Below are 72089 nucleotides of genomic sequence, written 5' to 3'. Positions count from 1 at the left end.
GTTACCAAAATCGATTACACATGCCCTAAGCATGTCTTCAAGGGTCTGGATGGTGCGTTCAGATTGCCCATCTGTCTGTGGATGATAAGCGGTGCTCATATCTAAACGTGAGCCAAAAGACTTATGCATAGCTTGCCACAGTTCATAGGTAAAACGAGCGTCACGATCAGAAATGATGGAGGTTCGCACTCCGTGCCTTGATACCACTTCTTTTAAGTAGATGTCTGCTAGAGTCGAAAACTTATCCGTTTCTTTGATAGGCAGAAAATGTGCAGACTTGGTCAGTCGATCCACGATCACCCAAATGGTATCGTTTCCGCGTTGAGATCTGGGCAGACCAGTAACGAAATCCATGGAAATTTGCTCCCATTTTCATTTAGATATCTCTGGTTATTGGAGTGGGCCTGATGGTTTCTGGTATTCGACCTTGACTCTCGCACAAGTTAAACATTTACCGACGTAGGTTGCTATGCTGGCTTTCATACCAGGCCACCAGTATGTAGTCTTGAGATCATGGTACTTCTTGTCCGAACCAGGATGTACTGAGTAACGAGACTTATGCGCTTCATCCATCACAAGCTCGCGCAAGTCTCCATACAGTGGAACCCAGATGCGTCTGTTAACATAGTAGGCGTCGTTTTCTTTTTGTTCTAGCCGTTGCCTCGATCCTCTTAGGGACTCAGCTCTGATGTTCTCTGCCTTCAATGCTTCAACCTGAGCATCGCGAATCTGAGCGGGAAGGTTAGATTGGATGGTAAGCTGTAACGCGCGTACCCGCCTAGGTATAGTATCCTTTCGACTGAGGGCGTCGGCCACAACATTGGCTTTGCCCGGATGATACTTGATTGCGCATTCATAATCGTTCAAGAGCTTGACCCATCGGCGTTGTCGCATATTCAATTCCGTTTGCTTGAAGATATGCTCGAGACTCATGTGATCGGTGTAAATGGTGCACTTGGTACCGTACAGGTAATGTCTCCATATCTTAAGCGCGAAAACAACTGCTCCCAATTCCAGATCGTGGGTAGTGTAGTTCCTTTCGTGAACTTTAAGTTGACATGATACGTTGGCAATGACCTTGTCACGTTGCATCAACATGCAACCAAGTCCTTGGATGGAAGCATCGCAGTAAACCACAAAATCGTCTGTGCCTTCAGGCAATGAGAGGATAGGCGCGCTACAAAGTCTATCCTTCAAGTGCTGAAATGCGGACTCCTGTGCATCACCCCAACGATAGGTGACACCCTTCTGAGTCAGTGAAGTGAGAGGTTGCGCAATCTTGGAGAAATCTTTGATAAACCTTCTGTAATATCCTGCCAAACCCAAGAATTGGCGGATCTCTGTTGGTGTGCGGGGTGCAGGCCAATTCTTGATCGATTCAACCTTAGATGGATCCACATGAATTCCATCCTTGTTTACCACATGGCCTAGAAAGTGGACTTCGCGAAGCCAGAAGTCACATTTCGAAAACTTGGCATACAACTGCTCTTTTCGAAGAAGTTCCAGCATAAGTCGTAGATGCTGCTCGTGTTTCTCCTGGCTCTTAGAATAGATCAGGATATCGTCGATGAACACAATAACGAACTTATCCAGGTAAGGCTTGCACACTCGGTTCATGAGATCCATGAAGACCGCTGGTGCATTCGTCAGCCCGAATGGCATAACCAGAAACTCGTAATGGCCGTAACGAGTTCTGAATGCTGTTTTGGAGACGTCCTCATCTCGGACTCTCAGCTGATGGTATCCCGATCTCAAATCAATCTTAGAGTAATAGCTCGACCCTTGCAACTGGTCGAACAAGTCGTCAATGCGTGGGAGAGGATAACGATTCTTCACGGTCACCTTGTTAAGTTCGCGGTAGTCAATACACATTCTGAAGGTACCGTCTTTCTTCTTCACGAATAGTACTGGAGCTCCCCAGGGCGAAGAGCTAGGACGTATAAAACCCTTTTGCAAGAATTCTTGTAGTTGTGTGGACAGTTCTTCAAGTTCTGATGGAGCTAGACGATATGGTGCTCGAGCTACTGGCGCGGCTCTAGGAGCTAGCTCGATTTGAAACTCAACTTGACGATGAGGCGGAAGACCAGGTAATTCCTCAGGAAACACCTCGGGAAAATCGCGCACAATAGGGATGTCTTCAATTCTCTTCTCTTCCGTCGATGTGTCAGTAACGAGTGCTAAAACGGCAGTGTGGCCCTTTCGCAAACACTTCTGGGCCTTAAGGAAAGAGATGATGCCTTTGACAGCACCACTATTGTCGCCGCGAATCATGAGAGGTTCTTCACCGGAACGAGGAATGCGGACGATTTTCTCCTTACAAACAATATCCGCTTGATGATGAGATAGCCAATCCATCCCAATAACAACGTCGAAACTACCCAGTGTGATAGGAATAAGATCGATAGAGAAAGTCTGACCAGCTAAGACGAGGTTACAACCTTTAACTACGTGTGTGGCTTCAAGACTTCTACCGTTAGCTAGTTCTACCGTGTGTTTGGTGTTCAGAAGTGTTGGAGTGCGCTTAAGCATTTGGCTAACTTTTACGGACACATAACTAGTATCGGCACCCGAATCGAACAAAACAGTAACAAAGAAGTCGTCCAGAAGAAACTTACCCATCACAACGTTGGGATCGTTCCTTGCTTCTCCCTGACCAATCACGAACACACGACCTTGGGCGCCATTTCCATTATTGTTACCTTCATTGTTGCCTCCGTTGTTGTTTCCATTGTGGTTCCCGTTTCTTTGGTTATTGTTCTGGTTTTGGTTCAGCTGGGGGCAGTTCCTCTTAAAGTGGCCTTCAGCGCCACATTGAAAGCATCCTTTGTTGTTACCCTGTTGTTGCCGTTGCTGGCTTTGATTGGGTGGGGCTTGCTGTTGCTGCCGGTTCTGATTCGCTGGATGCTGACTCCTGCAGTCCCTTGCCATGTAACCAGGCTTGTTGCATCGATGACAGTTGCCTTTACCACATGGCCCACTGTGGTGCAAGTTACAGCGATTACATTTGGGGTGATTTCCCTTGTATCTACCCTGACTTTGATTCCCAGAAGACTGCTGACTGGGGCTCCTGTACTCATCCGTCTTTCGCTGCTGAGATTGAGCTGAAACAGAACCCTTGCCCAGATTTCCATCCCACTTGCGCTTATTGTCGTTGGGAGCATCAGAAGTAGTGGCGCTAATACGCTTTGGCAGCCTGTTCTGCTCAACTGCCTGATCAGTGAGGCGATGAGCCAACTTGACGACTTGTTGTATAGTGCCAAGGTTAGCTGAGGTTACGTGGCTTTGAATTTCTGGCACCAAACCCTTAAGGTACAGCTCAATGCGTTTGTAGGGAGGGTCCACCATAGTAGGACACAGGATGGCCAGCTCGTTCGACCTCTTCGTGTATGCCTCGATCTCAGACCCCGTCATCTTCAGATTGACAAATCCCACTTCCAGCTTGTGGATATCGTCACGACTGCAGTACTCTTCTCTAATCAGTTCTTTGAAACCGTTCCACGGGATGGCATTAGCAACCGCCAACCCAAGCAGTTGAACCTGTGCTTTCCACCAGGTTAACGCAGCACCCTCGAGTGTTCCAGTAGCATACTTCACCCTGCGATCTTCAGGGCATTCACACATCTCGAAAACAGACTCGAGTTTCTCAAACCAGTGAAGAAGGCCTACAGCTCCTTCTGTGCCGCTGAAAGTGCTAGGTCGGCAATCCATGAAGGTTTTGAATGTGCACACAGGAGGCTGAGCATGTTGACCTGTGGTGCGAGAATAAAAGACAAGGTTAAGCACGAGGGTTGATTCGCGAAGGTGGGATCTAAACGTCCTAAGATGGGTTGAAGTAGCAGGTTATACCTCCTGCAGGAACAGCTGCGAGTGCCTCAGCAACTCGTTCGTTGATCAAAGCCGTCAACTGGGCTTGAGTGAGGTTGATACGTCCTCCGCGTCCGCTCATGATCTTCATAATGAAGCAACGTAAGTGAGAAAAGTGTCGCGAAAGTGCTTAAGTGTGGGATGATAGTAGAGCGTAAGCACACAAGGTTCAAATAGCAATTATCACATTATCTAATGCACTGTGAGAACTATCTAACCGACATTATAACATAAATCATACCACTTATGGTGTCGAGTCTTGCACGTGGAGCGAAGCGTCGTTGTCGATCGTTGAGCACTGTACTGGTTATAGTCTGGTTTTATCAAAAACTTTTCCCTTTTAAAAAACCAAGTTCACTATAACCAATGGCTCTGATACCAATCTGTCACACCCCCAAAATCCACCATGCGGAGTACCACCGCTTGGAGGCGTGACGTAACCAGGATCGAGCCACCAATCATATTGAACAACATAATCAAGTAAATAAAACCAAACACAATACGATTGGTGACCAATAGGGAGTAATCCGATTTTAGGTTAACAGCGGAAGCATAAAACATAAGTTCAAAACATAAGTCCATAGTTCATAAGTTTAAAGTCCAAAACGTAGGTTTAATAAGTTCATAAAGTTTATTTATTAAATACGGGACATATCAGTTCGCATCCCACAACGACCACCTCCATATGCAAGCTCCATAGCATCTAATGACCTGCAAAGCATGTAATAACGAGTCAACAACAAAGTTGAGTGAGTTCACGGTTGGTTGTCCATTTTAGAGTTATTTCCAAAAACATAGTTTAATCTCATTCAGCTATCCAGCCGTGGGGGTTACCCCATAGTTCGAAAACGTTTAATTAGTTAACCATCCCATGTCCACCTTCCCTGGCTATCCAGCCCGGCACTTTGGCCGTGGGGAGCTGCCCCAGTATTTTAAACTACCAGACTCGTTTATCATATCGACTACTAACAAAAGAAATCAATTGTGCCCTAGCATCGGTGTTCTATCACCACCGACGTGCCATAGTCCATTAGTACACGCCCGTCCGACTGGCACGGTGTGAGGTTTGTTAAACCTAATAGCGCTATTAACTAATGACCCGCTCGCCATAGCCTCGGCGATTAAGTCGATACAAAAAGGGAGGGACTTCGCTGATAGAGTTCTAGTCTAGTAAGTTTAACACGTCCCAACAGGACGAGGAATTTACATTCCTGAACACGTCTCAAAGGACGAGGAACCCCTATTCCTGTACCCATTCCCGTTCCCATTCCCACCGGGAATATACCATGCTTTGTAGAAAAGTGTGAACTCACCTCGGTTTGCTCGGTTAGATTCTCAAATATCACTAACAGTCAAGGTCGGTCAATCACGTCCTAGTATGATTTACAGTTAGTCATTTAGTGTCTTACAAATAGCGCACAAAGTTCCTACACGTATCTATCACATAGCAAGCATTACTTTAACCGTTTATGCCCGTATATATACTTCCCATCCATTCCCTACTCATAAGCAAACATACGATAGTGCACGTAACACATATAACATGTTGGATCATTCACAGATAGCATACTCGACATTTAGACACACAAGTCACAACTTATATCAATTCAGCATTAATATTCAAAACCGGCTGTTTTCGGACATTTAAATAAATAGTTAAATTATTCCAAAAATTCCCAAATTTTTACAGAATGTCTTAAACATTCCAAATTTAATTGTGTAAAAATATCGTGGTCTGGTTCACTACCAATATTTTATAAAAATTCATATTCCGGACTGAACTCAGATTTATGTATTTCTGACCACAGTCCACGGAACAATTTATTAAAAATTCATCGAGTATCCGATTTACGAAATTCCAATGGGGTAATTACAAATACATCGGTGGTCAACTATGGTATAAATTTCGTGATCAGACTCCGCACAGATTACAAGTTATAACAGAAAACAAGACGCTCTTTTTCAGCAGAAAAATTGCAGCTCTAGCTGTTGTTACGAAAAGACGCTTTTAAAATAGTAAACGTAGTCCAAAAATTACGATTCTGGTTCCAGTAGAACCGTATTTCATAATAACACGTTTTGGAGTCAAAATATCAGTTTTTTGTAGTGTTTACAACCTGTTTACAGCCTGATGAAGTCGGCTGGAAATATGATTCAGCGTGTTCTTTATAGTTTAATATGTTACTATATTGTATCAACACATGTACGAACAACGGATTTTATCAAGAGTTCGACGATCAATCATCATATATGTATTAACCAACCCTAAACCAACAACATACCCATGACAACATCAACTAATAGCATTTCATATACAAGTAAACTTCATGTAACCTTTATGTTTATATTTTTAGTGTTCTTGCATTTTAGTTGTAAACATAAGCATCATACTACAATGTTAGCCATAAAATAAGATGAACAAAGGTTAAACAAGAGCTTACTACTAGCTTATAGCTAGGGTAGAATCTATTGAGGAGGATGATGAGAAAAGATGAAGAACAAGCAAGACAAAGCCCTTCTTGAAGCTCCACAAGTAGCTACCTTCTTGAATCCTTCTAAGCTTAAAAAGGGACTTGTAAAAATGGAAGATGAAGATGTGAAGAGAGAGGGGGTGGGTTCGGTTTGGGGGAACCGAATAGAGAGAGAGAGAGTAGTGAGGTTGAGTGTGATATTTGTTGTGATGATGAGGATCCATGAGTTCCATACTTATAAAGATTGTTTCATATATCTTGGCAACTTTCACAAGCTAAATCAATTAAAATAATAGATCATAATCTAGTTAGGAGATTGGAAGTATGGTTAAGATCTTTGGTGGGGTCCATGGGGGCTGATTTACGGTTGGGGGGGGGGGTCTATTGTAAAAATTGTGACTAAAATGTAACAAGGTAGTTAAATTCCAAGTAATAAACTTACACTTGTTAGTCAGTTTATTTGTGGTGGGTGTTATGGCATACGGGGACCATGACTAGCCAAAAATAATTAAATAATGTGTTTGACAAATATTTGGCGTCCCGGGTAATGTCCGGTTGTTCGGTCGGATACTGTTTCGTTAAAGTGTTTAATTATTCCGTAAGGCGTCTTATACATATATTTTTGTAACACAATTAATTCCTAACACATAGGAAAATATTCAGGACCATTTAGTCAAGTTTTCTGCACAAGCCAAGTACGTTAACAAACACATGTAAGTATATCACAGTAATCAGAGAGCAGTTAAGTAATTCCACACAGTCGTCAAACACTTTAATTATCAATAATAAATTGTACGGAATACATAGGATTTTGAGGGTTGTCACATTTAGGAATGAGTCCAAACATTCTCCTCATGGCCGACTTTATAGAAAGTAACAACACGTTGACACGACCCCGTGTCGCCTGCACGAGTCAGAGAATGTTGTCTGTTAGTGAGCCACGGCCCATGTCAATGTTGACACAGCCCTGTGTCGAAAAAGACAGGGAGCACGACCCCGTGTTCTTCTAACATGCCCTCATGTCTCGAAGTAGATTGGGCATGACCCCGTGCTCAAAGAGCACGCCCCCTGTCTTAGCATTTTTATAAAGTTTTAGTCTTAAAGTTTTAAGGAACCGTTGTTTTATCTGGGGATTCCTTAGTGGTTGGAACAACACCGAGTTGCCTGATATACCTTAGGCTCTGACGAGAAGTACGAAAGCGCAAGAGGTTATTGAAAAGATAGTTTCCTAGTTAAAGAGTAGGAAGTAGGAAGTCGAAACCTCCCGTTATTTGTCTTTTTCGTGCTCTTGCTAAATAAGGTGTGAGTCGATTCACTCGTGTCCAAACCGTCGGTGCGAGATTCACACACTGTAAAGGGGACTTTCATTGCAAGGTTGATACAAGGACGACTATCGCTCTCGTTTTCGCAAAGTTGTAGGGTAGTTTTGTTGGTCTCGGTATTGCTTATTCCTGAACATGGCTCCATCATATCTCCTTTGCTTGTATTCCTTGACGAATATCATGCTTTCATCATGGACTCTATTTCTTTTAGTTTTTGGAGAATCCTTTTTTTCTATTTGACACATTTCTTCCGAACTTATGTCTCCTAGGGAAGAGGTTTGATGGAATTCAGGAGGACAGAAGCTATTATTGTTTTTACTCCCGCCCATCGTAAGGTGATCGTCATAGGAAAACGATGGGTCTAAGTAGTGGGATTAAATTTTAGAATCCATCGAACGGTACTGTTTTCCAGAAATTGCTGTTGAGACACAGCCCCGTGTAGTGATTACACGGCCCCATGCTGTAGCTTCTATCTGGCAGAAGACAATTTTTGGGATACTGGGGACCTAACACAATCGTGTTAATCCTGCAGAAGTAAAATAAAAGAAAGAAAAGAAGAAAAACCTAAAAAGAAAAATTATAAAAGCATAAAAATGACTAGGCCGCCAATTTTAGACTATCTTAAAATCCTTGTGTCCCCGGCAATGGCGCCAAAAACTTGATGTCAGCGAGGTGGATATAAATGTTAGATATATTTTAAGTACTTTTCACTCGTTTATTCAAGCTTTAAATTTATAAAAACACGATATAACACTATCACTCTCTACTCCACGCTAGGGCAAGTGCACCCATCGTTGACGTAGTATAGTGATGGTAAGATACCGAGGTCGTCCAAGGACACAAGAGCTTTTAATACCGGAATATCGTCGACGTCTAATCTAAATCAATTTTTTGATAAAAGGTTTTTAATAAGAAAACATAAAGAAATAAACTAAGTAAATAAAAGAAACAAATAGACAAGATAGAAACACTTGGTTCCGACTCATTATATATGCATCCTTTGATGATTTCCACGCTTTGGGTTTTTTAAGAGATTATCTTAGTTAATGTGGCATGTCCCTCTTTTAGAGGCAACGCTACACTCAGCCATATTGGTCTGAGTCAGCAGGGATACAGTCCCGTAAGGCCAGAATATTGAAAGATAATTAAGTAAGTTATTAATGCACAATGTGGCATGTCCCTCTTTTGGAGGCAACGCTACCCTCGGCCATATTGGTCTGAGTCAACAGGGATACAGTCCTGCAAGGCCAGGTTAAAGTTTTAATAGTAGTTTATTTATAAGGGACTCAAGCCGTTCTTACTTCCCCCGATTTGATGCTATTTGCCTCAAGCCTTGTTGAGCGCGTTCCTCTAAGCAACCACGTCAGTGGGCCTTCAGACGGTGGTTTACCTACACAAAGTTTGGTTGGTGAACTCTTTTTTTTTTGAATGGCGGCTATTTTATTCAAGACATAAAATAGAAACAAAGGGGCCAAAAAGAAGCTTGGAGTCCCGAAAAGCAAAAAACGAAATTACAAAATGATATCACAGACGTTAAAGTCTCGCCATCTCTCTCGAACTTACTTGCCGTATTTGGATCTGATTTTGATCCACATATAAGAGTCTTCTTTAATTGCCTCCACTACTTTGATGACGTTAAAGTGTATGTCGTAGAAGATCAACGAGTTACGAGCCTTCCATTTGCTCCAAAGAGTGACATGAAAAATGACTTCTAAAGTATTCTTCCATGCAGTTGACCCCCTCATATGTTTTAATCCTTCCATCATATCTCGAGTAGACAAGGGCTGGGTAAAGACCGGTATTTTGACCCATAAGCAAACGTGCCACCAGACCGCTCTAACCAGAACACAAGAGGCTGCAAGATGTTGAACAGTCTCTTCCCCGTATCCACAAATTTTGCACATTGTATCTGTGATAGGAACTCCACGATGAGCAAGGACAGATTTGGCAGCAATACATCCCAGAGAGAGCTTCCAAACAAAAAATAAAACCTTGCTCCTATTCATGTTGATAGAGCATAGATTGCCGAGACATTTTGATGTATTCATGTTGAATATATCTTTAGCATGCCCTATAAACATGAACCGGTCATACCCTATACTTATACATTAAGATTTTTTAAAAATGAATATTATAAAGCAAATAATTTGTACGTGAGTGAATTAACGTTATTGTAATGTACTTTAATTGTGTTTACAAATTACAAACCAAATTTAATTTTTAAACGAATTGATTTTTGTGTAAAATAATAAGAAAAACTTACTTTTTAAACCAGGTATTAACACCCGGACCATACCCGGTTCCAATACTCGGTTATACCCGAACCCGATCACATCCTACCCGGGTACATATAGTTTTTCTCCTCATTGCCCATACCCGAATCATACCCAAATTCTCTCAATACCCGAAACTGGTTATTAAAAGAACCGAATTTGTGCACCTGCAACTCTATATATGGTAGGTCATAGGAGTACTCATAATTGTAATGAGAAGAATAGCTAGTGGGCGGTAATGAGCTTATGAAATGAGACAATTACTAAGCTCAATGATAAAGCTTGTCTTCTATGTTGTTTCAATTTGAAAAAGGGAAAACACTTAATTCGAGTGCTTGCAAGTTGCATCTCGTTGCTCAAATTTATGTTTGATGAGGTTGACATGATGATCCATATGTCACAGCCCCCGATCCCTAATTCCTAGGAACGGGCGGCCGTGAGCCAGTTTCGGTGGTATCTTGTTATTGTCTAATTTGGCAGCGGAATTTACATCAGGACCGTAGTTAGGAAATATTTAATCAGAGTAGAATACCACATTTCCATAACATTAAACACATGGGTAAAACCCAAGTTTTCAGTACACACATTTTATAGGAATAAATCCTATTTTTATTTCCGAAAAACATCTATTTCTTTTAGATAACTTTATTGCCACTTTTCCAAGTCTTCAGTGCTGTACAGCTGGCTTTTATTTGGCTTTCACATTTTGTTACCTGAAACGCGTTTTAAAAACATTTTTCAGTGGGAAATACTGGTGAGTGAATCCCAGTTTAATCAAGTTTAAATAAAAAGTCACAGTGAACAGTATTGAGGGTGCATCCGCAATTACATTTGTTTCCAAGTTATATCAATTACCACCACACAGTAATGTCGTTCTGACTTATGGTCATGTTACTCCTTTACCAGGTGGTAACAAATTTTGTATACAAAACCCCAAATTTACCGATTGTAATTGTATTCATACAAATACTCAATAACTGTTATTCGCATGGAAAGATATTTAAGATTTTGTAAAAACAGTTAACAAAAACAGGATTACTCACATTGCTGTCTTAGATTATCCTTTAGGGTTTCCTGGTGATAATCTATAAATTACACAAATGCACGTGTGTTAGTATAATAACCCATTCTAACATTAGTAATACCCTCCCCGAGACGGCATTCCAACGACTATGTCGGGCAGAACCACGACAGCCATTACGGAACCCTAGATCAATCGGGCAGAGTATCTAATACGTCTCCAAGGGTTATGATACTTACATCGTAGCAGAACCTCGCTATTTAGGGGGGTATTATACCCGAGTATAGTGCCTACTATGTGAAAATTGAGAGAAAGAAAAGATCGTGAGCGAATTCGATTGTTCTGCCAAAGTCTGCTATATATAGGGCCTGATTTGGGGTTTGTCGCGGCCCGCGTAAGAGGAGGCCAAGGCCTACGCGGCCCACGAGGGCTTGTAGCCTAGGCCGTAGCCTTGCTGTGTCGACATGTAGCCTTACCACGAGTCTGACACGTGGCGGCCTGGGGGCTCGCCTGAGATTGATGCTTTCGCGGCCCGCGTAAGCTTAAGCTTACTTCTACACGGCCCGCGAGCGACTATCAGAATTTGTTTTTATTTTAATTTTAATTATGTAAAGGTATTTCAGCCCATTTCTCGCATATGGGGTGTAATTTAAAACATATAGGGCCACTCTAAATATATTATGGGTGTCGGAAATTATTTGAGGGTGTCGGTTTACGTTAGGGTTGTTATATCCTCCACACCTTGTTTTAGAGCTCGTCCTCGAGATCTACTGGAACAAGTGTGGATATTTCCTTTGCATTTCTGATTCAAGCTCCCATGTGTACTCAGGTCCTCTTTTGGAGTCCCACTTCACTTTGACCAGAACTAATCTCTTATGCTTGAGATTCTTAACTTTCCTGTCTTTAATTTGCAGAGGCCTTTCTACAAATTTGAGTTGTTCATTTACCTCTATATCCTTAAGAGGTACTATCAGTGATTCGTCGGATAACCATTTCTTGAGATTAGATACATGAAATACATCATGTATTCCTGCCATTTCCTCTGGCAATTGTAGCTGATAGGTTACAGGTCCTATTCTTCTAATAATTTTAAAAGGTCCAACGTATCTGGGACTTAACTTTCCTCGTTTGATGAATCTTACCACTCCTTTCCAAGGAGAGACTTTTAACAATACTTTGTCACCTACCTGAAATTCTAAGGGCTTACGTCTGTTATCAGCATAGCTCTTCTGCCGATCACGTGCTGCTTTTAGCCGTTCCTTGACTTGAATGATCTTGTCGGTTGTTTCCTGTACTATCTCAGGCCCAAATAGTTGCTTTTCCCCAATTTCTGCCCAACAGACTGGGGTTCTGCACTTTTGTCCATAAAGTGCTTCGAATGGTGCAGCATTGATACTCGTGTGATAACTGTTATTATAAGAAAATTCTATTAAAGGTAAGTGATCATCCCAATTACCTCCAAAATCAGTTACACAAGCTCTAAGCATGTCTTCCATTGTCTGAATTGTTCTTTCACTTTGTCCGTCCGTTTGAGGATGATAAGCTGTGCTTAGATTCAACTTGGTTCCCATTGCTTTTTGGAAACTTGTCCAAAAATGAGAGGTAAAACAGCTATCCCTATCAGAAACAATTGATAAAGGTATCCCATGTAATGAAACAATTTCATTTACGTACAATTTGGCTAATTGTTCCATACTAAAAGTTTCCTTCATTGGTAGGAAATGAGCTGACTTGGTTAGCCTATCTACAATTACCCAGATTGTATCATTACCAAACTGGCATTTCTAATTGCTGTAACAAACCTGAGGGTTTCTGATGTTCAGCTTTAACTTGTGAGCAAGTTAAACATTTAGAAACATAAGTTGCTATATCTTTCTTCATTCCTATCTACCAGAAATTTTTCCTTAAATCCTGGTACATCTTATCACTTCCTGGATGCATCGTATACTTAGACTTATGGGCTTCTTCTAATATATGGTGACGTAGGTTTCCTATTTGAGGTATCCACATTCTCTTTTTATGGAATCTCCAAATTCCATCTGTTCCTTGCTCTAATTCCTTAATCATTCCTTTTAATTTTTCAGTGTCTTCCTTGATTACTGATTCTTGTGCTTCTCTAATTTGTTCATTTAAATCTACTTTTAGATTTAATTTAAGAGAACGTACCCTTTTTGGCTTTTCGTGATACTTTCGACTTAACGCATCTGCCACTATATTTGCCTTTCCTTCATGATATTGGATATCACAATCGTAATCACTAAGAAATTCCATCCAACGTCTTTGTCTGATATTCAACTCTTTTTGCCCGAAAACATACCTTAAACTTTTATGATCTGTAAAAATGGTAAACTTACTACCATAGAGATAATGTCTCCAAATCTTAAGGGCAAAAATTATGGCTCCTAGTTCTAAATCATGGGTTGAATAATTCTCTTCATGATTCTTAAGCTGTCTAGAGGCGTAAGCTATAACCTTTTGACTTTGCATCAATACACATCCATAACCTAACTTAGAAGCGTCACAATAGACTACAAAGTCTTCAGTTCCCTCTGGTAACGCTATTATAGGTGCATGGGTTAATCTTTGCTTAAGGATTCTAAAGGCTTCTTCTTGTTTTGGTCCCCATTCAAACTTAACAGATTTACAAGTTAACTTAGTTAAGGGAATGGCTATTCTAGAAAAATCCTGAATAAATCTTCTATAATAACCGGCCAATCCTAAGAAACTTCTAACCTCGGTTGGTGACTCAGGGGTTTTCCAGTTGGTAATCGCCTCGATCTTTGTTGGATCCACATGAAATCCTTCATGATTAACTAAATGTCCAAGAAACTGTACCTGCTCTAACCAAAACTCGCACTTTGAAAATTTAGCGTAAAGCTTTTCCTTTCTTAATAAACTTAAAAGTAAGTGCAAATGCTTTGCATGCTCTTCCGTACTCTTAGAGTAAATCAGAATATCATCTATGAAGACAATTATGAATTGATCCAAATATGACTTACATATTCGGTTCATCATGTCCATAAATGCAGCTGGGGCATTGGTTAAACCAAATGGCATGACAGTAAATTCATAATGACCATACCTTGTTCTGAATGCAGTCTTAGGAATGTCCTCTTCCTGTACCTTTAATTGATGATATCCTGATCTTAAATCGATTTTAGAGAAAAATCGAGCTCCTTGAAGTTGATCGAACAGATCATCGATCCTTGGTAATGGATACCGATTCTTAATCATGACCTTGTTCAATTCACGGTAGTCAATGCACATACGCATAGATCTGTCCTTCTTTTTAACGAACAAAATCGGCGCTCCCCATGGTGATGAGCTTGGTTGTATGAATCCTTTCTCCAACAATTCGTCTAACTATTTCTTCAGTTCTTGCATTTCAACGGGTGCCAAATGGTAAGGTGCTTTGGCAATTGGGGTTGTCCCTGGTAGCAGGTGGATTCTGAATTCAACTTCCCTGTCTGGCGGTAGTCCTGGCAATTCTTCTGGAAAGACATCTGAAAATTGGGACACTACTGGAATGTCTTTTAGTTCTTTTCCTTTAGTGTTAGTGATTATAGAAATCAAATACACCATAGATCCTTTTCTTATATAACTTGCATTTTTTATTACATAGATGAATTTAGTGGATCTAGATGGTTTATCTCCTTTAATTGTGATCTTTTCACCCCTTGGTGAATTTACTTGATTGACTTTTGATCACACAAAATACTGGCTTTATTGGCTATTAACCAATCCATTCCTAACACAACATCAAATCCTGCCAGATTCATTGGGTAAAGGTTTGCAATAAATTTTTGATTAAAAATTTCTATTCTTGCTCCCTGCAAGATTTCAGAAATCCTAATGGTTTCTCCATTTGTGGTCTCTACTAGACATTCTTGTGGTAGTTTAGTTAATGATCGATTTAGAAGTTTGCAAAACGAAGTATTAATAAAACTTTGGTTTGCACCAGAGTCAAATAATACTTTAGCAAAAATATCATTAACTAAAAACGTACCAGTTATAACATCCGGGATCATCTTGGCTTCATCTGCAGTTAAAACAAATGCTCTGGCATTTTTAGTGTTCTTGTTGTTTGCAGCTGGAGCCAATTTCGGACAGTTTGGCTTAATATGACCTTTTTCTCCACAGTTGAAGCACAATCCATTGGTTGGTTTCCTTCTACAGGTTTCTTCCTTATGTCCTAGTATTTTGCAGAAATTGCAGTAAGTGGAGCATCTTCCAGAATGCTTCTTTCTGTAGGCTTTGCAGTATGGCGCAGAGGTAGAACCTACATTCCTACGGTTGGAATTCCCAGAACAGAATTCTTGAGTAAGCCTTTGGGTTAGGTTTCTCCTCTGGTCTTCTTCTCTAGTTCGCACTAGTTTATCAGTCAAGGTATTGGCTAGTTCTACAGTTTCTTCTATGGTTTGGGGTCTAGCTGTCTTGACTACATGCCTAATCCCCCCGATTAATCCCCAGATGTATCGGGAGATTAATACCGGTTCAGGTGATGCAAGGGTCGGTACTATTCTAGCATATTCAAAGAATGTAGTAGTATAACCCTTACTATCTACCCCGGTCAATCTGAGGTTTAGAAACTTATTCGCTATCTGTTCCTTTTCATTGGGATGGCAGAATTTCCTTTCTACTATGTTTTTAAACTCCTCCCATTCCGTGTTATAAACCCTATCACTTCCTCTTGACTGGAGGATAGTGTTCCACCATTCTAGGGCTGAGTTTTTAAACAGATTAGAAGCAAACATTATCTTATCCTCTTCAGCACACTTGCTTATCTTCAGAACAGCCTCAGTCTTTTCTATCCAGCGTAGAGCTGGAATGGGTTCTTCATTGCCCGAGAATTCTATTGGTTTGCAGGACCAGAATTCTTTATAAGAACAACCATATGGCATGGTTCTTCTTCTTTTGGGAATGGGCGCTTGAAGTACTGGTCCATTGTTCACACTGTGTTCAGGTTCAGTTGGTCGCTTACTGCTATGCTTACTTTTATTTTCAGTTTCTTTAACAGTTTGGATAATAAATGGCATTGCATCTATGATTCCTTGTGCCACTATGTGTTGGATAGCACTATTATCCACATGGTTTCCATTGTTATTATTGTTTGGATTCTCGTTATTCAGATTATCATTATTCGAGTGGTTGTTGTTCTGGATATTATCATTCTGGTTTTCCTGATTCACTTCGTTGTCCATCTGAATTTTAAACAATTGCCACTTATTAATCTCACAAAATAATATTTAATACAACCAATCACACAACACACAGGTTGATCAAAAACGTCGAGCATTGCGACTTTTACTCTTTCTTATAGTATGCGTCTATTACACATCAGTACTGAAATTAAAATTACAATACCGACTGAAATTTAAAACTACACTACTAGTAATATGCATCCGTAGTTTTTTTTTCTAACACGTACACATATTTATTATTATATTATATTATTACTACTACCGTTTCCACCGTCACATTCATGGATATGGATTCATCCAAAAATCCATATTGCACTCGTCGTATTTCCATACGAGACGCTCTCCCACCTGTCTCATTCGTTCACTACTTTCTAAAATTTCCTCACCGAAAGTCCTAAGTTCTTGTACGTTTCTGCACTCATTGGGGGTGCAAGTTCTAGGACTGGGTTTGGAATCTGGGGTGCGGGTTCCTGGTACGAGGCCTGGTATGGGTAAGGATTCTCTAAGATCTCCCTAATGTATGCATCACTATTGAAATAGGGATCTTGAGGATCTAACCATGGATAGGCTCCTAGGTTGGGTATTGGCACATTTTCCTGTATCGGGTAACGTTGCACATAGTCCTTAACATCATCCCACCAGGGGTCGTAATTGTTTGGGTCTAGGGGATTTGGTGCAGGTACCCTAGGTATCTCATCCGGGTTGAAATTATGCATTTCTATTTGGTTTTCAGGGTTTTCTATTTCCATGGGTTGATCAGGAATTGGTGGTTGTGGTTGAGGTGCTAGCATTTGCTCCAGGTTAGGGTCAGCTGCAATGGTTGCTAAGATATGTGTAATGCCCATAAATTTAAAATCATTAACCACTAAGAAAACCCTAATTAAGACACCCAAGTAATTCTGTACTAACCCTAAAATTTTCAAAACAATTGGAATCAGGATCAGGGCCCCTAAAACTCAGGGGGGTTAAAACCCGGCTGGATGTTTATCTACTTAGAAACGTTGTTTAAATTCAATTGGACCAGATTTTGACTCAGCTAAGCTACTTAGACACGAAGCAACCTAGGCTAGAAAGTAGACCCGTCGCGCCACGCGACGGGTACACAAGTCTCTTTCGCGTGGCGCGAAGGAGTCCATTTTCCAGCTATAAATAGTCGGGTCTGGGACTTGATTTATGGCACAAAATCGACGGAAAAACTCACAATATACGCTGAGTTATAGTTCAATTACTACACAAACACACACTAATCTCGAAACGCTGCCGCAATCAGGGTAATAACTCGATCGCTATTACGATTCAACGTCCGATCGATTATAACTATCCAACGATTATCCGAGTGCTGCTCAAATTGAGCTTGTACTTTGATTATTCGTCGTGATTTCAACTTGAATATTTGAGTGCTGTTCGAATTCGGACTATGCTCTGTTATTCGTTGTGAATCCGATTGAATTATTAAGTATTGCACTTGATAATAGTTGTGAGGGTTTGATCTCGTGAATTGACGTAAATGCTGTATTAAGTTACTAACCTAGTTTGTGTGCATGTTATTTAAATTAGGTTAAAAGATTAATCAGTAGTCTAAACTCTGCCCGTATAAATCTAAAATATTAGCACAAGGTAGCTTCACTTTGGAATTATTAAGGTACGGATCCTTACCCCACTCTTTATTGCTTCATATTCAAATTGTTATAAACCACTAAGTTACTATATCTGTTAAAAACTCCTCACGTCTTTGATTATCGATTCATTTGACAGTCCGTTCGATTCCTATCATTTGATTTAACTTTCATGTCATGCGATAGTATTATGTTGTTATACTCATTATCGCATGTTCCAATATATGTTCCGTTTTGTTATGAAAATAAGTTTTATAAGTTATGTGAATAAGACCATTTGTACTCTGATACCCTGAGTATCGCTTCTCGTGGAGTGTCCCACGAGCATGTTGTTGTGGCATCAACATCATGTGCTCCATCCGTGACGGAGAGATCAGTTCACGGCGTCTCTTAAGTACAAGTGTGGTACATAAGGCTATTAGGAGGCGTATGGATCGATCCTAGGATTTAAGTATAAGGAGGTGGATAACGGGTATGCCAATTCGCCATCTCATGTGATAATTATGCAGGAGTAGCTACCTGTGTATTGTCACGTTTTAAGTTTGCTCATGGGTACATCCGTAAGATATGATTATGAAATTTTGTTCTTGCATCGTATCATTTTCGCCTAAAGTTCCATCCGGATAAGATTTCATATGAAGCATTATTTGTTATTTGAGCCTAAAATTCCGTACTGAGCATTCGGCTCATTCCGTAAACTTTTTGTATATACAGGTCCACAGATTATTTTGGGAGGGGAAAAGAGAGAAGAATAAAGCCTAGGAATAAATCTGAAGATGTTAGTTAATTAAGATGAATGTCTCCGCTTGTATATAAATCTTAATTTTAATGGTCGTGTGGTTGTATCCTTATCAAATAAATAAATGGAATTATGACTTTTGTTTATGTTACCGTTATTGTGACACGTCAGCCCTTCCGGGTTGGGGTGTTACAATATGGATATTAGCTATTCCCCTATTAAGCATATCCTGGGCATATGCATCGGTTTCTCTTTTGGCTGCGGCTAACACTCGCTGTTCCTGTAACTTTTTCATATGCTTTCTACGCTCATGTGCTCCCCTACTGAACCATCCCCTCTTTTTCTGAGGAAATGGCTCTTCAGACTGAGCCTTAAACATGAATATTCCTTCTTCCGTATCAGCAGAGTACCCTGAGAGGGCAGGCTGAGAAGAGGCACCTTCGCTTCTAGGCGAACCAGACAATTGACGGTACGCGTCAGATGGTCCTTGGTCGCTCATACTGTAAACTAACAAATAGTCAGATAACACATAACAAGAAAATACAATTATGCATGTATTCCCGTTATTTATTTCCTAACACTTTGAATTTTGGTATCAGCAGAACACTTCTGTGGCTGAATCAGTGGCATAGCTCTGATACCACCTTCGGTCACAGCCCCCGATCCCTAATTCCCGGGAACGGGCGGCCGTGATCCAGTTTCGGTGGTATCTTGTTGTTGTCTAATTTGGCAGCGGAATTTACATCAGGACCGTAGTTAGGAAATATTTAATCAGAGTAGAATACCACATTTCCATAACATTAAACACATGGGTAAAAAAAACCCAAGTTTTCAGTACACACATTTTATAGGAATAAATCCTATTTTTATTTCCGAAAAACATCTATTTCTTTTAGGTAACTTTATTGCCACTTTTCCAAGCCTTCAGTGCTGTCCAGCTGGCTTTTATTTGGCTTTCACATTTTGTTACCTGAAACGCGTTTTAAAAACATTTTGTCAGTGGGAAATACTGGTGAGTGAATCCCAGTTTAATCAAGTTTAAATAAAAAGTCACAGTGAACAGTATTGAGGGCGCATCCGCAATTACATTTGTTTCCAAGTTATATCAATTACCACCACACGGTAATGTCGTTCCGACTTATGGTCATGTTACTCCTTTACCAGGTGGTACCGACTGTAATTGTATTCTTACAAATACTCAATAACTATTATTCGCATGGAAAGATATTTAAGGTCTTGTAAAAACAGTTAACAAAAAGAGGATTACTCACATTGCTGTCTTAGATTATCCTTTAGGGTTTCCTGGTGATAATCTATAAATTACACAAATGCACCTGTGTTAGTATAATAACCCATTTTAACATTAGTAATACCCTCCCCGAGACGGCATTCCAACGACTACGTTGGGCAGAACCACGACAGCCGTTACGGAACCCTAGATCAATTGGGCAGAGTATCTAATACGTCTCCATGGGTTATGATACTTACATCGTAGCAGAACCTCGCTATTTAGGGGGGTATTATACCCGAGTATAGTGCCTACTATGTGAAAATTGAGTGAAAGAAAAGATCGTGAGCGAATTCGATTGTTCTGCCGAAGTCTGCTATATATAGGACCTGATTTGGGGTTTGGCGCGGCCCGCGTAAGATGAGGCCAAGGCCTACGCGGCCCGCGAGGGCTTTTAGCCTAGGCCGTAGCCTTGCTGCGTTGACACGTAGCCTTAACACGAGTCCGACACGTGGCGGCCTGGGGGCTTGCCTGAGATTGATGCTGTCGCGGCCCGCGTAAGCTTAAGCTTACGTCTACACGGCCTGCGAGCGAGTATCAAAATTTGTTTTTATTTTAGTTTTAATTATGTAAAGGTATTTCGGCCCATTTCTCGCATATGAGGTGTAATTTAAGACATATAGGGCCACTCTAAATATATTATGGGTGTCGGAAATTATTTGAGGGTGTCGGTTTACGTTAGGGTTGTTATACCATATCATGATCTCTACTGGTAATTATGGATTTCCGGTCTCTATTGGATTTGGCGGTATAAAGACCTTATATTGGTTATAATGGTTAGGGTCAAGAAGTATGTTACTAGTGACCGAATGTGTTTTGATTATCAATGTTTTATAGAGTGTTAACAATAAAGTAAAATAAAACGGGTAAATTAGTCCAAGGGGTAGTGATCTAGCGTTATCCTGATAACTTTCTCTAGCGGATGTCACCAGTTGGAGTCTCATTCGTAACAAAAAGTCATGCGTGAGTCAGGGGTTTTAGCACAGTGGGCCTTCAGGCGGTGGTTTTCCCTTGAATTAGTGACGGGCCAGTCACCAGCACCTTCTGCGATTGCAGGCGTGCGTGACCTTTTGATTATGTGTGTACGTGGGTGGCCAGACTTTATTGAACATTTAAAAAACGGGTAAATTAGATAATTTTTTATGTGTCGTATTATAGATATTAACTTGATTGACCTGCTAATTAGATAGATTTAGAAATTCTGAATTATTTAATAACAGTTAAATAAAATGAGAATTAAAAGTAAGATATCCTACATAGACCCGACAAATATGGCCCAATGGTTTATATATGGGTTGATTTGGACTTTTAAAAGAAAGTCATGAGCTATTTTGGGTTAGGAAAAAAACTTAAGGGGGTCAGAATGGGTATATCAAGTTTCTTTTAATATAATGAATGGGTCAAGATGGGTAACTGAATAAAACTGAACGGGTCAGGATGGGTAACCTTAAGAAACCTACTGGGTGAAGACGATCACTCCTCTTCTCTACTCTTCTTCATTCGATTTGGATTCTTGTCGAGCCGTGATTGTGTGTGTGAAACCACCGTGATTGATCGGAATATTTTTCGATCCAACGGACGTCAAACATTTGGAAGGTCAACTTCATTGTGGACTGATTGAATAAAAGGGTAATAAAGGTATACATCTAAGCCCTGCTCAATGGCACAGCCCAAATTTCAGATAAATCCAAACAGGCCCAACTTGAACCAAGTTATCGCTCCACCAGACCAGAGGCTCTCTGGTTGTATAAACCCTAGAAATTCATACCTTCTTCTTCCTTAATCAAAATCAAAATGTCAGACAATGTGCCTTTCGAAATTCAAGAAGAAATTATCAAAAGGCTTCCTATCAAATCACTGATCCGATTCCAATTGGTCTCTAAAGCCTGGAAGTCTCTCATTGGCAGTAGTCATTTTATTGCAGATTACAGCGCCCCACACCCACAGCTGCAACATCTCCTCGTGAGGTATGATGACGGACATACTTCTACGCCAAGATATTCTTCAGTTGTCGATGATCATACATTACCCAACAACCAGAGGGTTTCCCTCACTCCTCCCCAGTTGGTTAACTGGCTTAGACATTCTATAATAACCGGCAGCTCTCATGGCTTGTTGTGTTTGCGCTGTTTCTATGGCGATGATGCTGTTGTTTTGCCTAATTTTCCATATGGTCTTGGAACCATAATGGCTGTTATTTGGAATATTTCAATTAGAAAAGCTATTGCTGTTGTTGTGCCTAATGTGCTAGATGTGGAAATATACACAACCTTTACAGGTTTTGGGGTTTGTCCAGAGACTAGTGACCCTAAGATTGTCAAGATCACACAAATTAATAGGTGGAGTGATGCAGAAAGTGTAACTCTCATCCCTTGGCAGGTTGAGGTTTTTACAGTAAGCTCAGGGGTTTGGAGAAGTCCATATAGCACCAATCTCCCTCGTAAATCAATTCAATTCAGCCGTTCGCATGTTGGTGTAGATGGGTTCTGTTATTGGCTTGCTACTGATAGGAGTACTATAGATCCTGGATTTAAGGCTTATAATCTGATTATTTCATTTCATATGACAAGTGAAGAATTTACAGAAGTAAACCTTCCAGATAGTTTAATATATGAGGGGTCTGTTGATTATTTGAACATCTCTAATCTAAGGGACTCTCTTGTTGTGCTTGATCAAAATACGCAAGAGAATGTTTGTTATGTTTGGTCAATGAAGGATGGTGCATCGAAGTCGTTTACAAAGCTATTCACTATTTACTCACCAGATGCAACGCTACTAAGTGTACTAGAATTTAGGAAAAGTGGTGAACCTGTAATTGAAATTGTAGATAATGATGCTGACACGTGTTTTGTCCCGTCATTGCTTGCCATTTATGAACCCAAATCAAAGCACATCAGTAATCTTGGTTTTAATGGAACAGGTTCATTTTATGTGCATTCCTACAAGGAAACACTTATTTTGCTTGACCAACCAGATTTTACGGTTTATGCCAAAGGTAAAGGCTACATCGTTAAGCAGAGAGCTGAGATTATAAGCCTTTTGAAGCATACAAGCAAGGTATAAACCAATAGCTTGGAAGCACTTCTGGTAATGAATCATTTTAATTTCTTTGCTCATTCTATTATCCATTGAAATGCAAGGCGCACATGAAATGAAATGTAATGGACTTTTTATATAGTTCCTTTCACAAAATTTTGAAAGAACAAACCTCGTATTGTTGCAATGTTATTTTGATTGTGTTGTGCATTTGGTATTCTTCTATTGCTCAATGGTTCGTTTTCATTTTTAAATTCTTGGAATTTCTATCCAATTTTGTTCAGTTTTGAGATGATAATTTTATGAATTATGATATGATTCCTTGTTATGTTATCGATGCCCAACTTGTTTTACACTTTCAATAAGGTGTGGTGTGTATCGGGTCAAAAGCAAGCAGGGTTTATGGGACTAATGCATGCCCTTGATAGAGACAAGACAACAACTAACTACATGGTTTTCTTTGTGTTGTTTTTTGTACTGAAACAATATTAACGGTTTTGCTTCTCTAACGAAGATAGTGGTTTGAAACATAATGGAGGCGTTGAAACAATCCAAAATGACCATTCAATAGTGTGGTCAAAACATACGGATACTTGAATGCAGCTTATATGTCTGTGGTGTGCTTTAGCTTCTGTATGAAATAATCCTGCAATTAACTTTTGATAATTTCTGTTTTAATTTGTCTACACCGAATTTACACAAATAATATGGATTTGTGATTTTTATAAGGGATCCTATTTCACTTATGTTCTCAGTTCTCACAAGCAAACAGAATTTGCATAATTAAGATGTAGAACTGAAGATTTGAACTATTAAAGCTCACAATAAAACGCAATCTACACAAAATGCAGATCTAAACGAATTGTTAACGGATGGTTGCTCGATCCTATACTTACAGCATTTAATCGGAACGAATTGTGAACGGATTGTTGCTTCGAAGAGAGTATTAACCTGCTCACGGCGGCGTCTACGTCGGCAAACTCCCATAAATCCGGCGGAGCTCCGTCTACTGAGTCCGCCATTCACCGCGGAAGCAATGGTTGCGGTGGTGGCGGTTATTGAGGAATTTGATGTAGAAATTGATTGTGATTTGAGAGATTGATTGGAGAAGTCATTGTGTGTATCGTCTACGTCTACATCTACATCTGGTATTTTCTGGATTGATTTGAGAGACTGGTGTCGCACTCTCGATCGGCTGACTATGGCCCTGCTCCTCTGTATTTTCCGGCTGCACCTAATTCATCAGGCACCACTGCAAGTCTACGCCACCGACAAAGGTAATTCTTGACCTTTTCGACGGTTTTGGCAACTGAAGCATGAATTTTGTTTTTGGGGGTTGGGGTAAACTCCGGTGATCTAGGAATACAATTGGGGAAGATGAAATTAGGGTTTTTATTGGATTTGTCTGTGTTATAAAGTTTGCTATAAAGAAGGAGATGAGTTTTACATACACGTCATCGCCACGTAATCAGCTCCAAATCATCAAACCTGTGCCACGTCGGACAAAAAACAAACACAGTTAGTGGATATTTAACTGGGAGGTGCCAGCGCAAACAAAAAGTCAAGTTGGGGGTGCCGGGTGTCAAAGTGTTAATTGCGGGTGGCAACAGCCAAAGGCCGATATTTGAGGGTGATAAAATCCAATAACCCATTAAAAAATAACCGAATTTGTGCACTTGTAACTCTATATATGGTAGGTCATAGGAGTACTCATAATCATAACGGGAAGAATAGCTAGTGGGCGGTAATGAGCTTATGAAATGAGACAATTACTAAGCTCAATGATAAAGCTTTTGTCTTCTATGTTGTTTCAATTTGGAAAAGGGAAAACACTTAATTCGAGTGCTTGCAAGTTGCATCTCGTTGCTAAAATTTATGTTTGATGAGGTTGACATGATGATCCATATCATGATCTCTATTGGTAATTATGGATTTCTGGTCTCTATTGGATTTGGCGGTATAGACATCTTATATTGGTTATAATGGTTAGGGTCAAGAAGTATGTTACTAGTGACTGAATGTGTTTGGATTATCAATGTTTTATAGAGTGTTAACAATAAAGTAAAATAAAACGGGTAAATTAGACCAAGGGGTTGTGATCTAGCGTTATCCTGATAACTTTCTCTAGAGGAGGTTACCAGTTGTAGTCTCATTCGTAACAAAAAGTCATGTGTGAGTCAGGAGTTTTAGCACAGTGGGCCTTCAGGCGGTGGTTTTCCCTGGAATTAGTGACGGGCTAGTCACCAGCACCTTCTGTAATTGCACGCGTGCGTGACCTTTTGATTACGTGTACTTGGGTGATGAGACTTTATTGGACATTTAGAAAATGGGTAAATAACATAAATTTTTATGTGTCATATTATAGATATATTTTATTGAACGGCTAATTTTATTACCCTTAAATACTTACCCCATACAAGAATTGAACTATGGTCATCTCACAAGAAATAATTTCTCTTGACCACTAGGCTATAGCCTAATTGGCTCATACTATAGATATTAACTTGATTGACCCGCTAACTAGATAGATTTAGGAACTCTGAATTATTAAATAATAGTTAAATAAAATGAGAATTAAAAGTAAGATATCCGACAACTATAACTCCAAGGATTGAATAAAAGGATGATAAAGGTATACATCTAAGCCCTGCCCAATAGCACAGCCCAAATTTCACATAAATCGAAAGAGGCCCAACTTGAACCAAGTACTCTCTGGTTGTATAAACCCTAGAAATTCATACCTTCTTCTTCCTTAATCAAAATCAAAATGTTGCCTTTCGAAATTCAAGAAGAAATTATCAAAAGGCTTCCTATCAAATCATTGATCCAATTGCGATGGTCTCCAAAGCCTGGAAGTCTCTCATTAGCAGTAGTGCTTTTATTGCAGATTACAGCGCCCCACACCCACAGCTGCAACATCTACTCGTGAGGTATGATCATGGACATACTTCTACGCCAATATATTCTTCAGTTGTCGATGATCATGCTTTACCCAACAACCAGAGAGTTTCCCTCACTCCTCCCCCGTTGGTTAACTGGCTTAAACCTTATGTAATAATCGACAGCTCTCATGGCTTGTTGTGTTTGAACTGTTATTATCGCGATTGTGCCAGTTATGGTTTTGGAACCACAATCGCTGTTATTTGGAATATTTCAATTAGAAAAGCTATTGCTGTTGTTGTGCCTAATGTTGCAGATGGGGAAATATACATAACCTTTACAAGTTTTGGGGTTTGTCCAGAGACTAGTGACCCTAAGATTGTCAAGATCACAGAAATTAATAAGTGGAGTGATGCAGAAAGTGTAACTCTCATCCCTTGGCAGGTAGAGGTTTTTACGGTAAGCTCAGGGGTTTGGAGAAGGCCGTATAGCACCAATCTCCCTCGTAAATCAATTGAATTCAGCTGTTCGCATGTTGTTGTAGATGGGTTCTGTTACTGGCTTGCTACTGATAGGAGTACTATAGATCCTGGATTTAAGGCTTATAATCTGATTATTTCATTTCATATGACAAGGGAAGAATTTACAGAAGTAAACCTTCCAGATAGTTTAATATATGAGGGGTCTATTGATTATTTGAATATCTCTAATCTAAGGGAGTCTCTTGTTGTGCTTGATCAAAATACAGAAGAGAATGTTTGTTATGTTTGGTCAATGAAGGATGGTGTATCGAAGTCATTTACAAAGCTATTCACTATTTACTCACCAAATGCAACACTACTAAGTGTGCTAGAATTTAGGAGAAGTGGTGAACCTGTAATTCAAATTGCAGATAATGATGCTGACCTCCCGTATGTCCTGTCATTGCTTGCCATTTATGAACCCAAATCAAAACACATCAGTAATCTTGGGATTAATGGAATAGGTTCATTTCATGTGCGTTCCTACAAGGAAACACTACTTCTGCTTGACCAACCAGATTTTACGGTTTATGCCAAAGGTAAAGGCTACATCGTTAAGCAGAGAGATGAGATTATAAGCCTTTTGAAGCATACAAGCAAGGTATAAACCAATAGCTTGGAAGCACTTCTGGTAATGAATCATTTTAATTTCTTTGCTCATTCTATTATCCCTTGAAATTCAAGGCGCACATGAAATGAAATGAAATGAAATGAAATGTATTGGACTTTTTATTTAGTTCCTTTCACAAAATGTTGAAAGAACAAACCTCGTATTGTTGCAATGTTATTTTGATTGTGTTGTGCATTTGGTATTCTTCTATGTTCGTTTTCAATTTTAAATTCTTGGAATTTCTATCCAATTTTGTTTAGTTTTGAGATGATAATTTTATGAATTATGATATGATTCCTTGTTGTTATGTTATGGATGGCCAACTTGTTTTACACTTTCCATATGGTGTGGTGTGTATTGGGTCAAAAGCAAGCAGGGTTTAGGGGGCTAATGCATGCCCTTGATAGAGACAACAACTAACAACATGGTTTTCTTTGTGTTGTTTTTTGTACTGAAACAATATTAATGGTTTTGCTTCTCTAACGAAGATAGTGGTTTGAAACATAATGGAGACGTTGAAACAATCCAAAATGACCATTCAATAATGTGGTCAAAACATAAGGATACTTGAATCCAACTTATATGTCTTTGGTGCGCTTTAGCTTCTGTATGAAATAATCCTGCAATTAACTTTTGATAATTTCTGTTTTAATTTGTGTACATCAAACCGGACTCCATGGTAAACCGTACCGGATCGTATTGAAATGAACCTACCCCCTCCATACCGAAAACGTCACCTCTAGCGAACCGCATACCTGTACCGGAGCGAACCTCGAATTTGGTGACTATGTTCCAGCTCTTTATGTGAAGTTGCATCTTGTTTTGTTTCATTATTGGCTAGGGGTTACTAGGGGTCCCTTTTCCTTGGTGTGTGTATTTGGGGCTGTATCGGTGCCGCGAGAGGAGTCAGAGGGTATTTTAGGTGTCTCTTTTTGTTATGGAATCTTTATAAAGTTTGTCGGATGGTGGTGTATATTTCTTGTGTCTTGCGGCTCAACGCGTCAATTCATGTGTTTTTATTCATGCGTGTCAGTTTTAGTTTTTGGTTGCAGATCTAAGTCTAACGTTCAAAAAGTAATCTCCGTGGATATCACCTGCGAACTTCGCGGGCAGGAAAAATTAATTTTTATTAATCGAATTATGTGGTTAAATAAAATAAAAGACATGTTTTCAAACGTTTTATTGTTTTATAATTCTTTTGAATTGATAGTTGTAGTTGAGATAAATTTTAACGTAATATTATACAATGTTTGACATAGTGTTGATATAGATGTGGCTCAGCTCGGTTCGCTTCGATTCGGTTCAGTTCAAGACCGATGTCGCGACATTCCTTGGTCGTGCGACTCGGAGAACGACACATGAATGACGAAGACACGGGAACAAGATAGTTGGTTGATGACGTCATCATGTGAATTCAAATGCAAGCATGCTTATATCGATCATGTAGAAAGAATGCATTTAATATAAATGTGTATCCATATTCTAATAAGGTATATTGATTTATATGCATGTATATCGATACATTCATATCTATATATCGATATATGTATATCAATGTATTAACGTGTCGATGTCACATTATATATCGATTATGTCAACACTCTTTTACATATATTGATATAGTAAATCTTGTATATCGATATGATACTATATATCGATGTTATATAGAGTCATGTGTCGATACAAGTAGCATGTATTGATATGTCGATGTGTCTTATGTATTTCGATGTATATCGATTGTCTAGTATGTCGAAGTATTACATCTGCTGGTTTGGGTATAAATACCAGCAGATGTCTGTGGTTTATATAGAGATCACGGTTCAAAGAGTTGAGAGCATATTTTGTAAAACCTTGTAATTTTACTATGCTAAAATTAATACCATTGAGCTTTGAAGTGATATTCATTCATTATTGATAGCGTTATTGCTTGTTTTGCGTACAAACTTGGATTCGGCACCTGCTTGTGTGTTCAACAACAAGGAATAGGTTTCTCTAAGATCCTCCATTAGGGACCTACAAGTGGTATCAGAGCTTTGTCTCACTTCCTTGTTGAAAATCAAGCATTTTAGAGAGATTTGAGTGGTTTTGAGTTTTATTTAAAGAATTTTTGTACAAACACTAAAAACTCACTTTCTTGAATGATAATCTCGACTAAAAATGAGTAAAATGAAGTTGTTTGTTGATAATTTTGGTTAAGCACTCGTTAAAAATATTGGAGATTGTCAAAAACGTGAATTTTAGTGAGTTATATGACTTCAAATTTGAACATCGTTTTTTTTTTTCCTGTGACAAGCTTAGCCGGAATTTCTTGCCAGAATAAAAGGGTAATAAAGGTATACATCTAAGCCCTGCCCAATAGCACAGCCCAAATTTCACATAAATCGAAACAGGCCCAACTTGAACCAAGTTATCGCTCCACCAGATGCTCTCTGGTTGTATAAACCCTAGAAATTCATACCTTCTTCTTCCTTAATCAAAATCAAAATGTCAGACAATGTGCCTTTCGAAATTCAAGAAGAAATCATCAAAAGGCTTCCTATCAAATCATTGATCCGATTCCGATTGGTATCCAAAGCCTGGAAGTCTCTCATTAGCAGTAGTGCTTTTATTGCAGATTACAGCGCCCCACACCCACAGCTGCAACATCTCCTCGTGAGGTATGATCATGGACATGTTTCTACGCCAACAACATATTATTCAGTTGTCGATGATCATACTTTACCCAACAACCAGAGGGTTTCCCTCACTCCTCCCCCGTTGGTTAACTGGCTTAGACATTCTATAATAACCGGCAGCTCTCGTGGCTTGTTGTGTTTGCACTGTTTTTATGGCGATGATGACAGATATGGTCTTGGAACCAGAATGGCTGTTATTTGGAATATTTCAATTAGAAAAGCTATTGCTGTTGTTGTGCCTAATGTGCCAGATGAGGAAATATACACAACCTTTACAGGTTTTGGGGTTTGTCCAGAGACTAATGACCCTAAGATTGTCAAGATTACAGAAATTAACACTTGGAGTGATACGGAAAGTGTAACTCTCATCCCTTGGCAGGTTGAGGTTTTTACTGTAAGCTCAGGGGTTTGGAGAAGTCCATATAGCACCAATCTCCCTCGTAAATCAATTCAATTCAGCTGTTCGCAGGTTGTTGTAGATGGGTTCTGTTATTGGCTTGCTACTGATAGGAGTACTATAGATCCTGGATTTGAGGCCTATAATCTGATTATTTCATTTCATATGACAAGAGAAGAATTTACAGAAGTAAGCCTACCGGAGAGTTTAGTATATGATGGGTCTATTGATTATTTGAACATCTCTAATCTAAGGGAGTCTCTTGTTGTGCTTGATAGAAATCCGGAAGAGAATGTTTGTTATGTTTGGTCAATGAAGGATGATGGTGTATCGAAGTCGTTTACAAAGCTATTCACTATTTACTCACCAGATGCAACACTACTAAGTGTGCTAGAATTTAGGAGAAGTGGTGAACCTGTAATTGAAATTGCAGATAATGATGCTGACCCGCGTTATTTCCCGTCAATGCTTGCCATTTATGAACCCAAGTCAAAACACATCAGTAATCTTGGGATTAATGGAAGAGGTTCATTTTTTGTGCATTCCTACAAGGAAACACTACTTCTGCTTGACCAGCCAGATTTTACGGTTTATGACAAAGGTAAAGGCTACATTGTTAAGCAGAGAGCTGAGATTTTAAGCCTTTTGAAGCATATAAGCAAGGTATAAACCAATAGCTTGGAAGCACTTCTGGTAATGAATGATTTTAATTTCTTTGCTCATTCTATTATCCGTTGAAATGCAAGGCGCACATGAAATGAAATGAAATGAAATGTAATGGACTTTTTATTTAGTTCCTTTCACAAAATTTTGAAAGAACAAACCTCGTATTGTTGCAATGTTATTTTGATTGTGTTGTGCATTTGGTATTCTTCTATTGCTCCAAGTTGTGTGATGCATTTTTGTTGAGGGTGAGGTTTAGTATTTTGGCTTATGTGTTACAGCAAAATTCCCAGACCAATACTGTACATGATCTTTTTTGATGGGAGTATATTTATTGTTGCTGACTTCTACTATTGCTATGTTCAAAGGTTGGTTTTCATTTTTAAATTCTTGGAATTTCTATCCAATTTTGTTCATTTTCATTTTACACTTTCAATATGGTGTGGTGTGTATCGGGTCAAAAGCAAGCAGGGTTTATGGGGCTAATGGCTAATGCATGCCCTTGATAGAGACAACAACTAACAACATGGTTTCCTTTGTGTTGTTTTTTGTACTGAAACAATATTAATGGTTTTGCTTCTCAAACGAAGATAGCGGTTTGAACAATGTTGCAGAAGGCGTTCTAGGTGGCCGATTAATCGGCGCCTAGGCGCTAATCGGTTACTTGTAGCCTAAAAATGAGCAAATCGGCCAAAAAAATCGGTCCTGGTCAAAGTCGGTCAAAATCGGACCAAGGCGGACCTAGTCGGAGTTAATCGGGTGAAATCGGACTAATCGGACCTGGAATTTTTACTCATTTAAGCCGATTTTAAGATCCGATCGATGGTTTTAAAGGGTTACACGCTATAAGTTATAACGCTAATTTATTCAGCAGTCAAGATTCTAAAGAAACTTACCTAAATCAATGTCCGACACTTACAAATTCGACCGCCGTCCATCGCCAACGTCGGAATGACGAGACCTTGAGTTGTCTTCTCTGACCGGACTGCAACACTCATCGGAGGCCTGATGAACAATGGACAGGGGAGATGGCGTATGAAGAAAGATGGTGGGATTAGGTTTAATAATCTTTGGGAGTTTTAGCATTTAGCCCCTCTCTATTTTCACTAGTTTACACTTGGTCCCTAAACTTTCAATTTTGTAGATAAAAAGTATAAAACTAATGTTTTTTATATATAAAATTATAAAATTATACATAAAAAATCCAATCCGATTAATCCCGATTAATCCCTATTAATCCCGATTAATCCCTAGGCGGTACCCCACCGCCCGACTAGCGCATGGCACCTTCTACAACATTGGGTTTGAAACATAATGGAGACGTTAAAACAATCCAAAATGGCCATTCAATAATGTGGTCAAAACATAAGGATACTTGAATCCAGCTTATATGTCTGTGGTGCGCTTTAGCTTCTGTATGAAATAATCCTGCAATTAACTTTTGATAATTATTCCACCGTGTAATGTGTGGCCTATGAAGGTGACCCAAAGACTAACTTTTGGGTTAATTTGGACATTCATTTTAAGATGATGTGTTGTTTTGGGTTAGCTATGAGTTTTAATGGGTCATAGTGGGCAAACCTGAAAAATAGGAAAAACTAAACTAAAAACGGATCAGAATGGTTAAAGAAGAGAAAAGCACTAGTCAGGATGGATAGATGGTCTTCTCAACTACCTCTTTTAACGCGGCGGATGCAAAATCCAGAACTGTTTGCCAACATCATTGTTCGATTTCTGTCCAGCAGTGTTTCGAGTTAGATATCGAATCTCAGGTTATGTGATTTTAGAACTTTCATTTTTAGTATAATTTTGTGTTACCTTTTAAAGTAGACATCTTCGAGTTTGTAAACAACGGAGTTGGGGTTGTATTTCATGTGTATCTCAATTGAAAAAACTAATTTGTTACATCTTCACTAGACTTTAATTTGGTATCCTTCAATATTTCGTAATATTGGTGTTTCCTTATTTTCTATTATTAGCTCACTAGGTTCATGCATGCCTTTGTTTCCTGTAACACATGAAAAAAGGATGGCAATTTTTTATAATTAAATTAAATCATTTATTTATTTATTTATTTGGGGGTTTGAGATTTGCACTGAAGATAATTTTGTGGGTAAGATTCTGACCAATTCACCCCATGATCTCCTAGATACATGGTCAAAAATCCCACTCTCCTTCATATTTGTGATGTTGATAGGGCATTACATTATAGGGAGAGAGAGAGAGAGAGAGAGAGAGTTACGATGGAAAGAGAGTTCGTGTAATGATAAGGAAACATGGGTGACAGCTTAGGCAGTGTCACCGCTGCAGTTGGACGGCATAATATTGTCAACGGCGGTGGTAGGCAATTGAAGACGCCAAGACGGCTGGTACGGCTGCCTTAGAGGTGTTTATGGGTAGTGGTGACCTGCAATCAACCTGTACAGAAGCAATGGAGCAACAGTGACTCAGTGAGATGTAAAGGCAATTCAACGGCGACGGTTCTGGCAACTTTATACCTAATGAACTACCAAGAGCAAGCTAAACGTTTTGACAACGTTGAAGGTGAGATCTATATGCCTTTAAATAAAAGATTTCTAAAAGGGTGTTAAATGGTTGATGAGTATTAAACGAGTTCACCTGGTGGTGTTTTGAGACGGCTTTTGACATGCAGGATTCCAAAAGGGAGGCTGTTAATACTTAATTAACACAATTTTGATGTTATCTTATGTCTAATTGTGTGTATTAAATGGTGGAATAATCATATTGAGATGATATGTCAGTATGACGATTATGATGAGCTATGCCTAATATTTTGAGATAGCTTGTGCAAGCATGCTTAACAAACCATAACTGAGATAAGTTATGTGCTTGACAATGTGGTATGTATCTATATCTATATCTATATCTATACCATAGTTATCAAATTGGTTAGGCGCACTCAAGGCACATATGCCTCGCCTAGGGCCTAGGCGCAAAGCGCAAAAAAAGCGCGGGCCTGAGAAAAAAAAGCGCACTTAAATGAATATATATATATATATATATATATATAATGTATATGATTGTATTAGTTTTATAGATACTGTTAATCTCCAAATATATTTTTAAAACTGATATAATTAGATATTAAAATCATCTAACTAGCATCTAACAATTTAAAACCTTTAAGATAATTAGTGTAAAAGAAACTCTTAACCGATGTAGTTGTGTACTAACTTATATAAATATATAATATATTATATGCCTTCATTTTGCAATCTAGCATGCCTGAAAAAAAAAAAAACCCTATGACCTAATTCATTTAAAATTAAACACCATTCATTTAAAAGATGATAAAACAAATATAGAAAACCTTCAGCTCTGCACTTTCTGCAACCCAGTCACTGTTGACAATCCAGTCCTAGTTTATGATAAGTCACTGTTCACATATTAGACAAAGCACAGCTACTTTTTACCAAGACACAAATTAATAAATACTATTTAAAAAGTCTGCCTTTTTATTTTCCTGTCTACCCTGATCCATCTCTTCTTCCTCTCTCCTTCACAAACCTGCAACTCTAGCCCCGGCAATCTGTAACATCACATAATTTAACCACCAGAGTAAATCTACTTCTTTCACCACCAGAAGTTAGCCGGAATGTGCAGAACTTTCGCCAAAATCTCGCCGGAATCTGAGAATCTCGCCGGAAATACGCCTGAACCATGGCTTAGAGAAAAGCGCAATTGATGCGCCTCGCCTGGAAATTGCGCCTAGGCGCACAAGGCGCTCGCTTTTGACAACTATGATCTATACTATATTATAAAGCATTTCAGAAGGATGACGGTAAAATTTAAGTCATTACAATATTGTATGCTTATGGTACAACAACTTAATTAAGATTATTAAGGATAAAATGGTATTTACTTGGATATCAAATTGTAATGATTTAGAGGGCAAAACATTTATGAAGTTAACGTATCATTTATTTAATTATGGTCATAATTCACTTTAAAAGACCTTGCCCTCGTCATCTGCTGGTAACCGACCCCTTTACAACTTCATTTTCGTCTTGTTTATAGTCAACAACTTTTACCGTTCTCCCCTAAATTCAATAACTTTTATCATCTCTGAACCAATTTCAACTGCTTTAGAGCTACGTTTCATTTGCAGTGTCGAGATTGGATTCGTTTGTAAACTACTGTTTGTGTTCCCTCCATTAATTGTAATGGATCACGGATCGATTCGTTCCGTTTGATATTCGTGTTGACTTATATCATTCAGTGGCGGACCTAGAAATTATTTGCTGGGGGTGCGGATGAGGTGTTCAACCGTATTTTTAAGGGGTGCGATCGGATTTTTTGCCTAAAATATACACTAAATTTATTTTTTCAAGGGGTGCGGCCGCCCACCCTGGCCAAAGGGTAGGTCCGCCCCTGGTATCATTGACGATCATAGTTGTCAACAGCGAGCGTAGCGATCGCTATAGCGTGTTACGTAGCGTATAGGTCTAGGCTTGCTATATTTGGGTTGTAGCGATAGATAGCGACAATTAATTTATTTATTTCTATTTTTAATATAAATAGCAATTAAATATAGTTATAAAATAGTTGGATTTTAGGGTTTTTTAAATATACATGTAAAATAGCATATACACAAGGTATTTTGATATAATATACGTACAAAATTTTTAAATTTTCTTTTCTTGTCTATCGCTATTTATAAAATAGCCGTTAGCTATTTATCGCTATTCGCCATGTGGCATATAGGTACCTTAGCGCTATTCACTATTAACAACTATGTTGACGATAGAAAAGTACATTTTGATCGTATGCTTCATCAGGTGATATTGTATCTATCTCACTGACAGAGGGAACTTCAGAATTTGACAGAATAACGGGCGGTTTCTGATTTTGCACATCACAATGGTATTTAGGTTAGTTTTGTTTTTAATTTCCTCCTAAAGCCATATATAACCATGTTGGCATATGATTATATGATTTTAGTTTGCTGCTAATGCCTAGCAAGTTTTTGAACTATACATGAGTTTTGAAGTAAAAGACCTGTAGATGAAGAAAGGCCTTCCGAAGTTGAAGCGAGTGAATTGGTTGCATTGAGTCAACGTCACACTGTTTCCTGTTTAAGGTATGCTTTATTGAAGCTTTTATCTTTGAAATCTTTATATTCAGTTTCAGTACATGCCGTTAAAGATTCAGTAGTTTTCTTTGTCTCTTTTATGACAGTTGACACTAAAACATTACACACATAACGCTAATACAGAGGTGGCAAATGGGCGGTTAGGTGAGCATAGATCGGGTCGGTGATGTGCCAAAACAGAAACTATAACCAATTTTTTGGCTTTTAGATCTTCATAACGGATCGGTTATTTCTATCGCCAGGAAAGATGGTTTTGTCAATTCGGTTAACTGCTGGTTCTGGAGTAGTCCACTACAAGCTCATTATATAAATCCAGTCAATTTTACAACATACTTTTGTTCTTTAGTCATTCTTTAACTTATGTAATATCTTCTTTCAAAATCTATTTGTTTAGACATGAATATGTGCATATAATATCAAAATTAAGGATGGTGAAAGGAATGTCATGTGTACTCTCGATTCAGATTTCGTTCAATATTGTTAATATTGCGAAACAAATCTCGTAAAAGCAATCGCATTGTCAATATAAAGGGAATCCTTTTAAGCACTTGTGTTTTATGTTTGTTATTCACTTTTTATAAATATCACTTCAAAACTAAATGGTATTGATTTTAGCAGAGTAACATTACAAGGTTTTACAAAATATGCCCTCAACTCTCTGAACTGTGCTCTCTATATGAACCACAGACATTTGCTGGTATTTATACCCAAACCAGTATTTATACCCAAGCCAGCATATGTCTAGTATTGATAGTGTTTTTGCTTGGTTTGCATTCAAACTCGGATTCCGCACTTGTTTGTGTGTTCAACAACAAGAAATAGGTTTCTCTAAGATCCTCCATTAGGGACCTACAAGTGGTATCAGAGCTTCGGCTCACTTCCTTGCTGAAAATCAAGCATTTTAGAGAGATTTGAGTGGTTTTGAGTTTTATTTAAAGAATTCTTTTACAAACACTAAAATCCACTTTCTTGAATGATAATCTGGACTAAAAATTAGTAAAATGAAGTTGTTCGTTGATAATTTTGGTTAAGCACTGGTTAAAAACGTTGGAGATTGTCAAAAATGTGATTTTTAGTGAGTAATATGACTTAAAATTTGAACATCATTTTTTTTTCGGTGACAAGCTGGGCTGGAATTTCTTGCCAAAATAGTACCTTCCGGGGAAGAGTTGTGATTGGTTGACCTGCAAATGCAAATTCTGGTGGAGCAGGAGTGTACCTACTGTCCCTTTGTTGCACAGGTACAGAACTTGTCTGTTTGTCTAGTATATCCATACATTTTCATATATATATATATATATATATATATATATATATATATATATATATATATATATATATATATATGGGATGGATAATAAGAAAACTAGTTTAAATGAGAAAACTAAAAAACTAACTAAAAAAACCAAAAAAAACATACCAAATTTTTTTTTACATTTTTTTTTATAAAAAAATCACTACATTTTATGAATGGAAAAAAATTTTCAAAAAAAAAAAAAAAATAGAAATTTTTTTTTGTTGTATTGCACATGTGCACTATTACGGATATAATGTACATGTATAATACACATATAATGCACATGTGCAGTACAATAATTTTTTTTTAATTTTTTTATATATATAAAGTAGCGATTTTTTTAATAAAAAATTGTAAAAAAAAATTTGGTATGTTTTTTAGCTTTTTTTTAGGCTTTTTAGTTAGTTTTCTAGTTTTCTTATGTAGTTTTCTCATCATCCTCTCTCTTTCTCTCTCTCTCTCTCTCTATATATAGGGTAAGAGTTGGCTACAAAGCCAACTTTTCCTACAAAGTGTAAGAAGCATTCTCCATTTGACATGTGATATTTAGTTATTTTATACAAAAAGGCATAACTGTAATTGCTTAATTATTTTAATTTTGGAAGATTTTATATCCTACACCAAAAATAAGATTTTTATGGAAAGTGAAAACCGTCTTTGAATTCAGTTATCTTTTATACTTAGACGATCACCGTTTTACATTCACAGTTCATTCGTTTTTGGAGAAATTCTTGACGTTGTGTTTTATCAGTAGTTTTTGAAAAAAAAAATTGAATACTATGCGTTGTGTTTTATTTCATTATGAGTGTAATGAGATTAATCATGAATAAATTCTTTCTGTTGTAATAATCATGGTTTTAAATTAAACATGAAAAAATTCTTGACGTTGTGTTTTATTAGTTACTTTTTGAAAAAAATAATACTATACGTTGTGTTTTATTTCGTATATGAGTCTATATGAGTCTGTTACAAAAAGCATGGAATTTTATCATGAAAAATTCTTGAGGCTGTGTTTTAGCTGTAAGTAACACACATAAAACACACTAGAGTCTTCTGAAATAAGTTAAATAACACATAAAACACGCCAGTGTCTTGACGTTTTGTTTTAGCAGTTAGTAACACACGTAGAACACAGTAGTGTTTCGGAGGAGAGAAGGTAGAGAGAGAGAGAAACTCGCGAGAAAGGTGGGAAGTTATGGTATGATAGTTATTTCCTTATTTAAAACAAGTTAAATGACACATCTAGCCACAATCAATTAAATTAGCTTATTTTTAAGACATATATATTACCAAAATGCCACCAAGATGATCTCAACCATCAAACACACCCATCCAATGGTCAAGATCACTTCCTACACTTTGTAGGAAAAACACACTTTGTAGAGGAACCCCAACCTATTTGAGAAACTTGAGAAACAATCTGGACCACACATTTTCTCTAAGCAAAAAATGCAAAAAAGGGGTAAATTACACTTTTCATCCTTTATGTTTGTACCGGATTGCAACGGAAAGCCTTTAACTTTAATAATTACAATCACAGTCCTTTTTTTGTAAAACTCATAACACCCTACGTCCTTTAGCACTAACTAAGTTAAATTTTTGAGTTAAATATGACATATGCCTTGCACATGAGGAGGGTAGGTTAGTAATTTTACTATTATACTTAAAATATATTTAAGAAAATAAACAATCCTAATCTCATCCTCTACCTCTCTATCTAGATCCGCCACACCGGTACCTCCATCCATCCAAATCACCACATCACAGAGTCTCATAATCTGAACTAAATTGATAATTGAAACAGAAAAATGACCAGAAGCTAGAGGCTGTTTGGTAAGGAACTTGACACAGAAGGCAGAGGTTGTTTGGTAAATCAGGCCTACGTGGTAACGAATTATTTATGATCATATCCTTAAAGAACCGAATTCCACTAAACTGAGCTCAATCTATCAATTTAAAGTGCAAAAAATCACTCAAAAAACAAAGCTAAATCTTGAGTGCTACAAAGATTGTCACTAGTTATTAAAAACTTGCATTTCACTAATCATTAAATGAAAAATTGCATAACAAGATTTCACAGTTGAGCAATCATCCAATTACATAATTATCATATGCACACCATCAAACATGAAATAATTGCTGGAAAAAAACATTTCAATTGTCAATACCAGATCAAGAAAAAGAAAATCTTTATTGCCCAAAAGAACCACCTTAGTTTTAGAGCAGGGACGAAGACGCTTTTTCATTTTCTTTAGCTTATGATTATTCATCTTCTTCTTTCTTTTCCTCTAGACACTATACGCTCAGATCATCCCAGTACTCAAACCCGACCCATCAGTGCCCGACTCTCCTGGGCAAGGATTCTGGTGACCCAGTTGAAGAAATCGGTTTCCAGATCTGCAATAACGATTTTCGGAGTGGTGGCAGGAAGGATGTGGTGGCGGCAAGATTAAGTGGTGGTGGCAAGATGTGGTGTTTAGGGTTAGGAAATTGGGGAAGATGAAGTTTGTAAGCAATATTTTGGTTTTATTTATTAAATATTTAAATAAAAATATGAATTGACCAAAATACCCTTAAGTGAATAAACCTAGCTGAAAAATTTAATCTGGTTAGTACTAAAGGACGTAGAGTGTTATGAGTTTTACAAAAAAAGGACTGTGACTATAATTATTGAAGTCAAAGGCTATCCGTTGCAATCCGATACAAACATAAAGGACGAAAAGTGTAATTTACCCAAAAAAAAAAAGGTTTAAAAATGCAATTTTTTTTTTTGGGAAAAATCGGAGGTTTTTCTTTAAGGTTTTTTTTTTAATTTTTTTTTATAGATTTATACACATGTGTATATTGTTAATCTTTTAACTATACGTATGTGTATATTGTCAATTATACATATATGTATATACAAGTTTAAAATTGAAAAATAAGTGTCATAAACCCTAAACCCTAAAGCTAAAGCTAAACCCAAAAGGGTAAAGCTAAACCCTAATGCTAAATCCAAAAGCTAAACTATAATGCTAAACCCTAAATACTAATACTAAACCCTAATGCTAAACCCTAAATACTAATGCTAAACCTTAAACCCTAATGCTAAACCCTAAATAAGACTTATTTTTTAATTTTAAACATGTATATACATATATGTATAACTGACAATATACACATATGTATAGTTAAAAGATTAACAATACACACATGTGTATAAATCCCTAAAAAAAATTTAAAAAAACCCTTAAAGAAAAAGCTCCGACTTCCCCCCCCCCCCCAAAAAAAATATATATATATATTTTGCATTTTTTAACATTATTTTTTGCATTTTTTTGCTTTGGGAAAATGTGTGGTCTAGAATGCTTCTCAAGTTTCTCAATTAGCCTACTACTTATCACATGATCCTTATCCTATATATATATATATATATATATATATATATAGGGGGTGGTTATCTTGAGAACGCTAAATATTACGAGAACCGTGAGAACGAATGAAAAAACCAATCAAAACCAATTTTTTTAATCCAAACCTCATTGTAATTAAGATACAACATAAAAAAAAAAGAATTTACAACATCAAATAATTCATTTCTCTTTTCAAGACACTCTTTTTAGATTTTTTACACATGTGTAAATATAACAGATTTACACATGTGTAAATGGAAAACTTACACATGTGTTAATTTTCTTTATTTACAAATTCACGTAAATTTAAACGTGTAAATTAAATTTCTAACATTGTATTCGAATAATAATGATAAGTGTAGAAAAAATTTTTGAATTTGAATTGATTTTGACCAAGTTCTTGCGATTTTTTCATTTGTTCTCACGGTGCTCACAATATTTAGCGTTCTCATTTAAACCCTCCCCTATATATATATATGGGAAGGTTCTATGCAGAACACTAAATATTGCGAGAACACGCAGAACAAAATGAATCACTCATTTTTTCAATCCTGAAAACCTAAAAAGTAAACGAAAATGTTATAGATGTAAGATTTATTATTTCTCACACTAGAATTTAAAACAAAATATGAAAAATCTTCAGTTTTTAAATAAACTACACACTTGTAGGTTATGCGTAGGCTAAATTACCTACATGTATGTAGACTATGTGTAGGGAAAATATATGATTTTTTTTATGTATATATAATACAATAATGAATGTAAGAAACAAAAAATTTAAGAAATATGAACCATAAATCCCAAAATTTAGTGATTTAGAGTTGTTCTTTTTGTTCTCGCAATAATTAGTGTTCTTTAATGATCCTTATCCTATATATATATATATATATATATATATATATATATATATATATATATATATATATATATGTATATATATATATATAGGGTAGGGATCCAAAGAGAAGTCCACCCTATTTGAGAATGTCACACCCCCAAAATCCACCTGCGGAGTATCACCGCTTGGGAGCGTGACTGACCAGGATCAAGCCACCAATCATATTGAACATGCATTTAATATTAAATAAAATAGATGAAAACCATCCATTCAATACAAAAGGTGATCAAACAAATCATCGTTTCAAAATGTAGCGGAAGCATAGTAAATAAACCAGTAGTAGTTAACAGTTTTAAGTGTCATAATAGTTTAACAGAAAAGTCACGATCCTTGTCCACAACGACCCGCTTCTCCAGTGCAAGCTCCAAGTACCTAACGATCTGCAAGGCATGTAACAGAATGATCAACAAACTAGTTGAGCGAGTTCACAGAAAGTAAATGCGTAAAAGTAAGTTCGTTTGTAACAAGTGGCTCTACTGGGCCGATTGTATGTTCTATTGGTGGTGGTGTTCCACGTTGTATAACCACTAGACTACTCGTAACTATAGGTATCCTTCACAACCGAGGATAGTGATCAGTATAGGTATCCTTCACAACCGAGGATAGTGATCAGTATAAGTATCCTTCACAACCGAGGATAGTGATCAGTATAAGTATCCTTCACAACCGAGGATAGTGATCAGTATAAGTATCCTTCACAACCGAGGATAGTGATCAGTATAAGTATCCTTCACAACCGAGGATAGTGATCGGTATAAGTATCCTTCACATCCGAGGATAGTAATGTGGTAGTCTAGTCATAGTGTCAATAATGTATCTAATCAACCTTATCCTTTCAATCCCATTCCCAACACCCCGGGAATCCCATGCCTTGGTAAGAGTGTGAACTCACCTTGGTTTGCTCGGTATGCTAGGTTATGCACTCACAGGTAATTAATCACGTCCTATAGTATGCACGTATAACAAATCAGTTCATGTTCGCAATGATACGCATGCAATTTAATGTTCACATAACAGTTAGTTTGCATATCGGCACAACACGTATTATTTCACATTAAATCATCAGTTAGTGTGCACGAATACAATTATTAACATTCATTCCCAAGCATGGCATGCCAAATAAATCAAACATATGTTCCATTATTCAAAGCATAAACCCTATTATCTTTCGACACATTACAGATCTTTCAACAAACAGTTTACACAATTATCCTTCGAACCAAGTATTATGTTTCGAACTCTATGCCATCTTTCGACCATATCTATCTTTCGGTTCATGTGTTATCTTTCGTCAAAGCTATCCTTCGGTCCCAACAACTATCTTTCGAGTAGCAAATAACAAACAACTATCTTTCGAGTAGCAAATAACAAACAACTATCTTTCGAGTGGGAAGTATCTTTCGGTTACAATCAGATTTCATGCAAAGAGGCAGTTACCACACAACCCTAAATGAGCATCTGGCATCATAATTATAAACAACCAACAAACATGATCATCATCGAAGTCAACAACAATGGCCGACATATGTAAAGCACCTCAAGGGGTTATTGGGCCAACTATGACATGTAACCTTTATTAAACAATATGAAAAGATCATCATTACAGTAGGTTTGGGGCGGCGCAAGCATAACATCAAAAGTGATCATCATTAGTCTCATGATGTGCCGTCCAAACCAACCAATAGGTTGATTGAGTTTTCCACAAAAGTCAAGCCGCCATATACATACATAGCATATTATAAATTTCATGCAACATAAAGCACACAGTGACCGACCACATGTTACTTATTTGCTTGGCTGCACATGCTAACCCTATCCACACATGAATTTGCAATATCATCACTTAGCATTCACAACAATGGCCGACATGATAAAACATCCAGCCAATTACTATGTTTTGACCGATTGTTGTGAGTGGACCGATTTATCTAGCCAATTAGGGTGAGATGGTCACATGTGACTAGCCGACAATTGATAATGTTCTCCTAATGTTACTGGACCAAAATATGTAGTGGCTGCCACAATATATCACATATTCACACATAAACAAGATCATCATTACGAAATAACAACTATGATAATTACTAACCAATGAGCTCGATCTAATTTGATGATGCCTCGAAGGGGGGGGTGTCCACTGCCGTCGCACCTCAAGTGAGAGGAAAACAGTTTCTAGGGTTTTGGTTTTTATATATTAACCTCCTTACGTAAATGAGGAGCCGATATATTAAAACACTAATTCTGGGCCCGAAGCCCTTGTGCTAATCTGTCCGGCCCATCAGTTGATGAAAACACTATTGTGTTTTGGTGACGGTGATTTTGCAGGAGGGGGGGGGGGGTTTCGGCTAAGTATGTTATGTTGGGGGGTAGGGTAAACAATCCAAGTTCCATATTCTAATACGCATACTACAATAATCATATAACACAACTCCATATTGCACTTCACAACTTATATTGCACTTCAATTAAATAAACACGATCGATAATACACCGGATATAATATATAGTCACAATACGATTTAATGTATTACAACAAGTCGCGCAAACAATCAATCTAATCAATTATGTGCAATAAATGTAAGGATGAAAGTCTTAGAAACTCGAGTTGTCACATTATCCCCAACTTGAAAGAAATTTCGTCCCGAAATTTGGTACGCACTCACTGAGGAAGCTAAGTAAGCTGTATTGTTCACTGGTTTTCCTGGGGTGTCACATCATCCCCCCGTTGATTTGGAATTTCGTCCCGAAATTCAGTAGTAGTAGCTTCAGCCTCAGTAGTGGTTGCATTGGTTTCGAATAACTGGGGTACTTTTCTTTCATTTGATCTTCGCGTTCCCAGGTATACTCTGGACCACGCTGGGAGTTCCAACGAACTCGAACAAGAGGGATTCTCTTGTGTTTGAGGACCTTAACATCCTGGTCCGTGATTTCAACTGGTTCCTCGACGAACTGCAACCGCTCGTCGATAGTGAGTTCCTTAAAAGGAACTATGAGGGTCTCATCTGACAGGCACTTCTTCAGACTCGACACGTGAAATACATTGTGAACTGCTCCGAGTTCAGCTGGTAGGTTCAACTTGTAGGCTACCTTGCCAATCTTTTCTGTAATTTCGAATGGTCCGACGTACCGCGGATTTAGTTTGCCTCGTTTACCAAATCGAACCACACCCTTCCAGGGCGAAACTTTCAATAAAACCCGGTCCCCGACCTCAAATTCCAATGGTTTTCTACGCTTGTCCGCGTAGGCTTTCTGACGGTCGCGTGCTGCCGCCATGCGTTGTCGTATCTGTGCAATCTTTTCTGTGGCGTCCACTACAATATCTGGACCCGTAATCTGACTATCCCCCACCTCTGCCCAACAGAGAGGTGACCGGCATTTACGTCCGTACAATGCCTCAAATGGAGCGGCTTGAATGCTGGTATGGTAACTGTTATTGTACGAGAACTCCACCAAAGGGAGGTGCTTTTCCCAGCCGTTGCCGAAATCGATAACACACGCTCGAAGCATGTCTTCTAGAGTTTGAATAGTTCGCTCAGACTGCCCATCCGTCTGAGGATGATATGCTGTGCTCATGTCTAATCGTGAGCCGAAAGATTTGTGCATCGCTTGCCAAAGCTCTGACGTGAATCGTGCATCGCGATCCGAAATAATAGAGGTGGGCACTCCGTGCCTCGAAACAACTTTTTTAAGATAGACGTCTGCGAGAGCGGAGAACTTGTCCATTTCCTTGATCGGTAGGAAGTGTGCAGACTTGGTGAGTCGATCAACTATGACCCATATTGTATCGTTCCCACGCTGAGATCTAGGCAGACCGGTAACAAAATCCATGGAAATTTCTTCCCATTTCCATTGTGGTATCTTAGGCTGCTGAAGTAGACCAGCTGGTTTCTGATATTCAACCTTGACTCTCGCACAGGTTAAGCATTTGCCAACATAGGTGGCGATGTGGGCCTTCATACTAGGCCACCAATAAGTAGTACTGATGTCGTGGTACATTTTATCCGACCCTGGATGTACCGAATAGCGAGACTTGTGAGCTTCATCCATTACCAGCTCGCGTAAACCGCCATAAAGTGGGACCCAAATACGCCCCGTTACATAGTAGGCGCCGTCTTCCTTTTGTTCCATGCGTTGTCTTGAGCCGCGTAAGGCTTCAGCTTTGACGTTTTCGGGTTTCAGTGCTTCTAACTGAGCAATTCGTATCTGTGCAGGAAGACTGGACTGAATAGTAAGTTGTAGCGCTCGCACGCGCTTAGGTAGAGTGTCTTTCCGACTGAGGGCATCAGCCACAACATTGGCCTTGCCTGGATGATACTTGATGGCGCATTCATAGTCGTTTAGAAGTTCAACCCATCTCCGTTGACGCATATTCAAATCCTTTTGCTTAAGAATATGCTCGAGACTCCTGTGATCGGTGTAAATCGTGCACCTGGTACCGTACAGGTAGTGTCGCCATATCTTAAGCGCGAAAACAACAGCTCCCAGCTCTAAATCGTGCGTCGTGTAGTTCCGTTCATGAACCTTGAGTTGCCGAGAAGCGTAGGCTATCACTTTATCACGTTGCATCAATACACATCCAAGCCCCTGTATCGATGCGTCACAATAAACCACGAAGTCATCCGTGCCCTCTGGCAATGAGAGAATAGGTGCGCTGCAAAGCCTATCTTTTAAGTACTGAAAAGCGGTCTCTTGCGTATTACCCCATCTGTAAACGACACCTTTCTGTGTTAGCATAGTAAGTGGTTGCGCGATCTTGGAGAAGTCTTTAATAAATCGCCTGTAGTAACCCGCCAAACCCAAGAATTGGCGTATTTCTGTCGGTGTACGCGGTGCTGGCCAGTTTCTGATCGAATCAACCTTGGATGGATCGACATGAATCACATCCTTGTTTACCACATGGCCTAAGAAGTGGACTTCACGAAGCCAGAAGTCGCATTTTGAAAACTTTGCGTACAGTTGCTCCTTTCGAAGGAGTTCCAAGATAAGGCGTAAGTGTTGTTCGTGCTCCTCCTGACTCTTGGAATAAATCAAAATGTCGTCGATGAAGACGATAACAAACTTATCAAGATACGGTTTGCACACCCTGTTCATAAGATCCATGAAGACTGCAGGCGCGTTCGTAAGCCCGAATGGCATGACGAGAAACTCGTAATGACCGTAGCGAGTTCTGAAAGCGGTTTTGGAGACGTCCTCATCCCGGACTCTCAGCTGATGATACCCTGACCTTAAATCAATCTTGGAATAGTAACACGACCCTTGCAACTGGTCGAATAGGTCATCTATGCGCGGAAGAGGATAACGGTTCTTCACTGTGACCTTGTTCAGCTCGCGATAATCGATGCACATTCTGAAAGTGCCATCCTTCTTCTTCACAAATAACACTGGAGCTCCCCAAGGTGAAGAGCTTGGACGAATAAAGCCCTTTTCCAAGAGCTCTTGTAGCTGCTTCGACAGTTCTTCCAGTTCGGTTGGAGCTAAACGATACGGTGCGCGGGCTATTGGTGCTGCTCCAGGAGCTAATTCAATCTGAAACTCGACTTGACGATGAGGAGGTAAACCAGGTAAATCTTCAGGAAACACTTGAGGAAAATCACGCACAACTGGTATATCCTCCAGCTTCTTTTCCTTTGTTGATGCGTCAGTGACAAGTGCCAGAATGGCAGTATGTCCCTTTCGTAAACATTTCTGCGCCTTTAAGTAAGAGATGATGCCAACCACAGCACCACTCTTATCACCTTGTACTTCGAGAGGTTCTTGACTGGAGCGAGGAATACGAATAACTTTTTCTTTGCATAAGATCTCCGCATGATGTTGGGATAACCAATCCATACCGATGACGACGTCGAAACTACCCAAAACTATGGGTATGAGATCAATCGAGAAAGTCTGACCCGCTAGAACAATACTACAACCCTTGACTACCTGAGCGGCTTCTACACTTTTACCATTGGCTAGTTCTACGACGTGTTTGGTGTCTAGAGGTGTTGGTGTACGTTTTAATAATTTACTCAATTTCAAGGACATATAACTTGTATCAGCACCCGAATCAAACAAGACAGTAACATAAATATCGTCGAGAAGAAACTTACCCATAACCACATTGGGATCATTCACTGCATCTCCTCGACCCAACACAAAAGCACGACCACGAGCTTCATTGCCGTTGTTGTTGTTGTTTCCCCCGTTGTTGTTACCATTACCCTGATTGTTGTTATGGTTGTTGTTGTTCTGGTTTCTGTTCAGCTGAGGGCAATGCCTTTTGAAGTGACCCTCTGCACCGCAATGAAAACACCCTTTGTTACCCTGCTGCTGATTCTGCTGTGCTTGAGGTTGCTGCTGATTCTGGTTTGCAGGTTGAGGGCTTCTACAATCTTTGGCCTCATGACCCGCCTTGAGGCATCTTTGACAACGAACCTGGTTACACTGGCCACGATGATGCTTGTTGCAGGTGTTACACCTTGGAAGATTTCCTCGATACCTTCCCTGTCTGTGGCTGCCTGAGGAGTGCTGACTTGGACTCTGGTAACTGTCTGTCTTTCGCTGTTGAGCTTGTGACTGCACTGAAGCTGATCCCTTGCTAGAATCCCCATCCCATTTTCTCTTACTTTCACTGGGAGTAGCAAGTGTAGTAGAAACAGTAGCGGTAGCAGTAGCACTGATACGCTTAGGCAGTTTATTCTGATCCACTGCCTGATCGGTGATGCGGTGAGCGAGACGCTGGATTTCCTGGATGTTGTTGAGGTTAGCCGAGGTAACGTGGCTCTGTATTTCTGGTGCCAACCCTTTGAGATACAACTCAATACGCTTGTATGGAGGGTCCACCATAGTTGGACATAACACAGCCAACTCATTCGATCTCTTGGTGTAAGCTTCGATTTCCGAACCAACCATTTTCAAGTTATACAACTCATCCTCCAACTTGTGAATGTCTTCTCTAGTGCAGTATTCCCTCTTGATCAATTCTTTGAAATCATTCCAGGGTGTGGCGTTAGCAGCTGCCAACCCTAAGATCTGCACTTGTGCGTTCCACCAAGTGAGCGCAATCCCTTCAAGTGTGCCAGTGGCGAACTTCACCCTGCGAGCCTCAGGGCATTCACACATCTCGAAAACCGACTCGAGCTTTTCAAACCAGTGGAGGAGTCCAACTGCTCCCTCCGTGCCACTGAACGAACTAGGACGACATTCCATGAAATTCTTGAAGGTGCACCCAGGCTGTTGCTGAGCGGGTTGACCTATTGTGTACGAATAGGGCAAAGTTAAGTACGAGAATTAATGTAGGATCTAAAGATCCTAGTGTCTATACTGCAGGGTATACTACCTGCTTGGGCGGCTGCAACTGCCGCAGCAACGAGAGCCTCTAGCTGGGCTTGAGTCATGGTAATTCGTGCGGCCATTGATCTTCACATCAAAGGCAACATAAGTGAGAAAGGTTCGCGAATAGTGCGATGACAGAAGAGTGTAAGCACATAAGTATTCTCATGCAATGACAAGTTGTGAGCAAGGTAATGTAAGCATACTACGAGCAAAGTTCTATGCAAATTCTAGCAAGCAGGTAATAAACATAAACCTTATTACCTAGGATGTCGAGTCTTGCACGTGGAGCGAAGCGTCGTTGTGGATCGTTGAGAGCACTGTTCTGGTTATAGTCTGGTTTTAATAAAAACGTTTTCCCATATTAAAACCAAGTTCTCTATAACCAATGGCTCTGATACCAATCTGTCACACCCCCAAAATCCACCTGCGGAGTATCACCGCTTGGGAGCGTGACTGACCAGGATCAAGCCACCAATCATATTGAACATGCATTTAATATTAAATAAAATAAATGAAAACCATCCATTCAATACAAAAGGTGATCAAACAAATCATCGTTTCAAAATGTAGCGGAAGCATAGTAAATAAACCAGTAGTAGTTAACAGTTTTAAGTGTCATAATAGTTTAACAGAAAAGTCACGATCCTTGTCCACAACGACCCGCTTCTCCAGTGCAAGCTCCAAGTACCTAACGATCTGCAAGGCATGTAACAGAATGATCAACAAACTAGTTGAGCGAGTTCACAGAAAGTAAATGCGTAAAAGTAAGTTCGTTTGTAACAAGTGGCTCTACTGGGCCGATTGTATGTTCTATTGGTGGTGGTGTTCCACGTTGTATAACCACTAGACTACTCGTAACTATAGGTATCCTTCACAACCGAGGATAGTGATCAGTATAGGTATCCTTCACAACCGAGGATAGTGATCAGTATAAGTATCCTTCACAACCGAGGATAGTGATCAGTATAAGTATCCTTCACAACCGAGGATAGTGATCAGTATAAGTATCCTTCACAACCGAGGATAGTGATCAGTATAAGTATCCTTCACAACCGAGGATAGTGATCGGTATAAGTATCCTTCACATCCGAGGATAGTAATGTGGTAGTCTAGTCATAGTGTCAATAATGTATCTAATCAACCTTATCCTTTCAATCCCATTCCCAACACCCCGGGAATCCCATGCCTTGGTAAGAGTGTGAACTCACCTTGGTTTGCTCGGTATGCTAGGTTATGCACTCACAGGTAATTAATCACGTCCTATAGTATGCACGTATAACAAATCAGTTCATGTTCGCAATGATACGCATGCAATTTAATGTTCACATAACAGTTAGTTTGCATATCGGCACAACACGTATTATTTCACATTAAATCATCAGTTAGTGTGCACGAATACAATTATTAACATTCATTCCCAAGCATGGCATGCCAAATAAATCAAACATATGTTCCATTATTCAAAGCATAAACCCTATTATCTTTCGACACATTACAGATCTTTCAACAAACAGTTTACACAATTATCCTTCGAACCAAGTATTATGTTTCGAACTCTATGCCATCTTTCGACCATATCTATCTTTCGGTTCATGTGTTATCTTTCGTCAAAGCTATCCTTCGGTCCCAACAACTATCTTTCGAGTAGCAAATAACAAACAACTATCTTTCGAGTAGCAAATAACAAACAACTATCTTTCGAGTGGGAAGTATCTTTCGGTTACAATCAGATTTCATGCAAAGAGGCAGTTACCACACAACCCTAAATGAGCATCTGGCATCATAATTATAAACAACCAACAAACATGATCATCATCGAAGTCAACAACAATGGCCGACATATGTAAAGCACCTCAAGGGGTTATTGGGCCAACTATGACATGTAACCTTTATTAAACAATATGAAAAGATCATCATTACAGTAGGTTTGGGGCGGCGCAAGCATAACATCAAAAGTGATCATCATTAGTCTCATGATGTGCCGTCCAAACCAACCAATAGGTTGATTGAGTTTTCCACAAAAGTCAAGCCGCCATATACATACATAGCATATTATAAATTTCATGCAACATAAAGCACACAGTGACCGACCACATGTTACTTATTTGCTTGGCTGCACATGCTAACCCTATCCACACATGAATTTGCAATATCATCACTTAGCATTCACAACAATGGCCGACATGATAAAACATCCAGCCAATTACTATGTTTTGACCGATTGTTGTGAGTGGACCGATTTATCTAGCCAATTAGGGTGAGATGGTCACATGTGACTAGCTGACAATTGATAATGTTCTCCTAATGTTACTGGACCAAAATATGTAGTGGCTGCCACAATATATCACATATTCACACATAAACAAGATCATCATTACGAAATAACAACTATGATAATTACTAACCAATGAGCTCGATCTAATTTGATGATGCCTCGAAGGGGGGGGTGTCCACTGCCGTCGCACCTCAAGTGAGAGGAAAACAGTTTCTAGGGTTTTGGTTTTTATATATTAACCTCCTTACGTAAATGAGGAGCCGATATATTAAAACACTAATTCTGGGCCCGAAGCCCTTGTGCTAATCTGTCCGGCCCATCAGTTGATGAAAACACTATTGTGTTTTGGTGACGGTGATTTTGCAGGAGGGGGGGGGGGGTTTCGGCTAAGTATGTTATGTTGGGGGGTAGGGTAAACAATCCAAGTTCCATATTCTAATACGCATACTACAATAATCATATAACACAACTCCATATTGCACTTCACAACTTATATTGCACTTCAATTAAATAAACACGATCGATAATACACCGGATATAATATATAGTCACAATACGATTTAATGTATTACAACAAGTCGCGCAAACAATCAATCTAATCAATTATGTGCAATAAATGTAAGGATGAAAGTCTTAGAAACTCGAGTTGTCACATTATCCCCAACTTGAAAGAAATTTCGTCCCGAAATTTGGTACGCACTCATTGAGGAAGCTAAGTAAGCTGTATTGTTCACTGGTTTTCCTGGGGTGTCACAGAGAAACTTAAGAAGCAATCTGGACCACACATTTTCCCTAAGCAAAAAATGCAAAAAAATGAGAAAAAATGCAATTTTTTTTTTGGAAAAATCACAGCTTTTTCTTTAAGGATTAAATTTTTTATTTTTTAAAAAAAAATTTTTTTTTTGGGATTTATACACATGTGTATATTGTTAATATTTTAACTATACATATATGTATATTGACAATTATACATATATGTATATACATGTTTAAAATTAAAAAAATATGTATTATAAATCCTAAACCTTATACCATAAACACTAAAGATAAACCTTAATGCTAAACCCTAAACCCTAAAGCTAAACCCTAATTCTAAACCCTAATGCTAAACCCTAAAGCTAAACCCTAATTCTAAACCCTAAAGCTAAACCCTAATGCTAAACCCTAAAGGTAAAACTAAACCCTAAAGCTAAACCCTTAATGCTAAACCCTGATGCAAACCCTAAAGATAAAGTTAAACCCAAAAGTTAAAGCTAAACCCTAATGCTAAACCCAAAAGCTAAACCCTAAATACCATTATTAAACCCTAATGCTAAACCCTAATGCCAAACCCTAAAGCTAAACCCTTAACCATAAAGCTAAACCCTAAACCCTAATGCTAAACCCTAAATACTAATGCTAAACCCTAAATAACACTTATTTTTCAATTTTAAACATGTATATACATATATGTATAATTGACAATATACATATATGTATAGTTAAAAAGATTAACAATATACACATGTGTATAAATTGTGACAACTGTGCTCTTTAATCGATGAACAATGCAAAACAATGTTAATTAATTATAATACAATGTGCTTTGGTGTTATTATATGTGTTTTATGTGTTTGATGATTTTACAATTCGATCCGATTCGATTTCAAGCTTTAAATCGCTTTCTGGAAAGTTATACGCAAACTGGTGCGTGAACGCAATCAGTTAAACACGATAAACACTCCGGAATAGTGAAATAGGCTTAACATACCTTAAATAACCTTCACATAACTTAGAAATAAGTTTTGGATGGTTTGGTGTGTCGAAAACAAGTTTGTTCGATCGCAGGGACTATTTGTGTCAAACTGCGAAACTATACCGATTCGTATGATGTCGAATAGTCCAGAACTTGATCATAAGCTAAACATACCATAAATAACCTAAACATAGCTTAGAAATAAGCTTTGAGGGGTTCGGTGTGCGAAAACATGCTTATTTGATCTTACAGGGACTAAAAGTGTCAAAAAACGACGTAAGTTTGCATTTTCGCGCATATCTTACGTTCTGACCACATTTGGACATCCAAAATTTTTGTACACACTAAAATGTTTTTATTTTAGTGATCGGCATGCAAAATTCCATTCGTCGCTTAATTTGGATCGTTTTTTCGTTCGTTACGACTTCCGTCGTAATTTAACGAACAACGCGACCGTACGACCAAACGAGCCGACATCCGAGAGTGTTCCAAGCATATTTTGAGTCCTCTAAACTTTATTGACCTTGTAGAGCCTTGAAAATGGCTTAACGGGGGTCAAAAAGACCTGAAATGGGCTTAAAACACGTGTAGGGACCATTTCTGCCAAACTTTGAAAGTTCAGCCTACATCGTCGCGCTACGCGACGATCACATCTGGGCAGAAAGTTTGTTTTCAGCATCAGTTTGTAAATTCAGGGGCCAATCTTGCAATTTCTTTGTGTGGTAGCCAAGTTACCACCTTTCCAAGGCTTTGCACCTGCTCCTAACACTTGTATGGTTGTGATTCATTGCTTAATGGCTAAACAAACCACTTGTCATGATCTTGTTGATCACCAACAAGTATAAATAGTTGGCCAAACTCCTCAATTCTTTGCTCATTCCTCTCATTTCTCATCTCTTATCTGATTTGGGAGCTTTCTAATCTGCTTGGAACTTTATTCTTTGTAGAAAAGATAGCTAGGACCCTTTGTAAGTCTTCTTTCATGCTTGTTCTTTATGTTTAAGCAGAAAGTCAAACAGTTTGGCCAACAGTTTGACTTTCGGTTTTGACCATCAATTGGTCAAGTCAAAGTTCAATTGAACTTTGAAACGTGATTGTAATCACGATAGTTATAATCCTTCGTGATTATAGCCACTGATTACCACGTTAGCTAGTTATAGTGTCGAGTCAAAGTTTCGGTCAAAATGCGTTTTAGCACGCATTTTGCCTCGGAACTACTTTAGGGTATCAAAACACTTTGTTTTGATACCAAATCAGTAGGTTAGACATGTTTTGACATGTTTAACTCGACACTATTAGTTTGTGCTTGTTTAGGGTCGTAAGATAAGCGGTCTAAACAACCGCTTACACTTTCGAACCCGACCTGTTTGGTCGATCTTTAGGATCCGACCAAGCTTAGTTAGTGATCATAGATGCATAGGGAATAACCACTGAGGTTATACCTTATGATCACATAGGATTGGTTAGTCATTTGCTAGTTAGCTTGTATGCCCATAGGAAATGACCAAAATGCCCTTTTGAAGCTAAAATCCGTATCTTGCCTATGTGAACATATTTTTGACAAGTAATCTGATTTAGTAACATGTTCAGGGATAATTGGGCATGTAAGACTTGGCATAGCACATAGTTAACCATCCGAACATAGTTTTACGCTAATGACGCCTTATAGTGACTTATGTTACCATAATGTGTCGAAATGGGTCAAAAGCACTTAGGTAGGCTTTCTAATCAGAATGTTGGGACTATTAAATCATACCATATGAGTTCAATTACTCATTTGATTTATAGAACCTCATTCTATCATATCTCCCGATTTAGGAGCCGATTTATTAACATAGTTACCTATACTAGGTGCCGGTTGATTCCGTGACCCTTGGAGCTTAAATTGGCCTTATTCTCAAGACTAATTAGCAATCCCAAGTGAGTACATAGTTCCCCTATTTTACTATTTTCAATTGTTTTGGGGTGATTCATATGTACAAAACGAATTTCAAGGTTTAAACAATAATTTCAAAAACGATGGTTTATACTAAACTAATAACGATTTCAATAAGGTGAACAAGACTTGTTGGTTGTGATTACATAACGAATGACATTCATTAGCTTTGGCCGAGCCGACCAGTATTAGGTTATGGTACCATAAGATCTGACAAATCCCGTTATCAGACTACACCCATGGTTATGTGTGGGGGTTATGTAGGTAACGACCGAACCTGATGATTGTTAACTTACCCTTTGGTGGTTTGTTAATACGAAACGAGAAACGAGTTGACGAGTCACGAAGGTTTGAATGTTGTTAATGAGACGACCAAAAGTAGTTTCACTATTAAAACGAATACGATTTTGGGACGAGTTAAACAATTTGAAACGAGATACACGATTTGAAACGAGTTAAACGAATTAAACGATTGGTTTTGGGTAGTGATTAGATAATGGGACGGGTGTAGTATGATAGAATCATGGTAGATACGCCGCTGGTACATCTTATATATAAGTGCTTCTATCATGTTACATTGCGTGTCATTATTTAGTTCACTGGGGAAACGATTTTGAAACGATGTCACACCACGAGGTTTTCGAAACGATATAAACCATACGAGTTTTATTAACGAGTTTTTACGAGATGTTTACAAGTTGTTATACTAAAACAAATATTTTTGAGTTAAGAGTCATGGCTACGAGATTTTATAAACTATAACCAATTTGATTTGTGTTGGTTATTTATGTTGCAATACACTTTTCAAAACAAGGTTTGTATTTTGACTCTTGTAGTCTAACGAGATACTGCAACATATAAACGAGCCATGAATCCGATACTCCCATAAAACCTATGTACTCGCCAGCATTTCTTTGCTGACTTTATATTTTTACATATGTTTCAGGTGGTAGTGCTTGATGTTGCTTGCTAGGAAGCGAGTTCACTTAGGATCTGGACAAGGCCTTAGTGACTTAAAAACAATTATAAACAATATGTAGTTTGTTTGTTTGGTTTAATGACAATGAACATTTCCTAATATTTCAATAAAACAAAACTTTTAACTACCATGGTTGTGGAACAATACTTCTGTCGCCTCACTCCCCGGCGTTCCCGCCGCGGTTTGTTGTTTTAACGCGGCCGGGGTGTGACAGAAGAGTTGGTATCAGAGCCAATGGTTATAGGGAATTAGGTTATTAGCAATGCTTTGACCTAGACTATAACTTTAGGACCCCAACGCAAGTTTACTTGTGTTTAGATTTTAAAACAATACCGTCACCTATCCTTAGGTGATAACCACAACGAGAACACAATAATGAATCCGCTTCGAAAATTAATCATCTATCCTTGGATGATTGATTACTAGGTTTTGAACCTCCTATTATAAGGTTTTGAACCCTTTGTTATATGGTTTTGAACCCTTCCGATTTGATCCATTTTGGCTTAAGTGCCTTCTGAATTTTCCAAATCCCGTCAAAGTTTGGGTCTAAATAATGTGAACATGTGCAAACTGGAAGAGTGAACGCCTGTACCCTGAGTTTTCTGTCTAAGGCTAGAGTGTTCGTACAAATCCGCATCATCGGACCAGTCACTCTTACCTGGGAACGCTTGGGGTGAGTGTTCACTTATAGGCGAGCATGTCTTCGGTGATACATTATTATGACCCATTTACTTTTATTTGTCACTGCGTGTTGTTTGTTTGTTCGAGGTAACGAACGAATGATCGCCTTCCTTGTGTTTTGTCGATGTTTTCAATACCTCTTTTGTTTCCCCAATTGTCGACCTCACTCGTTTCCCATGTTTCCTTGTTAGACAATGCCTCCTCGACGTGATGCTCAAACTTTTACTGCTGAGGAAGTCGCAGCCCTTGTCTCTCAGCAAATGGCTGCTGTACTTCCAGGCATCGTGACCCAAATCCACGAATTATACAACAATAACAATAATAACAACAACAATGCACCGTGTAATTTCAAGAATTTCAATTCTGCGAAACCGCTTAAGTTTTCTGGGTCACAAGGAGCAACCGCGCTCCTACAATGGTTTGAGAGTATCGAGAGCACATTCAGACATGTGCAATGTCCGAATGCGCGCAAAGTTGAGTTTGCTTCAAGTGTGTTCGAGAAACGAGCTCTTACATGGTGGAACGGAGTGATGCGTGATAGGGGTGCCGAAGTGGCACTAGCACAAACTTGGGAAGAGCTCCGAGCTCTCATGATGAGAGAGTTCTGTCCCCGTCACGAGATTCGAGTGTTGGAACGAGAATTTGATGATTTGAAACAAGTCGGGGGAGAACACCGTGCTTATACGGATCGATTTGAGGAGCTTAGTTTGTTATGTCCCACGATTGTTACCCCGTTGGATAAGGCAATCGAGAGGTATATCGATGGTTTACCCGATTCCATTCAGGACATTCTGACTGGCGTTAATCCTACTACCGTTCGTCAAGCAATCGAGTTGTCTGCTACCCTGACTGAGTCCCAAGTCAGGAAGGGTAAACTCACCCGCAAGGGTGATAAAAAGGAGTCAACTGATTCTGATAAGGGTAAGGGTAAGCAGCAGGGTGAGTCTTCGAAAAAGTCAAGGAAGCGCAAGGCTTCCCAAAACTTTGCTGTCGCCAATCAAACTGCTCAGAACCCACCAACTCAACCTCCTGCGAAGAAAGCATATGCTGGTACTGCACCTCACTGCACTCGATGTAATGGTCACCATGTTGCCCAACAGGCCTGTAAACAGTGTGCTACGTGTGGTAGGCTTGGGCATTTGGCCAATACTTGTCGTTTTGGTCAAAATCAGGCTGCCCAGGTTCCAGATCAAGCTCAAGGGAATGTTGCGAGATTCCCACCTGGTTCGTGTTTCAATTGCGGAGGAATGGGTCATTTCCGCAACAATTGCCCGAGATTGGTAAACGCGAATGCGAATGTTAACCCAAATCCGAACGTGAACGTGAACGTGAATCCCGCTCGTGGACGAGTGTTTAACATCAACGAGGCGATCGATGATGCAGCAATAAACAATTAGTATTTTGTATTTCTTTTGGTTGTTATCTTTTAACATTTAAAGACAATGCGGTTGTTATATAAATAAAATTTGTGATTTTATTTTAAACTACTGCAATTGTATGAATGTTTGATGCAACCTTGTAATGTCAAAACAAAGACAAACTGCTCGTGTGGTTCTGTCATTTCCATGATCACTTGTGATCTTCCCTAAAAACCTTAAACGATCTTTTCGAATGTGTATCGATTATCGTGAGCTTGATAAGCTTACCATCAAGAATCGATATCCCCTACCCCGAATCGATGATCTCTTTGATCAGCTGCAAGGTGCTACCTATTTTTCCAAGATCGACCTGCGTTCTGGGTATCATCAACTTCGTGTATACGAAGAAGATATTCCCAAAACTGCATTCCGCACGAGATATGGACACTATGAGTTTACTGTCATGCATTTGGTTTGACAAATGCTCCAGCTATCTTTATGGACTTAATGAATAGGGTCTGTAAACCTTATTTAGACAAGTTCATCATTGTGTTCATCGACGATATTCTTATTTATTCGAAGTCTCGAGCCGATCACGAGCAACACCTTCGTTTGACTCTCGAACTCCTAAAGAAGGAACAACTTTTTGCTAAATTCTCCAAGTGTGAATTCTGGCTTAAAGAAGTTTAGTTCTTGGGACATATAGTCAACGAGCAGGGTATTCATCCAAAATTGCAACAATTAAGGATTGGAATACACCTACGACACCCATAGAAGTTCGTTCTTTTCTTGGTCTCGCTGGTTATTATCGTCGTTTCATTTCGAACTTCTCTAGGATTGCGATTCATGAGGATCTATCTGCTGATAAACTTTCAAAGATTTATGTTGATGAGATTGTATCACGACATGGTGTTCCTTTGGATATCATTTCCGATCGTGATGCTCGATTTTCATCTCATTTTTTTAGAACCATACAATCTGCTATGGGAACCCAACTAAATCTAAGCACTGCTTATCATCACCAAACAGATGGACAACCCGAGAGGACGATTCAAACTTTGGAGGATATGCTTAGAGCATGCGTGATCGACTTTGGTGGTAATAGAGATTCTCATCTGCCATTGATCGAGTTCTCTTACAACAATAGTTATCATGCTAGCATTATTATGGCACCATTCGAAGCTCTTTACGGTCGAAAATGTCGTTCACCTGTTTGTTGGAATGAGATCGGTGAGGTTCAGCTGCTTACTGGACCTGAACTCATTCTAGAAACGACAGACAAAGTCAAGAAAATTCGTGATAATCTTGTGACAGCTAGAAGCCGTCAAAAGAGTCATGCGGATTTACGACGCAAGTCCTTAGAGTTTCAAGTCGGAGACCATGTCCTACTCAAAGTGTCACCTTGGAAGGGAGTGGTGAGATTTGGAAGGAAAGGAAAACTTGCACCACGATATGTTGGACCATTTAAGATTGTTGAAAGAGTTGGAAAGGTTGCCTATCGACTAGAGCTACTTCCAGAGCTTGGAATATTCATCAGACTTTTCACGTGTCCAATTTGCGAAAGTGTTTAGCTGACGCTGATCTTCACATTCCTCTCGACGAGATCCAAATCGATGAAACGATGCATTTTTCGAGAAACCTGTGGAGATAATGGACCGTACGTTCGAACAGTTGAAGAACATACGGATTAAATTAGTCAATGTTCATTTGGAGTCCAAACGTGGCCCAGAGTTTACTTGGAAACGTGAGGACCAAATGAAGGCGAAATATCCGCAATTGTTCTCACAAGTTTCCTCTAGTTAAAATTTCGGGACGAAATTTCCTAAAGTAGGGGAGACTGTGACAACTGTGCTCTTTAATCGATGAACAATGCAAAACAATGTTAATTAATTATAATACAATGTGCTTTGGTGTTATTATATGTGTTTTATGTGTTTGATGATTTTACAATTCGATCCGATTCGATTTCAAGCTTTAAATCGCTTTCTGGAAAGTTATACGCAAACTGGTGCGTGAACGCAATCAGTTAAACGCGATAAACACTCCGGAATAGTGAAATAGGCTTAACATACCTTAAATAACCTTCACATAACTTAGAAATAAGTTTTGGATGGTTTGGTGTGTCGAAAACAAGTTTGTTCGATCGCAGGGACTATTTGTGTCAAACTGTGAAACTATACCGATTCGTACGATGTCGAATAGTCCAGAACTTGATCATAAGCTAAACATACCATAAATAACCTAAACATAGCTTAGAAATAAGCTTTAAGGGGTTCGGTGTGCGAAAACATGCTTATTTGATCTTACAGGGACTAAAAGTGTCAAAAAACGACGTAAGTTTGCATTTTCGCGCATATCTTACGTTCTGACCACATTTGGACATCCAAAATTTTTTTACACACTAAAATATTTTTATTTTAGTGATCGGCATGCAAAAATTCCATTCGTCGCTTATTTTGGATCGTTTTTGCGTTCGTTACGACTTCCGTCGTAATTTAACGAACAACGCGACCGTACGACCAAACGAGCCGACATCCGAGAGTGTTCCAAGCATATTTTGAGTCCTCTAAACTTTATTGACCTTGTAGAGCCTTGAAAATGGCTTAACGGGGGTCAAAAAGACCTGAAATGGGCTTAAAACACGTGCAGGGACCATTTCTGCCAAACTTTGAAAGTTCAGCCTACATCGTCGCGCTACGCGACGACCATAAGGCCTTGTGGTCGCGCTACGCGACGATCACATCTGGGCAGAAAGTTTGTTTTCAGCATCAGTTTGTAAATTCAGGGGCCAATCTTGCAATTTCTTTGTGTGGTAGCCAAGTTACCACCTTTCCAAGGCTTTTGCACCTGCTCCTAACACTTGTATGGTTGTGATTCATTGCTTAATGGCTAAACAAACCACTTGTCATGATCTTGTTGATAACCAACAAGTATAAATAGTTGGCCAAACTCCTCAATTCTTTGCTCATTCCTCTCATTTCTCATCTCTTATCTGATTTGGGAGCTTTCTAATCTGCTTGGAACTTTATTCTTTGTAGAAAAGATAGCCAGGACCCTTTGTAAGTCTTCTTTCATGCTTGTTCTTTATGTTTAAGCAGAAAGTCAAACAGTTTGGCCAACAGTTTGACTTTCGGTTTTGACCATCAATTGGTCAAGTCAAAGTTCAATTGAACTTTGAAACGTGATTGTAATCACGATAGTTATAATCCTTCGTGATTATAGCCACTGATTACCACGTTAGCTAGTTATAGTGTCGAGTCAAAGTTTCGGTCAAAATGCGTTTTAGCACGCATTTTGCCTCGGAACTACTTTAGGGTATCAAAACACTTTGTTTTGATACCAAATCAGTAGGTTAGACATGTTTTGACATGTTTAACTCGACACTATTAGTTTGTGCTTGTTTAGGGTCGTAAGATAAGCGGTCTAAACAACCGCTTACACTTTCGAACCCGACCTGTTTGGTCGATCTTTAGGATCCGACCAAGCTTAGTTAGTGATCATAGATGCATAGGGAATAACCACTGAGGTTATACCTTATGATCACATAGGATTGGTTAGTCATTTGCTAGTTAGCTTGTATGCCCATAGGAAATGACCAAAATGCCCTTTTGAAGCTAAAATCCGTATCTTGCCTATGTGAACATATTTTTGACAAGTAATCTGATTTAGTAACATGTTTAGGGATAATTGGGCATGTAAGACTTGGCATAGCACATAGTTAACCATCCGAACATAGTTTTACGCTAATGACGCCTTATAGTGACTTATGTTACCATAATGTGTCGAAACGGGTCAAAAGCACTTAGGTAGGCTTTCTAATCAGAATGTTGGGACTATTAAATCATACCATATGAGTTCAATTACTCATTTGATTTATAGAACCTCATTCTATCCTATCTCCCGATTTAGGAGCCGATTTATTAACATAGTTACCTATACTAGGTGCCGGTTGATTCCGTGACCCTTGGAGCTTAAATTGGCCTTATTCTCAAGACTAATTAGCAATCCCAAGTGAGTACATAGTTCCCCTATTTTACTGTTTTCAATTGTTTTGGGGTGATTCATATGTACAAAACGAATTTCAAGGTTTAAACAATAATTTCAAAAACGATGGTTTATACTAAACTAATAACGATTTCAATAAGGTGAACAAAACTTATTGGTTGTGATTACATAACGAATGACATTCATTAGCTTTGGCCGAGCCGACCAGTATTAGGTTATGGTACCATAGGATCTGACAAATCCCGTTATCAGACTACACCCGTGGTTATGTGTGGGGGTTAGACTACACCCGTGGTTATGTGTGGGGGTTATGTAGGTAACGACCGAACCTGATGATTGTTAACTTACCCTTTGGTGGTTTGTTAATACGAAACGAGAAACGAGTTGACGAGTCACGAAGGTTTGAATGTTGTTAACGAGACGACCAAAAGTAGTTTCACTATTAAAACGAATACGATTTTGGGACGAGTTAAACAATTTGAAACGAGATACACGATTTGAAACGAGTTAAACGAATTAAACGATTGGTTTTGGGTAGTGATTAGATAATGGGACGGGTGTAGTATGATAGAATCATGGTAGATACGCCGCTGGTACATCTTATATATAAGTGCTTCTATCATGTTACATTGCGTGTCATTATTTAGTTCACTGGGGAAACGATTTTGAAAAGATGTCACACCACGAGGTTTTCGAAACGATATAAACCATACGAGTTTTATTAACGAGTTTTTACGAGATGTTTACAAGTTGTTATACTAAAACAAATATTTTTGAGTTAAGAGTCATGGCTACGAGATTTTATAAACTATAACCAATTTGATTTGTGTTGGTTATTTATGTTGCAATACACTTTTCAAAACAAGGTTTGTATTTTGACTCTTGTAGTCTAACGAGATACTGCAACATATAAACGAGCCATGAATCCGATACTCCCATAAAACCTATGTACTCGCCAGCATTTCTTTGCTGACTTTATATTTTTACATATGTTTCAGGTGGTATTGCTTGATGTTTCTTGCTAGGAAGCGAGTTCACTTAGGATCTGGACAAGGCCTTAGTGACTTAAAAACAATTATAAACAATATGTAGTTTGTTTGTTTGGTTTAATGACAATGAACATTTCCTAATATTTCAATAAAACAAAACTTTTAACTACCATGGTTGTGGAACAATAATTCTGTCGCCTCACTCCCCGGCGTTTCCGCCGCGGTTTGTTGTTTTAACGCGGCCGGAGTGTGACATAAATCCCAAAAAAAAAATAAAAAAAAATAAAAAATTAAATTCTTAAAGAAAAATCTGCGATTTTTCAAAAAAAAAAATTTGCATTTTTTTTACATTTTTTTTCATTTTTTTTCTTAAGGAAAATGTGTGGTCCAGAATGCTTCTCAAGTTTCTCAAATAGCCTACTACTTCTCACATGATCCTTATCCTATATATATATAGGGTAAGGTGTCACACCCCCAAAATCCACACGCGGAGCACCACCGCTTGGAGGCGTGACTGACCAGGATCTTAACCACCAATCACATTGAACTCATGAGTATATTTAAAGAAAACTTTCATTTATTAACAATAAGTGTTACAACGTTACAATAATTCACAGTTTACAGCGGAAGCATATAATTCGTTAAGTGTTTATAAACCATATGTAAAAGCTCTTAGTCTTGTGTTGCGTTTCCATGTAACTCGACCCATGACCACTCCAGCTTCCCAAACAGCAAGTTACAATGTTATGCACCTAAAGGTCTGCAAGGCATGCAACAACAAATCAACAACAAAGTTGAGCGAGTTCACAGTTGGTTGTTTAGTTATAGTATTCGTTTCATAAATCAAATGTTCATTTTGTAAACCATGTATCGTATATACTCGTATCGCGGCCCTCCAGGCATGTTTGCGAAGATTAGTGAGAGTTTCCCATGTATTCTAGACCAGTTATATTTGTATCGCGGCCTCCAGGCATGTATGCGAAGTTTAGTATTCGTATTGCGGCCATTCCAGGCATGTGTGTGAAGTTTAGTATTCGTATCGCGGCAATTCCAGGCATGTGTGCGAAGAGTAGTGGGGGCTTCCCCATGTATTACTAGTCTAGCCGTATCTATAAGTGACCTTCCCCTAACGAGGTCAGTGGTACGTAATTCCAATCACAATATAAATACAATTAATCATTCAATCCCATTCCCTACCCCGGGAATCTCATGCCTTGGTAAGAGTGTGAACTCACCTTTGATTTGCTCGGTAGATAAAGTATTTGTCCTAAGTTGGTCAACCACATCCTATTATGGTTACCACTTGTTAGGTCGGTAAACAAGTAATCACGTATAAGCTACACATACCTAACCCCGAATCATCAAGTATTGTACAAGTATCAATTTTTGCATATTACCTTCATCATGTATGTGTACATAGACAATTTGCATCATAACAGTTAATTTATAAAGATAAAGTAGATGGTGCATAAGTGTGCGGTTCCAAACTAAATCAAACAGAAATTCATGGGTGTCATCTATCATTCAATTTATTTAATAGCATAGATTTCTTATCATCGTATTTATCACTTATTTATTCAAACAACCTATGCTCAGTTCTACATGTATGGTTCATTCTAAGAACATTTAAAATCAACATCAAGAACATCACTTATCTAGAAGATGCATTGGGTGGATTGGGATCGGGTGGCCTCGGATAGGGACAAAGGGGGCCTCGGTTTAAATAAACTCGGAGATATGAACATTGCATTATTGAGCAAATGGGGTTGGAAATTCAAGTCCGAACCGTCGAACCTTTGGAGGAAAGTGGTTGATTCTATCCATTCGAGTAGGGCATTGTTGGAATGCATTCCGTTTAAGTCGTCTCTTGGTGGAGTTTGGTGCAACATAGCAAAGCTTTTTATCAAAACTAAGATCAACGGGCTGCCATTGCGGAGTTGTATCAAAGGTAAAGTTGGCAATGGTGAGTCGATTACTTTTTGGCTTAACGTTTGGTTGACTGATGTTCCTCTTCGGTTTGCTTTTCCTTCTCTGTTTGCTATTGAGAAAAAGAAAAAAATGTTCGGTTGGTGACCGTGTGGACGTGGGTGATCCATGTCGGCAGTGTTTTTGGGATTGGAAGCAGTCCCCTTCTTCCGACTCGGCATTGGCAGAGCTGAATCAGCTTACCTCTTTGATTCAAGGTGCCGACTTCCATACTGGGAATGATAAATGGTGCTGGAACTCTAACCCGAAAGGAGAATTTTCTGTATCGAATGTTAGGAAACTTCTGACCTTCGGTTTAGACACAAGCAATAGGTTCGTTATGCAATGGTGTAAATGGGTGCCCTTGAAGTGTAACATCTTTGCGTGGCGTGCGGAAATGGGAAAGATTCCCACGGTTATGGCTCTTAGAAAAAGGAACATCCAGATCGAAGATAGCTCTTGCACGTTATGTCACTTTGGGGACGAATCGGTCAATCACTTATTTACCTCCTGTCCGTTAGCAGTCAGACTATGGACATTAATCAGAAACTAGTGCAACTCCCCGATGTTTTTGGTCTTCTCTTTCAGAGATCTTCTTGAGTGGCATAATCACTCGGGAATGTCGGGTTGGGGTAAAGAGGCTTTCAAAGGAATTATAATCGTGGCGTGTTGGAGCTTATGGAAGGCTAGGAACGAAGCGAGATTCTCGAACACTACGGCTAGAGTGGAAATCATCTTTAGTCAAGTCAAAGCTGTTAGCTTTTTGTGGTTCGTTAATAGGTCGAGTCAAAAAGGTGTTTCGTGGGATGACTGGTGTAAATTTGTGAATATGTAATTGTTGTGTTGTGTGTTTCGGTCTGCCCGGGTTGTGGGTAGGCCGGTTTGTTTTGTTAATGAAAGTTACCGTTCCAAAAAAAAAAGAACATCACTTATCTCAACAGTAACCATTATGTCTCCTTTTCGAATCCATATATAAAGCAGTTGATGCATTAGTTATGCTGGCTTTCATTTAAATACCCATTACATTACACTAAAACAGTTAACGAACATATATTCCAAATTTACCCTTTTACTTCGCTTATCAACAAATGTGCGCAAACGTCTTGAACAGTAACTAACAAGTTTGCAAATCAAATTGCGAACATGTGATGACTGAAACAAATTTCAACAAATGGACAAATAAATAAATCAATTAAAAGTCATCAGCTTAAACATCATCTCCCCAAATTACTTTAAAACTCAAACACTTAATTTAACCGAATCAAGTATGTATCAGTTTATGGAAATTTTTATGAAAACCTTATCATCATAGGCATCTTTTATCCTACATCAGTGAACATAAATTGTGCTAAAACACTCTTTCAAACCTTATGTTTACCAACAGTTAACACACATGAGTTTCTAACTAGGATTTGCAATGAGCACTATTAACATTAACCACAACATACTACTGGCCACGAATCACATTTTGCAGTACAACCCAATAAATAATCAAACACATGTTCGGACACGCACCTGTTATCCGAGGGGCTATGAACCGGGTTCTGGTGGTCTGCCGCTGCCGTCGTTGATCCCGCCGCACGTGGCGGTGCTGTCGCCGGACGTCAGAATCGCTCCCACTGTAGACCGAGTCTTTATTGTCACCGGATACACTCCTCGGTTTCGTTACTGGACGGCAACCTCGGCAGCCGCACGCCGCCGTCGAGCATCGTTATTATCAACAAATCGTCACGTCTTCAATATCGTTAACTACCATCTGCAACCCACCACTTCTGCCGCTGTTGCCGGTGTTGCTCCGATTGTCAGAGCGGGAGAGGGGAACGGGGGTAACGAGCGGCTGGTTAGTTGATCGAAGAAACAGACATCTGGCAGTCGCCAGGCGCCGCCCCGCCGCTGAGACATCGTGTTACTGCCGCTGTGTGCGGCGGCTCTGCTAGTTAACCCGGTCGCCGTGAGAGCCGAATATCGCTATAAGGGTGTGTGAGCCAGAGAAATTTGAAGTGGGGTTAGGGTTTTACTTCTTGTTTAGGTATTCATCTTTCATGCATTCACGCACACAATATATACTCCAAATTTGGAGGCGGTTTGATGATTTCCTGGGCCGAGAGATAAAGGGTTTTGGGCTGGATGTTGGCTGCTAATCCACGTAAAGGAGGAGTGAAGGTATGTTGTGCATGTTATCCTACTTATTTATTTAGATGTATTGTTGGTCTACATAGTGATGCCACATCGATTGTATAGTTAGTTCATAGATAAAACAAAGGCTCATTACTTGATAAAATATAACAGTTGCTATTGTACTATATATATATATATATATATATATATATATCTTTCAACTTATCTTAAGATATATGTAATATATAAATATATGTTAAACCAACTATGGTTCAACAGTTCGGATCAGTTCAGCGCGGTAGGGATTTGGTTTGGAGTAATATGTTAGCACACTCTAAAAATTAGATAAATATATAACCAATTCGTCTCACAAGTTCTCTCAATTATAAAAGTAATATACGTACACGATATTAATGATGAAAGCTAAAATGAAGGGTTTTACCTCGAGATTACAGTGTGAGAAGTGTATTATAACACTATATATAATACTATATAACACCATATAAACACCGTATAACAATATTAACAATATGTAACACCATATAATACCATATAACACTATGTAACACTATATAACATTATATAACAAATATAACACTATACATCTATCATAGACATGCTATCAGACAAACTATAGTGTTATATTTGTTATATAATGTTATATAGTGTTACATAGTGTTATATGGTATTATATGGTGTTACATATTGTTATACGGTGTTTATATTGTGTTATATAGTATTATATATAGTGTTATAATACACTTCTCACACTTTGAGCACTTTTTACAGGATCCTCTACCTATATATATATATATATATAGGGTCAGGATTTAGAGAAAACGAGGAAAAGTGTGAGAACGGTGAGAACGCTTATGGATCGTCAGATCAAAAGAATCCATGGACTAGATTGCGCGGTGGCGTTTTCGTAAATAATATCAATTTTATTATGTGGGACACGCTTCATTAAGGGTAAAAGGGTCTTTTACCGCTCAAATTCAAAACGCCAACAAATGATAAAACGCCATTAAAAAAAACAAAACGCCATTAAAAACAAAACGCCAAAAAATTAGTGATAAAACGAATTGGATATTACAGGAAGAGGAAACTACACAGTAACTGAATTTCAGTTATTAACATTTATTAGAAGAAATTCCCTCCTAAATTACGCGCCAAAAACATCATTATATAAATGACGTAAAACATGGCTTCCATAATCACTTCAATCTATCATTTCTGCAAAAATATCTTTAACCAAAAACACCAATTTAACCAAAACGCCAAATATGGCAACAATCGTTTGGTGGAGATACACTCTGGCAATCAGGCGATTCGTCCTGCGCTTTGACAACAGAAGGAGGGTGCATGTTAGGACGATCAAGGCAATTTTGAAGATGGAAGAAGAGGTACAGAGGGGTATCCTATCTCTTGGCATCGCTCTGGATAACGAATGCCATGAAACACATATGCTTATAAAAGCATTAACAAGGAAATTTGGACCAATCAAACAGATGTAAAGCCGGACCCTGTCATGACATCATGGCGTTTTGATTATGAAATAGACATGGTGACCGTTATATACCACAGCGGAGAGCAGGAAGACTACTGGCTTGAAAACATCATGACAAAACAGGGGCTTGGGTTCATGGAAGAATTGCATAACGCCACTGGTTTGAACACAGAAATGGACTCAAAATTGGCGTTAATGCAAGACAAGTTCAAATGGAGGCTTCAGAATCTTCAGGAACAAGAAGCCGATGAAGGTGAAGGTGATGACATGGATGAAGATCCAGATTAAGACTCCGAGGAAGAAGATGACGCAAGTGATGGATACTTTTTGGATAAAGTACCTTCTGACGAAAGGTTTTAATTTTTTTTCTTCTGTGTAATCTCCTTTTTTTAAGATAATTAAATGATATATTTCTCTATTTATTTGCAAAACACCAAAAAATACTACAAAAAGTTATTGCTTACAAAACGCTAGAAATAACAAAAAATATTCTTCATGCTTAATATTTTATTTTTCTCCGTTATTGTATTTTCTCACCTTGGTCTACATAACCCCATTTAAAAAAACGCAAAACTTGGAAGATGGGACGTCTATCACGCTAGAAACTGATAAAAGCTGATCAAAACAGTAACTGAAAAGACGGCTACTTTATTAGTATCATTTATTATAATAAAAAAATCCGGCCGAAACTACGCGCTAAAAAACTCCTATAAGAGAGGGGTTCTAGACACAATGAATTGATCAAACCTAGAAAAACGAACGCCATGTTCTCTAGAAACCACTCACTTTAAAACGCCAAAAAAAGGATAGTCAAAATAACCCCAGATGGCAAAGCTTTCACTGAATGGATTCTTCTCTGAGGGGGTTATCTCTATAATCTTTTGCTGAATGAGATGGACAAATATTCAAGAAAAAGAGACCGATGACAGTGATATGTCATCATGTGAGCTTTGTTCTTAATGAATATAGGCATGACATAAAGGGATCAACAGAGGTGTAAAATGCTATTTTGGACTCCATTATCATAAATAGCATCAAGCAAGAGTTGATCTTCAATAACATGCCACCAAACAAGAATATCTCTCCAAAAAACAGGATGCCACTATGAAGCTTCGTCTAAAAAAGAGGGGGTTTATGTAGGAAAGTTGGCATCTAGCTAAGGTATTCAAAGGTTCAAAACGCCAAAACAAATTCAAGAAGAAGTGGCTGATGACAGTGAAGATTCGGATGAGAAATTAGATTACCATTTTTTATTTTTTTTCTTTCTCACTTTATATTGTTTTATTATCAAATTATCTGTTGTTTTGTTATCTAATTCTCTACAAATAAAATACATTATTATATAAAACGCCAAAAAATGCAAACACCAAAACACTAGTATTATGAAAACTGTTAGAACGGGTGCTGGCAAAGCACTTTGTCAATGTATTAAACGCCAGAAAAATTGACTAAACGCTATAAAAAACATTGGTCTTATTGTAATCTTATGAAAATATTAATGACTCGTAGTGAATTATTATACAACGCCACAAAACGCCAAAAAAATTGGCCAGAAAACGCTATAACGCCAAAAAATTATCTATGTGACACAAAAACAATTAATTCAATGCCAAAAAGTTTAATAAATACAATTAACGCCAAAATAATCTTAGACGACAGAAAATGTTATAGCGCGTTGGGAAAATAAAAGAAGATTGAAAAGACTAAAAAACCCCTCACCCCCTGATCATATCCCGCGCCACGTGTTGGGCCAGGATGCGTTCTCTCCGTTCTCACACTTTTGGGCGTTTTCTCCTGATCCCGTACCTATATATATATATATATATATATATATATATATATATATAGAGAGAGAGAGAGAGAGAGAAACGGGTTCAGAAGAGAAAACGGCAAAAAGTGTGAGAACGGTGAGAACGCATCCTGGCCCAACACGTGGCGCGGGACATGATCAGGGTCCGAGGCGTTTTTTTGTCTTTTTAGTATTCTTCTCCTTTCCCGATTTTCGCGTTTGACATGCTACTTTATTTTTTGCATGCAAGATAATTTTGGCGTTATCTAGAATCATTAATTACTTGGCGTTTTTACTGTTTTTCTCAGATTTCTTCTCGTTGAATTAATTCTTTTTGTGTCTCATAGTTATTTTTTTTGGCGTTATGGCTTTTTCCATGTCATTTTTTGGCGTTTTGGGTCTTTTTATTAATAATTGATTACCATAGATTAATATTTTATAAAATTACAATAATACGAAATCAAAATAAACTTATAGTCTTACGCGGGTGGGATTACATCAGAGATGTAACCATGGCTTTGTTCATCACTTACTTCAGATTCATCATCATCAAATTTTAGATTTGCGTATAACGCCATTAGCTCATCTCTTCTTTGCTGTAGCCTATTCTTGAATATCACTGCATCCTTGGATTTTGGATCGTTTGAAGGTGCTAAATCACAGAGTTGTTCAATGATAGATAGCAACTCTGTCTTCAACATTTCTTCCATTGGCAATGAATATTGCACCCCGTTTTTATAAGTCACTTCAAGCGTTCCTTCTTCCTCATGCATCACCCAACTGCTAAGTTTTGGTATAGGAGTATCGTCAATATCATCATCATCTTTATCATCTTCTGCCAGAAATTTTATCTTCAGTCTTTTTATTACAGGTCAGATTCTTTCACAATCGTTGGCTATTGGAACCCCAAGGGCCAGGATATCCCTCTGAACCCCTTCATTCGTTCTAAGCATGGCTTTGATTGTCCTTACCTTTACCCTTCTCCTATCAGAGAACTTTATGATGAATCGTTTCTCTTCCCTTTCAAACCTCCATGCAATAACCTTAGCCATTTTTAAAGTTTTTGGCGTTTTGGACAATATGTGGCGTTTTGGACAATATGTGGCGTTTTAGTCGATATTTTTGGCGTGTTTGAGCTTGTGTTCTCATGGTCTTTTTTTATATTGACTTTTTTTGCCCCGCGCATGACAGGTAATTATGGCGTTTTGAAAAAGATAAATAAATTTAATTCCCCAAGTATTTTGCTTTCAATATAATAAATGTTAGTAATTATGTTTTCCGTCATTTCATCTGTTTTTGCAGTTACCGTGTTTTGTTTTCAGACTCAACTGTTTTTCTGGTGTAACACGTCTAATCTTGACGGCTATAATTATGGCGTTTTGTTTTCCAATGGCGTTTAGATAACGATTGGACTTTTTTTTTTGTTTTATATTCTTTGCACATTGTTTCACGTTTTTTTATAGTAGTAGTTGTTCAAAGTAATTTTATTATAGTTTGGTAGTTTTTTGGGGGTGTTTTTATGGCATGATGGCGTTTTACAAGCATTTGCTTATTTTGGCGTTTTATTATATTTTTCATTATAGTATAATGTGCTTTTGTTGTTTATTAACTAAAATTTCAAAACAAACAAGAGATAAAGAAAATTAAAAAAAAAAAACAAAATAGAAGCAATTTATGATCTAAATCTTTAGTGTCATCGGTCTCTTTCTTTTGAAACTACAAGAAGTGTCACAAATAAATGGTATTTCGGGTTTGGCGTAGTTTATTTTCATTGTTCATGTGTTGAAGTGTCTTTGTGGATGTTGGAGATATAGATCAACCCTTTGTGGGTGGATGCTATCTGCCCGTCGTCTTCATTATAATCATGGAGGCCAAAGTAGCATTTACACTGGTATAGGTCTCTTCTAATCATCCAAACCTTCTTCAAGAACAAAGATGACAGAATGACATATGGGTGTCATCAGTCCCTCTTTTTTGAATTTTGTCCATCTCATGCAGCAAAATCTTACTACACTCACGTAACAAATCATTCTGTGAAAATTCATGCAGAACATTATTGGGTATCAAAGAAAAGATGTTTGCCATCGTTGTATTTTTTGGCGTTTTACATTGAGTTGTATTTTTATTAGGAACCACTGTGTTTTTTGTGTGTTTTTTTGGT

The 72089-nt window shown here is 38.5% G+C and overlaps 3 protein-coding genes across 3 annotated transcripts; all 3 read left to right on the top strand.

Annotated features, from left to right (window-relative positions):
* The first annotated feature begins 21589 nt into the window (after positions 1-21589).
* On the top strand, positions 21590-23933 carry LOC110945033 (F-box/kelch-repeat protein At3g23880-like). The gene is made up of 2 exons (XM_022186673.1): positions 21590-22852; positions 23730-23933. The coding sequence occupies exons 1-2, from the start codon at positions 21590-21592 to the stop codon at positions 23931-23933; spliced, it is 1467 nt and encodes a 488-aa protein (XP_022042365.1).
* Positions 23934-25666: 1733 nt separating this feature from the next.
* On the top strand, positions 25667-26839 carry LOC110945034. The gene has a single exon (XM_022186674.1). The coding sequence runs from the start codon at positions 25667-25669 to the stop codon at positions 26837-26839; it is 1173 nt and encodes a 390-aa protein (XP_022042366.1).
* Positions 26840-29326: 2487 nt separating this feature from the next.
* On the top strand, positions 29327-30583 carry LOC110945036 (F-box/kelch-repeat protein At3g23880-like). Its single transcript, XM_022186675.1, has one exon. It carries the CDS (start codon positions 29327-29329, stop codon positions 30581-30583), a length of 1257 nt encoding a protein of 418 aa, XP_022042367.1.
* Positions 30584-72089: the final 41506 nt, after the last annotated feature.

The sequence above is a fragment of the Helianthus annuus genome, chromosome 6, assembly GCF_002127325.2.
Source record: "Helianthus annuus cultivar XRQ/B chromosome 6, HanXRQr2.0-SUNRISE, whole genome shotgun sequence".
NCBI classification, from domain to species: Eukaryota; Viridiplantae; Streptophyta; class Magnoliopsida; order Asterales; family Asteraceae; genus Helianthus; species Helianthus annuus.
The sequence above is the reverse complement of the archived record's forward strand: the minus strand, read 5'-3'. Positions and strand labels throughout refer to the sequence as shown.

Bases quoted from the DNA above. Each gene is read 5' to 3' on its own strand.
- LOC110945033 (XM_022186673.1), top strand. From the start codon at position 21,590: ATGTCAGACAATGTGCCTTTCGAAATTCAAGAAGAAATTATCAAAAGG. The intron at 22,853-23,729 runs GTATAAACCAAT...CTATACTTACAG, and splicing joins TTTTGAAGCATACAAGCAAG to CATTTAATCGGAACGAATTG.
- LOC110945034 (XM_022186674.1), top strand. From the start codon at position 25,667: ATGGTCTCCAAAGCCTGGAAGTCTCTCATTAGCAGTAGTGCTTTTATT.
- LOC110945036 (XM_022186675.1), top strand. From the start codon at position 29,327: ATGTCAGACAATGTGCCTTTCGAAATTCAAGAAGAAATCATCAAAAGG.